Source organism: Enhydra lutris, unplaced genomic scaffold, assembly GCF_002288905.1.
Source record: "Enhydra lutris kenyoni isolate GAN:26980312 unplaced genomic scaffold, ASM228890v2 scaffoldscaffold28, whole genome shotgun sequence".
Classification (NCBI taxonomy): Eukaryota; Metazoa; Chordata; class Mammalia; order Carnivora; family Mustelidae; genus Enhydra; species Enhydra lutris.
Genome location: NW_019154112.1, coordinates 2237644 through 2309732, shown reverse-complemented (window position 1 = coordinate 2309732; position 72089 = coordinate 2237644). Strand labels below are relative to the sequence as shown.

Below are 72089 nucleotides of genomic sequence, written 5' to 3'. Positions count from 1 at the left end.
TTCCTGTCTTCTACTTTTGTTGATGTTTCAATGTGTTTGTTTTTGTACTTCATAAATCTTATTCTTGGAGTTCATTTTACAGGGATTTTCTTTTCTTTTCTTTTTTCTTTTTCTTTTGTCAGTCTTTTGTTCGTTTTTGTTTTTGTATGTTATAAATCTTATTCTTGGGATTCATTTGTCTGGGTTTCTTTTTTTCTCTTTCCTCTTTTTTCTTTCTTTTCTTTTTCTTTCTTTTTGGTGGTGACTTCTGATTATTCTGAAACTTTCCAGGGTGTACCTTGCCTGGATCATGGTTGATATTTTCAGCTATTCATCCCCTCAACCACCTCTCACCAAAATGACTAGGAGGAGGAAGCCCCAACAGAGGAAAAATTCGGAGACTGTGACCTCTGCCACAGAACTATTGCATATGCACATATGCAAGATGGTGGAAATAGAATTCAGGGTAACAGTTATCCAGACAATGGCTAGGCTGGAGAAAACCATTAGTGGCAACATAGAATCTCTAAGGGCAGAAGTGAGAGCTAATCTGACAGAACTTAAAAATGCTATCAATGGAATCCAATCTAATCTAAAAACGCTAACAGCTAGGGTACATGAGGCAGAAGATCAAATTTGTGACCTAGAAGACAAAGTGTTAGGAAAGAGGGATCAGGAGACCTGGAACAAAAACCTTAGAAGCCATGAAAACAAAATTAGGGAAATAAATAATGCCATGAAATGTTCCAATGTCAGAATTGGTGGGGTCCCTGAGCAGGTGGACAGAGGACTAGAAGATATGGTTGAGCAAATCCTAGCTGAGAATTTCCTTATTTGGGGAATGGAACAAGTGTTCATGTCCTAGAGGCAGAGAGGATACCCCCCAGATCAATGAGAGTAGAAAGGCCTCCAGGCATGTGATAGTAAAATTTGCAAATTGTAAATTTGGAGAAAATGTCTTTTTTTTTTTTTTCCCAGTCTTCCAAGAAGATTCATTGTTTACGCACCACACCCAGTGCTCCATGCAATACGTGCCCTCCTTAACACCCACCACTGGACTCACACACCTCCCCACTCCCCTCTCCTCCAAAACCCTCAGTTTAATTCTCAGAGTCCACAGTCTCTCGTGCTTCATCTCCTCCTCTGATTTATCCCAACTCACTTTTTCTTTCCTTCTCCTAATGTCCTCCATATTATTCCTTATGCTCCACAAGTAAGTGGAACCATATGATAATTGACTTTCCTGATTGACTTATTTCACTCAGCGTAATCTCCCCCAGTCCCGTCCATGTTGATACAAAGGATGGGTATTCATCCTTTCTGATGGAGGCAAAATACTCCATTGTATATATGGACCATATCTTCTTAAACCATTCATCTATTGAAGGGCATCTTTTCTCTTTCCACAGTTTGGTGAATGTGGCCATGGCTGCTATGAACATTGAGGTACATATGGCCCTTATTTTCATTACATCTGTATCTTTGGGGGAAATACTCAGTAGTGCCATTGCACGGTCATAGGGAAGCTCTATTTTTAATTTCTTGAGGAATCTCCACACTGTTTACCAACCTGGATGCACCAACTTGCATTCCCACCAACAGTGTAAGAGGGTGCCCCTTTCTCCACATCCTCTCCAACACTACTTGTTTCCTATCTTGTTAGTTTTGGCCATTTTAACTGGTGTAATGTGGTATCTGAATGTGGTTTTGATTTGAATCTCCCTGATGGCTAGTGACGAAATTTTTTTCATCTGTCTGTTAGCCATGTATGTCTTCTTTGGAGAAGTGTCCATTCATGTCTTCTGCCCATTTTTTGACATGACTATCTCTTTTCTAGGGGTTGAGTTTGAGGAGTTCTTTATAGATCCTGGATATCGGCCCTTGGTCTGGAGTGTCATTTGCGAATATCTTCTCCCACTCCGTGAGTTGCCTCTTTGTTTTGTTGACTGTTTCCTTTGCTCTGCAGAAGCTTTTAATCTTGATGGAGACCCAAAAGTTTATTTTCACTTCTGTTTCCTTTGCCTTTGGAGACATGTCTTGAAAGAGGTTGTTGTGTCCGGTGTCAAAGAAGTTACTGCCTATGATCTCCTCTACAGTTTTCGTAGATTCCTGCTTCACGTTGAGGTCTTTTATCCATTTCAAGTTTATCTTTGTGTATGGTGTAAGAGAATGGTCGAGTTTCATTCTTCCATACATAGCTGTCCAATTTTCTCAGCACCATTTATTGAAGAGACTGTCTTTTTTCCACTGGATATTTCTTCCTGCTTTGTCAAGAATTAGTTGACCATAGAGTTGCAGATCCATATCTGGGCTCTCTACTCTGTTCCACTAGTCTATGTGTCTGTTTTTGTGCCAGTACCATGCTGTCTTGGTGATCACAGCTTTGTAGTAAAGCTTGAAATCCCATGACGTGATGCACCCAGCTTTGTTTTTCTTTTGCAACATCTCCTTAGCAAACCGGGTTCTTTTCTGGTTCCATACAAACTTTTGGATTGTTTGTTCCAGCACTTTGAAAAATGGCATTGGAATTTTGATTGGGATGGCATTTAAAGTATAGATTGCTCTGGGAAGTATAGACGTTTTAACAATGTTTATTTTTCCAATCCATGAGCATGGAATGTTTTTCCGTCTTTTTGTGTCTTCTTCAATTTCCTTCATGACTATTCTATAGTTCCTCAAGTACAGATCCTTTGCCTCTTTGTTTAGGTTTACTCCAAGGTATGTTATGGTTCTTGGTGCTGTAGTAAATGGAATCAATTCTCTAATTTCCATTTCTATATTTTCATTGTTAGTATATAAGAAAGCAACTGATTTCTGTGCACTGATTTTGTATCCTGCTACATTACTGAATTGCTGTGTGAGTTCTAGTAGTTTTGGGGTGGAGTCTTTTGGGGTTTCCATGTAAAGTTATCATGTCATCTGCAATGAGAGAGAGTTTGACTTCTTCTTTGCCAATTTGAATAAATTTTATTTCTTTTTGTTGTCTGATTGTTGTTGCTAGGACTTCTAGTACTACCTGGAACAATAGTGACAAGAGTGGACATCCTTGTCATGTTCCTGATTTCAGTGGGAAGTCTGTCAGTTTTTCCCCATTGAGAATGATATTCACTGTGGGTTTTTTATAGACAGATTTTATGAAGTTGAGGAATTTTCCCTCTATCACTATACTCTGAAGAGTTTTAATCAGGAAGGATGCTGTATTTTGTCAAATTCTTTCTCTGCATCAATTGAGAGGACCATGGGATTCATCTCTTCTCTTGTTGGTTTGTTCTATCAAATTGATTGATTTGTGAATGTTGAACCACCCTTGCATCCCAGGGATAAATTCCACCTCGTCCTGATAGATAATCTTTTTAATGTGCTGTTGGATCCTACTTGCTAGGATCTTGTTGAGAATCTTGGCATCCATATTCATCAAGGATATGGGTCTGAAATTCTCCTTTTTGATAGAGTCTTTGCCTGGTTTGGGGGTCAAGGTGATGCTGGCCTCACAGAATGAGTCTGAAAGTTTTCCTTCTGTTTCTATTTTTTTGAAACAGCTTCAGGAGAATAGTTATTATTTCTTCCTTGAAATTCCCCAGGGAATCCATCAGATTCTGGGCTTTTGTTTTTGGGGAGGCTTTTGATCACTGCTTCAATTTCATTGCTAGATATTGGTCTATTCAGGTTGTCAATTTCTTCCTGTTTCAGACTTGAAAGTTAATAGGTTTCCATCAATGCATCCATTTCTTCTACGTTGCAAACTCTTTGGCATACAGCTGTTGATAATAATTTCTGATGTTTGTTTCTATTTCCTCGGTGTTAGTCATGATCTCTCCCCTTTCATACATAATTTTATTAATTTGGGCCCTCTCTCTTTTCTTTGGATTGGTTTGTCCAGTGGTTTATTGATCTTATCAATTCTTTCAAAGAACCAGCTTCTAGTTTCACTGATGTGTTCTACTATCCCGCTAGTTTCTAACTCATTGATCTCTGCTCTAATCTTGATTATTTCCCTTCTCTGTGCGAGGGGTTGGCTTAATTTGTTGTTGATTTTCCAGTTCATTAAGGTGTAAAGAGAGCTGGTGTATTCTGAATTTTTCAATTTTTTTGAGGGAGGCTTGGATGGCTATGTATTTCCCCCTTAGGACCGCCTTTGCTATATCCCATAGATTTTGGACCGATGTGTCATCATTCTCATTGGTTTCCATGAATTGTTTAAGTTCTTCTTCTATTTCCTGGTTGACCCAAACATTCTTGAGCAGGATAGTCTTTAGCTTCCAAGTGTTTGAAATCCTTCCAAACTTTTTCTTGTGGTTGAGTTCCAGTTTCAAAGCATCGTGGTCTGAGAATATGCAGGGAATAATCTCAGTCTTTTGGTATCAGTTAAGCCCTGATTTGTCACCCAGTATGTGGTCTATTCTGAAGAAAGTTCCATGTGTGCTCGAGAAGAATGAGTATTCTGTTGTTTTAGGCTGGAATGTTCTGTATATATCTATGAGTTCTATCTGGTCCAATGTGTCATTCAAAGCTCTTCTTTGTTGATTTTCTGCTTAGATGATATGTCTATTGCTGAGAGTGGCATGTGACTATCCCCTACAATTAATGTATTTTTTTTTTTAAGATTTTATTTATTTATTTGTCAGAGACAGAGGGAGAGAGAGTGAGCGAGCACAGGCAGACAGAGAGGCAGGCAGAGGCAGAGGGAGAAGCAGGCTCCCTGCCGAGCAAGGAGCCCCATGCGGGACTCGATCCCAGGACGCCGGGATCATGACCTGAGCCGAAGGCAGCTGCTTAACCAACTGAGCCACCCAGGTGTCCCCAATTAATGTATTTTTATCAATATGTCTCTTTATGTTGATTAACAGTTGACTTATGTAGTTGGCTGCTCCCATATTGGGGGCATAGATATTTACTATTGTTAGATCTTCTATCTAACAATCTATCCATCCCACCTGCCCTATATAGACCCAGCTGAGGGTTCACCGCAGAAGGTGAGTGGGTCCTAGGTGCACCAACTGTGCCATGGCCTTTCATTCCCTTCCTCTACCACTGTGCCTTGTGCAAAATTTCTGCAATGTCAGCCCTTGGAGAGAAAAAAGCCCTGTCTGGAAAACAAAGCAGAACAACTACACCAATGAGACTAGTGCTTAGGGAATTTTATGGTCATCAATGAAACACTTCTAGAGTTCTGATTAGACTTTATCTTGATTATGTCTTGAGGTAGTGTCTTACTTTACTCAAATGTTGAAATTAGAACATATACATTGGAAAAAGTATGTATTTAGGAAGTAAATATACATAAATTATTTATATGTATTTAGTTCCAATACTAGTTGACTCCTGACTTAATACTGTGGTGGTGGGCAAAATAATGCCCCCTCCCTAGCAGGTCCCCATTCTAATCCCTGGAATTGTGAATATGTTACATCACAGAGCAAAAAGGACTTTGCCAATGTGCTTATGTTAAGGACCTGGAGATGGGGACATTATCCTGGATTGTCCAGTTGACCCCATGGAATTATTCGGAGGCCTTCATATTGGAAGAGGGAGAAAAGGAGGTCAGAATGATGCTATGCAAAAGAACTCTACCTGCTATTTCTAGTGCTGAAGACGGAAGGAAGTGTCTAATGGCCAAGGAATACGGGGAACCTATAAAAGCTAGAAAAGTCAATGAAACAGATAGTCCCCTAGAGCCTCCAGAAGGAAGGCAGCCCTGTTAACACCTTGATTTTAGTCCAGGGAGATCCTGGTTGGAATCCTAGCCCATAGAACTGTGAGATAATAAAGTGTGTCCTTTGAAGTCACTGTGTTTGTGGTGACCTGTCATGGCAGCAGTAGAAACCTATACACCTATCTCACTCACTTCCACAGTGATAAGATCTGTGGGAGACAATAAACCCTGGATAAATTCTGTAGTTTGTCTGTCTTAGGTAGTCAGGTTAAGAGCTAGTTTTACATGTTTCAGTGTTACATTAGGCCCCTGCCATCTTTTCCTTCTCATTCTCTTCTGTAGGATGTGTACCCCATCCTCTGCACAGAGCTCAACATAGTCCTTATGTGAATTATGCAAATTGGAAGACATTGGTGGTCATACAGATGGATTTTCTTTAAGCAGTGGGCTCTGTTTCTGTCCCATAGAGGGAAAGAACATAACTTACAAAAAAATAAATATTGGCAAGTTCTTTTCTCAAAGGTACATTTTTTTGAAAAAAGTTTTGTTAAAGCGCAGAGCTATTTTCAATGGTTCATAAAGAGCAGATCTGAGATTTATGAGATCACATGCTGTTACTTTCATAAATGTTATGTATTTCTCAGGAGCAATATCTGAGCTTCCATTGATTACTGATTATCTTCTCAATGCACCAGTCTTGGCAGCATAAAGATGAAGGAAGAATCACAGGGATGCTAGAACAACCACAGTGCAAGAGCGTCTCACATGTTGCAACTTTCTCAATGTTACCAGTTTGAGGACTTCTCATGCGTTCTGCTGATTCTGCCAGCGAGCTTCTCTGTATTGACAGCCAAAGGCATTCATGGAAATATTTAACCAAGTGTGAAAGCAAACACTGAGGCCACTCCATCTACCGGGAAAGAGGGGTATGTCTCCACTTCAGACATGAATTCATTGGTGGATTCTTTTTGCTGCTGGTGGTGATGGTGGTGACAGTGGTGGGCTTTTTTCTTCTTGTTATTTGCTTTAATTTTTAAACTGTTTCTAGGAAATAATTGTGGAGTAGTAGCTTTACTTAACTCTGGAAGGCAAAGGAACATAACTGAGGACATTTCCTAAGGAATATATTAAGATCTCTATATCAACATTAATGAAATGACTTATACACTTTCCTGTTAAAGTTTCTTCAAGTAAAACAATTTTATTTATAAGATTAACTCAATGTTATATAAGCATATTTAAGAAACTGGTCTGTAGCCCACCTACGTTAGAATCACTTGGGGTGTTTCTGTAAAAAGTGCAGAGTCCAGGGCCCCACATCAACTAAATTGCTTGGGATCGGGGCCCAGGAAGCAGCTTCTATCCAGCAGCTGCTGATCCTAAGGTCCCCACATCTAAGAGCCTCTCTTTATTCACATTTGCTTCAATAGCCACCACCAAGATGCTTCACTTCCTCTCACTGACCGTGTCCAGCAGTTATTCTGGCTTCAATACATCACTATAGCAACACAAATGAATACAGGTCATGCATTTATATACACATACTTTCTACAGTGCCATGAGACACAGCCTAAGCCTCTCAGGTGCCATTTGAAAGTGATCACAGGTTTGGTTTCACAAGACTTTCAATGGTCTGGGTCTGGCCACTGGTTCCAGTTCCCCAGAGAAGAGTTAGGATGATAAAATGCAATAGCATATTTAGAGTGAGGTCACCATACTTTGGAGATCATAAAGGAATCGAAATGGGAGGTGGTAGGCTAAGCATGAGATGGTATCTGTGAAGCCATGTGACTTCAGAGCACTCAGATGCTGCAGTGTAGACTGACACCCAGCATGATGGAGGCCCAGCTGAGCCGGCCCAGGGTAGGTGGGGGATCTGGCAGTAGGGCTGGCTGAGCCCCACTGTCCCTCAGAGCACCGCTGTCCATCATAGTGTACTTTAGAACTGCCAAGGAACTCCCGTGATGGGACCATGTGCCCTCTTTGTAGGAAGCAGTGTGCTTTTTCAACCTGGGTTGACCAGCTGAGGATAGATGCTGAGGCAAGAAAAGGTTGGTGTTAGTTCCCAGGCCACTGGCCATGTGGAAGCAGTGTCAGGAGGTCCTCTACAAACCATGCATGTTTTGCTCAGTGCCAGGCCAAGCTGTCCTTGGCTGATGATGTCTCTTAACCGCAGGAAAGGCTTTCTGATTTTAACACTCCTCATGGGGCAATGTCTCTGGTGTCCCTTGACCCTCTAGCAGGTGTGGAGGAATGGGCTCACATCTCTGCAGCAGATTGGGAGCTGCACAAATGGGGGAAAGCCCATTCTTCCTGCTGTTTCAAGCAGCTCTGGTGACTCCACTTTTCATGTGGCTCTTGGTAGCCAAGGGTCACAAGTCTAGGATGCTCAGCAGAGCCCTTACTGACTTCACCGGGAGACAAAACTACAAGGTGAGAGTCTATTATCTGGCCTTGCTGGGGGCTCCCTGAGCTGCACTGAGCACTGGACTGTGGCAGAGCCAAGGGCACAGGGAGAGCCTGTCAGGAGGATGAGCTGAGGGGAGGTGCTGCCATCCTGAGGAGCCACTGGTGCCACCAAGTAAAAGGCAAATGTTCCCCACCAGCAGGGCTGGTGATGGCCCTGCTCAGAGCTGTTGCACATGAGGCAGCCAGATCCAGCCACTCTCTGTTCAGGGACCAGTGCACTCCCCAGTTCACTCTGGAGCAAAATGATGACTTCTGTGCCGTCCCAGGAACAGAAAACTTAATATGAAACATGCACATGTAGAAACAGCTTGTTGTAGGAAGGAGGGAACATCACGCAGGAAAGTCCCCTGTTCAGCCATGTCCCATTTAGTTAGTGAGGAGAGGGAGGGGCCACATCATCTTGGAGCTTGGAGACCCCTTAAATCTAGTACCACCTCTTACAGATGAGGGGCAGGGCCTTGCAGAGACTGGGGTCCAGCCAGAGTCATATGGCTGTTTAGTGCCAAACCTAGGATTAGAACCGAGGTCTCTGGCCCTCTCCCATGGCTTAGGAGAATGTGAAGGTACCCGTGGACATCACAGGAACCGAGAGATCAGTTTTATTTTTTTTGAGGCAGGACTCATGATTCCTATGTGTGTGAGGCACAAATATAGGCCTTTGTGAACTCATGAAAACTTTTCTAACCTGGAAGTTCAGGATCTCCCACCTCAGCTGTGACTAGCCAGCTCAGGACTGGGTGGGTATCTGGTACACCTATTTGCAAGCACCAAGTCTTAACATAATAAAGAGTGTGCCCATTCCCCCTGCAGGCAAATCTGGAGGATAGTGGACTCTCTAGTCAACAAGAGGCAGGATGACTGTCCAGTGACTCCTCCAGTAAGAGAGATCTGAAGCCCTGAATCCAAAAGAGGCAACAGCTTCAAATGAGGACTGACTCACCAGTTTGCAACTGCTGCTTCAGAATGATTTATGGGGGATGGGCTTCCACTATCCTCTAGATTCTACCATCGTTTGGGGACAGGCACTAACTCCCCAGGCATGAAGGGCCCTGACACCCATGATCTGATGAAGGTATGTGTTCTGGGCATGTGCCGCTGTGCAGACTGGTGCTGTCAGGGATCCAGAAAGACAAGGGTCTGTAAGAGCCCAGGTCACAGGATTCAGCTCTTGCAGGACCCAGTGTGTGCCTAACTGCAAACTCTACTCTGCACAAATGTGCATGGTCCCCCTGAAGGCAGAGATGGAGGAAGCTGTCCTAGCTGACTGGCTAGAGTATCCTTCACAAGAAACTTGATTACTGGTGAGCCCAGGACACTATCAGGCAGCCTGTCGCAATGCGAACTGACCATCCTCAGTTTAAAATTGCCACCTCAGGAAGATTTTGGGGGAGTAAGCTCTGTCTACCCTGGAAGCTGTGCAGTTTCAGGCTCCAGCCTGAGCCCAACAGGCTTGGGGGGCCCCAAGAGCCAAAGGCCAACTGACAGAGTACAGACCACACATGCATGGGTGACACAGTTCAGAAGAGTCTGGAATCTGAACCAGGGCATCTGTAGGGAGAGGCTGGGTTCCAGTAGTGGGCTATTGGGTGTTCCTGGCCACTGCCTCATTCCAAGAGCTTATCTGCACAAATGTGGTTATTCTTGCTCCTGAAGACACACCTGGAGGGCTCTGGACTGCCTTGTCAGAGCAGGGCAGTGCAGGATGATTTGAGATATTCTCCAATAGGAGACACCCACGAGTCTTGATTATAGAATGCCCAGAACTTTATCAGGGAGCCAGTCCAAGTGGGGAGTAACTGTGCTGGCTGAAAGCTGCCACCCCAGAAAGATTTTCTAGGAGTCAGCCTTGTCCACACTGGTGGCTCTTCAGGTTTGGGAATCAGCCTGAGCCCAGCAGGCATGGAGGTCCTAGCAGCCCAATGTTGCTGGCTGACACAGTACAGACCCTCTTAGAGCACACTGCTTGTCTCTCCTGCTTTAGCATCTAAAGGGCTGACTGAACTCCCATTTCCTCTCGTAGTGTGTTATGTTAGTCACCATACAGGGCACCATTAGTTTTTGATGTAGTGTTCCAAGATTCATTGTTTGCGTGCTATACCCGGTGCTCCATGCAATCCTTGCTCTCCTTAATACCCATCACCAGGCTCCTCCATCCCCTTGGCCCCTTCCCCTCTAAAATCCTCAGTGTGTTTCCCAGAATCCATAGTCTCTCGTGGTTCGTCTCCCACTCCAATTTCTCCCCCTTCATTTTTCCCTTCTCCTAATTTCCTCCATGCTATTCCTTGTATGTTTCACAAATAAGTGAAACCATATGATAATTGACTTTCTCTGTTTGACTTATTTCACTTAGCATAATCCTCTCCTATCTTTACCAGATGGACCTAAATGGCCATCATCTGCATGTCTCCGTACTTATTCTCTGTATTATATTATGTGTACAGCTTGGATTTAGGGACTCTCTAGGTCTTCCTATTCACCTCCTGCTTTTCCTTCCTCCTTGCCTGCTCAGTTGGTTCTGTCCACTCATCATCTACTCTTCCATCATCTCATCCACACACATCTACTCCGTGCCTGTTGTGTGCAGTCAGCATGATGGGCACTGAGCATACTGACCTCTAGGAATACCTGTTTACCATTTTTTTTTTTAACAGCCAAGTTGGGTATCTAGGCTTTCCACCAGTAACTAAAAGTAATTGAATTTAAGCTAGAAAATTGCTAACATTTTCGGTTAGGTCAAATTAGTTTATTTAAGTAAAATGTGACTGAATCCGTTGTGAAGATAGAATGATCTTTTTATAGAACTTCTGTTGGTAGAACATCAATTCCTATCTTTGTCCAGCTGATTTCAAAATAGCAATGATAATACAGTAACCCTGAGCTTCTAAATAGATGTTTCACTGAAAAACATACAGGAAATAGAAAATGTTACTACTCTGTTCATTCCTGTTTTTGCATTATAAATAATAACCTGATGCTAATAAAATTGATCATTAAGGGACCATTAGGGAAGAAACAAATAAGTATAGCTTATGACTTGATAGCTGTAGGATATAATTTTAGTAGCTGAAAGTGTCCTAGGTCTTTTTTTATATTAAAAATATAAGTATGCTTAAAATATGACTTCTAACCTTTTGAAATGTGTGAGAGGTGAAAAGAAATGGGGTCACTTATGTTGAGATGTTTTAAAATGGAGCCCAAGGCCATTAAGGAGGTGGGTCTTACACATGTCCTCACTAGGTAGATAAATGAACTTTTGAACAAGGCCAAACCAGGAATATTCCAGGGGCTCTGTAGGAACCTCTGCAACTTGCAGCAATAACGGACTTTTGCTCAATGATGGCTCTAGCCATCAGAGAACCAATTCTATTTAGCTGAGGTTAGTTTTCTACCACCAACACCAATCATAACTATTTTTAACAATGTATATAAGCATTCCCTGTTGTTGTAAAAACCCTCAAATTTTTGTTCCCTAGTGGGACACAATTTGGGTTACTACCTGAATTGATGTTCCTGAATTGCAATTCTAAGACCCCAAATGAGTGCTTTTGTTTTATTTCAATTTTGCTTCTTTTTTCAAGTGACGAGGGGTAGTTAGTAAAGCAAGATATTATTACATCCAAGTTTTCACTGCAAATAATGAGTTATTGGGTGCTCTAAGAGGATGCTAACCATCCTGGAGAATTGTTACCTTTGACACCTGCTCTGCTGTGGATGAGAGACAAAGGAAATGTATGTCTTCCTCCTTTCCAAGCATGTATGTGGAGGTGTTGAATGTATAGGAAAAGAGATGCCACTCTTCTGTGATCCGGTGTCCACACACCCTGGGCCCACTGCAAGATCTATTATCTGTGATGCCAGACCTGCAAGGGGCTGAAAATAGTCCTTATATTTTCAAGGGGACAGAATACTTTGTTGAGATGAGTAAGCCTTTATGGTGTTTTCAAATTATTCATTCAAAATGCTTACACACTACTCCGTTGGGTCTTCGAGCAGAAGAGTCCTTTGTTGTAGTATGCAGTGAGGGAGCGGACATGTATGGAAAATAATGTTGTGGCTTTACACAGAATTACATACAGAGAGTCAAAAGAATGATGTTTATCAGTAAGTCTATAGCAACGTTATGGCAATAATGCAGGCTTACAGTCCTTTGACCTGCCTTCCTTTTAAGGTATCCCCCTGATCTCTTCTCAGTACCCTGGTTTCCCAGGTGCAAAAGTGAATCCCGTCTCGCTAGGAAGCTGCTCCCTCACATCTCATCCGTCCATGACTCTATAGAAGTGTCGGTTCCAGCAACTACCTTTTCTCCTAATAGTGATGTTCTGCATCTTTAGAGCTTTTCTTTACCGATAGAGCTGAAGAAAATCCCCGTGCTGGAGGATCCATTCATACAGTGGTGTGAAGGTGCTTTGGGTGCCCATAATAGTTGCTGCTGAGAACAGTGATGGGCTTTTTTGTTTGTTTGTTTGTTTTGGTTTGGTGTTTTGAGAGAGGGGGAACATGGAGGCTGTGAGAGACAGAGGGAGAGAGAGAATCCTAAGCTGGCTCCACACCCAACATGGAGCCAACACACACCTCCATCTCACAACCTGGAACATCATGACCTGGGTTGAAATCAGGAGTCAGATGCTTAACCAACTGAGCAACCCAGGTGCCCTAAGATCTTGATAGTTCTGATCAATCATTATTTGTTGCTGAAGGAGGTTTGGATTGGTTGGACTGCCAATACCTGATGTGAAATTGGAAACTTGTGTTTATGAAAACTAAGACAGTGATTGTGTGTGGTGGATGGTGACTTAGTTTATGGAAATACAGGGAAGGGAAAGCTGTGTTGCACAATGTGTGACCCAAGGCTTTAGAGTATATGGAGTCCTTCCACTGTTGACACCAAACATATTGAGCAAGATCTGTTAAATTCATTATGTATGATATGTCACCTCCTCTTCTTGCATGGATTATAGAATTTGCATTGTGGGGAGGGAGGCAAGATGGCAGAAGAGTAGGGGACCTCGTTTTATCTGGTCCCCTGAATTTAGGTAGATAACTATCAAATCATTCTGAACTCCTATGAATTCAGACTGAGATGTAAGGAAAGAATTGCAGGAATTCTAAAAACCAAAACGTGACCACTTTTTGCGAAGTAGGAGGTCCGGAGAATCTGAGGGGATATCTCAGAAGATAATCAGTGGAAGGAGAGAGCCTCTGTAAACTGGCTACTAGAAAGTGATATAGCCCCAGAGCCCACTATTAGAACCTTTATAAGTCTGCTCCAATGGGAGACATCTGTGCCTGGAAGGTGCTGAGTTGGAAGCAGGGCAGAATCCTAGGTGTGACAGTGTGGTCTTAGAATCTCCAGGGTCACAGAAAGAACAGGGGTGCATGAGCAGACAGAGTTCCTAAGCATTGGAATGAAGAAAGCAGTGAGGGTCAGCAAACCCGGGAGGGGACCCTCAACTCGGTTCGCCATAAACCATGAACTGCAGCATGATCCGGTGACAGCACTCCTGCAGGTGTCCTGCAAAGGAGAAAAAAGTGGCAGCCCTGTGACTTCCTCCAGCAGGGATGGCATGGGAGTGTGCACAATTGGGCAATCCCTCAGAGTGTAGGGGTACTGCAAAGGACAGAAAACTTGTAGCCATATGGCTTCCCCAGAAAGGACAGCATGGAGGAGTGCCTGACCAGGTGACCATTCTCTGTGTGGGGACCCTACAAAGGACAGAAATTCAGGGAGATTTTGCATTCTGCTGGGAGGATCCGTGCAAGCACACAGGAGTCTTTAGACTTTGGCACGCACAAAAGTGAAGACCACTTATCCTTCAGGGTTTAGTGAAGAGAGGGGACTGCCATCTCTTGGCACCGGGACTCAAGATCAGGCAAGGCCTTACTTGTTTTCATCCTCTAGAGAGACGCAGAACACCTAGGGGAACAAAAGCCACATAGGGCAATCAGTAGCAGCTCAGCCCAAGTCCGGGCCCCTGACAAGGGGCTGTGCAACTCCGCCCAGGCAAAGGCACCTGAGATTCAGAGCAGCAGGCCCCTTCCTCAGAAGACCAAATGAAACAACAGGGAACACCAAGTTTACAGAGCACATAGGACTGCAAAACTCTAGGACTAGAGGAAAATAATAGAGAGAATTTAAGGGTTTTTTTTTTTTCATGATTTATCTTTCATTTAAAATTTTTCCTTTTCTTTTTTCTGTTATTTCCTTTTTCAATTAGTTTTACTTTATTGACTCTTTGTTTTTGTCTTTTTTTTTTTTTTTTAAGGCAGACTGCCATGTGCAGAGCCTCATTTGGGTGTGTCTGGGGTCTTGGAAGCTTGACTACCCTACGTTCTCCTACAAATGAACCTAGAGAGCTTGTTTGGAGGTTCTAGCAGGGGAGCGCAGCTACTCGTATACCTTTGACCCAAGAACGGTCTTCTGCTCTATCGGGAAAGGTCATCCTCTTCGACTGAGTGTGCAGCTTTGGGAGGGATGTACATGGAGTGGTGAGGGAGGAAGGGGACACCCGCCTAGCCAGCCAGATCAGCCAAATCTACCCTGGTGAACAATGGGGTGACAGATGCCACAGTCAGATCGCCCTCACATCTTTAAGTCTTTTTTAATGAACATATAATGTATTATTTGTTTCAGGGGTACAGGCCTGTACCCCTGATTATCAGTCTTACACAATTCACATCACTCACCATAGCACATACCCTCCCCAATGTCCATCACCCAGTCATCTTATCCCTCCCAGCATCCACCACTCCAGGAACCCTCAGTTTTTTCTTGAGATTAAAAGTCTTTTATGATTTGTCTCTCTCACTGGTTTCAACCCATTTCATTTCAATTTTTCCTCTCATCCCCCATGATCCTCTGCCTTGTTTCTCAAAATCCACACATCAGCGAGGTAATATGATAGTTGTTTTTCTCTAATTGAACCCCCTAGTTCCAGCCATGTCATTGCAAATGGCAAGATTTTTTTTTTTACTGGCTATATAATATTCTAGTGTGTGTGTGTGTGTGTGTGTGTGTGTGTAGATATAAATAGATAGATAGATAGATAGATATAGATTATAGATATAGATATAGATATAGATGATATATATATAGATATATCAATCACATCTTCTTTATCCATTCTTCTGTTGATGGACATCTAGGCCCTTTCCCTAGTTGGGTATTGTGGACATTGCTGCTATAAACATTGAGGTGCATGTGCCCTTTGGATAACTACATTTGTATCTTTGGGGTAAATACCCAGTAGTGTGATTGCTGGGTCACAGGGTAACTCTATTTTCAACTTTTTGAGGAACCTCCATACTGTTTGCCAGAGTGGCTGCACCAGCTTGCATTCCCACCAACAGTGTAGGAGGGTTCCCCTTTTTCTACATCCTCGCCAACATCTGTCAATTCCTAAATTGTTAATTTTAGCCATTTTTGACTGGTATGAAGTGGTATCTCATGGTGGTTTTGAATTGTATTTCCTTGATGCCAAGGGATGTTGAGCATTTCTTCATGTGTTTGTTGGCCATTTGGATGTCTTCTTTGTAGTTACTTCACCTCCTTGGTTAGGTTTTTTGAAAGGTATCTTCTGGGTTTTGGTGCTGTTGTAAATGGAATTGATTCCTTAAATTCTCTTTCTACAGTTACATTGTTAGTGTATAGGAAAGCAACTGATTTCCCTGCATTGATTTCGTATCCTGTCTTATTACTGAATTGCTGTATGAGTTCTAGTAATTTGGGAGTAGAGTCTTTTGGGGGCCTCGTGCCTAGAAGGGGTTAACCCAATAGAGCAACAGTTCTTGGGAACCTCTTCAACCGACGACCTTCACAGGTAGCGAGCTATTTCTAGAATGCCACTGTTTGTCCCTGGTGATTGATATGAGAACATTGGGAGGTTTGGCTTGTTGCCATTGCAGCTGCTGTCTCAAGACTAAGCTAATAAAGCTCCTGTGTTTTGTGAATATTGAGTTATGGCCTAAGTGTCCAAACCACGAAGGTCAAGGCGGTCTGATATCTCTGCACGACCAGCTATTCCCAGGCCAAAATAGAAACTAGCACCAGATGTACAGGAGGTGATTCTCTTACTGTGTGGTATAAATCAGAACTCTGCAAAATAAACTTTGGCACTTGCTTGACACGTTTGCCTGTGTCCCTCCTGTTCCCCACATTCCCTTTCTTCATTCTCCTATCCTTCAACCCTGTTCCCTCTTGTCGCGCCAGCCGCAACAGTTTTCCATATAAAGTATCATGTCATCTGTGAAGTGAGAGAGTTTGACTTCTTCTTTGCCAATTTCAATACCTTTTCTTTCTTTTTGTTGTTGATTGCTGAGGCTAGGACTTCTAGTACTATGTTGAGCAACAGTGAGGATAGTGGGCATCCTTCTTGTGTTCCTGATCTTAAGGGAAAGGATCTCAGCTTTTCCCCACTGAGAATGATATTCTTTGTGGGCTTTTCATAAACAGTTTTTATAAAATTGAGGAATATTCCCTCTATCCCCATACTCTAAAGAGTTTCAGTCAGGAAAGGATGCTGTATTTTGTCAAATGCTTTTTCTGCACCAATTGAGAGAACCATATGGTTCTTCTCTCTCCTCTAATTAACATGTTCTATCACATTGATTTGCCAATGTCGAACCACTCTTGCATCCCAGGGATAAATCCCACCTCGTCCTGATGGATAATCTCTTAATGTACTCTTTGCAATGGACTCTTTTTAGTCACTGTTGGATCCTGTTAGGTAGGATCTTTTTGAAAATCTTGACATCCATATTCATCAGAGATGTGGGTCTGAAATTATCCTTTTTGATGGGGTCTTTGCCTGGTTTGGGGATCAAGGTAATGCTGGGGTCACAGAATGAGTCTGGAATCTATCCTTCTGTTTCTATGTTTGAAACAGCTTCAGGAGAATAGGTGTTATTTCTTCTTTGAATGTTTGGTAGAATTCCCCAGGGAGTCCATCATGTCCTGGACACTTGTTTTTTGGGGAGGTTTTTGATCACTGTTTCAACCTTGTTACTGGTTATGGGTCTATTCAGGTTGTCAGTTTCTGCCTGTTTCTGTCTTGGTAGTTCATAGGTTTCCAGGAAGGCATCCATTTCTTCCACATTGCTTACTTTGTTGGCATATGTTTGTTGATAATAATCTCTAATAATTGTTTCTATTTCCTTGGTGTTCGTTGTGATCATCCCCTGTCATTCATAATATTATTCATTTGGGTCCTTTCTCTGTTCTTTTGGATAAGTCTGGCCAGTGGTTTATTGATCTTATTAATTCTTTCAAAGAACCAGTTTCTAGTTTTGTTGATCTGCTCTTGGCATTTCTGGTTTCTAATTCATTGATCCCTCCTCTAATCTTAATTAGTTCTCTTCTCGTGTGTGCCTTAGGCTTCATTTGTTGTTTTTTCTTCAGTTCCTTAAAATGTAAAGTTGGGTGGTGAATTTGGGATTTTTCTATTTTTCTGAGGCTTGGCTGGCTATGTAGTTCCCCCTTAAGACTGCCTTTGTCATATCCCATAGGTTTTATAATGATGTGTTTTCATTCTCATTGGTTTCCATGAATTGTTTAAGTTCTTCTTTGATTTCTGGTTGACCCAAACATTCTTGAGCAGGATGATCTCTAGCTTCCAAGCGTTTGAATTTTTTCCAAACTTTTTCTTGTGGCTCAGTTCCGGTTTCAAAGAAAGCATTGTGGTCTGAGAATATGCGGGAAAGCATCTCAGTCTTTCAGTGTAGGTTGAGAACCTGATTTGTGACCCAGTATGTGGTCTATTCTGGAGAAAGTTCTATGTGTGCTTGAGAAGAATGAGTATTCTGTTGTTTCAGGGGAATGTTCTGTATATACCTATGAGGTTCTTCTGGTGCAGTGTGTCATTCAAGGCTCTTGTTTCTTCTTTGATTTTCTGCTTAGACGATCTGTCTATTGCTGAGAGTTGAGTGTTGAGGTCTCCTACTATTAAGGTGTTATTATCTATCTATCTATCTATCTATCTATCTATCTGTATCTATCTATCTATCTATCTATCTATCTATCATCTATCATGTTTTGGTAATAGTTGGCTTATGTAGTTGGCTGCTCCCATGTTGGGGGCATAAATATTTACAATTGTTAGATCCTCTTGTTGGATGGACACTTTAAGAATGACATACTGTACTTCTGTATCTCTAACTACAGTCCTTATCTTAAAATCTAATTTGTCTGATATGAGAATTGCTTCCTCAGCTTTCTTTTGAGGTCTGGTGGCATGAACAATGGTCATCAATCCCTTCACTTTCGATCTAAATGTATCTTTAAGTTCAACATGAGTCTCTTATAGAAAGCATATGGATGGGTCCTTTTTATCCAATCTGCAACCCTGTGTCATTTTATGGGAGCATTTAGGGCGTTCACGTTGAAAGTGATTATTGAAAGATGGGATTTTATTGTCCTCACGCTGCCTGTCCTTGTTTCTGTAGATTGTCTCTGTATATTTCTGTTCTATATCACTCTTGGGGACTTTCTCCTTTTATTGAATTGCCCTTAATATTTCTTGCAAGGCTGGCTTAGTGGTCACATATTCTTTCAGTTTCTGCCTGTTCTGGAAGCTCTTTGTCTCTCCATCTGTTCTGAATCACAGCCTTGCTGGATAAAGTATTCTTGGCTGCATGTTTGTACCACCAAGACCACGAGTGATCCCAGTCTGGGTGGATGAGGGGGGCAGCTGCAGTTTTGACTTCTTTGGATTTGTCTGGTGTGTATTTCACATGGGTCATGGTTGATGTTTTTGATTTATTTCATTTGTTCATCCATTCTCCTCTGAACAAAATGACTAGAAGGAGGAATTCACAACAAAAGAAAGAACCAGAGTTAATGCTGCCATGGATCTAATCAATATTCATATAAGTAAAGTGTTGGAGATGTAATTCAGGATAATAAGTATAAAGTTACTAGCTGGGCCTGAAAAAAAGATTAAAAGACCCTAGACAGTCTCATAGTGCAGAAATGAAATCCAATCAGGCCTAAATTTAAAATGTTTTAACTAAGATGCAGCCTAAACTGGATGTTGGATGAGCTAGGGTAAATGAGGCAGAAGAGAGAGTAAGTGACATAGAAGACAAGTTGATGGAAAGGAAAGAAGTTGAGGAAAAGAGAGAAGAACAACTAATGGACCACTAGTACATGTTCACAGAAATAGCCAGAGTGTCTCAATCGCATTCCTCAGTCTCTGCGATGTCAGTGAATCATTTGCAGAGAGCAAGTGTGACCTGGAAGAATGTACTCATTCTCTCAGTCCCATGTAGGTCAGGCCCATCCAAGGTCAAGGCTGAAATGGGCAAATCCTGGGGGTAGGGATGTGATTGCCAAGTTATGGGAAAAGGCCTGGAGAACTGGCACTTTGGCCTCTCACCTTGAAAGCATCAAGGGAGAGAGGCCTGGGGCAGAAAAAGCAAGGAAGACCCTGACCAACCCTGAGAGGCTGATTGGAATCAAAGTCTCTGTCAGAGAAACTTATCTGCAAAGGCTGGACTGTAGGCTGAAACCATGAGGCCAGGATCCTGCTCTCTGCTGACTTTCACCAAATAATCAGGCCCACCATTCACCAGGTGCCATTTCACTCTGAACATTATGTACTTTATTTCAATAAATAATTTACTCTAATCCTCAGAGGAGAGTCTTTTCCTCATTTTAAATCTGAGTGACAGAAACTCAACAATAGGAGAGTATGTGTCAAGGGTCATTTGGTTGTGTGGCCAAATCCTACAGGAGTCAGATCCACCTGGCTCAGATGAACTCTAAACAGAGGGCATCGGATTGGGAGCACCAGCAATAGGAGTGCTCCAGAGATCAGACAGGCAGGAGGGGAGACAGAAATCATATTAGAACTTCTACTATAAAAAAGGGAACTTCTATTAGAAAGCTTTGAACTTAACTCTCTTAACAAGTTGCTTGAATTTCTTTTTATAATCTGTATAATGTCTGTGCATATTTATTAGCTGCACATTGAAAATATATTCTGAAAGGAGTAGATGATCCAAAGAGTTCATTGTTCTGCTGGTGTTTCTCCAGTGTTCCCAGCACCATTTCTTGAAGGGATTATCCTTTTCATTGGGTGTTCTTGGCTTCCTTACCTATTATTGGTTGACCACAGGGGTTGGGATTTAATTCTGGGCTCTCTATTCATATTGGTGCATATGTTGCTTTTTTGTGCCATTACCACGTTGTATTCTGTTACTATGGCTTTGAGGTATGGTTTGAAATGAGGAAATGTGCTACCTCCAGCTTTGCTCTCTTTTTGCAGGATTGCTTTGGCTATTTGGAGTCTTGAATGATTTCTTCTATTTTTATAAAAAACGCCTTTGGTATTTTGATTGAGATCACATTGACTCTGTAATGGCTTTGTGTAATATGGTCATTTCAACAGTATTAATTCTTCAATTCATGAACATGGGATGTGTTTCCATTTGTTTGTGTCTTCAACTTCTTTCAGGAAAGGCTTATAGTTTTCATTGTACGGGTCCTTCACTTCCCTGGTTTCTTATATTCCTATTTTGTTGCTTTTGATGCTGTTTTCATTTTCTGATGCTTCACCATTAGCGTACAAGGATGCCACTGATTTTTGTAAGTCAATATGTCACTTTATTGAATCATTGATTACTTTCAACAGATTTTTTTTATTGACTCTTCAAATTTTTCTGTATGTAAGATGATATTTGCAAAGAGTGACATTTTCACTTCTTCCTTCCTGATGTGGAAGGCTTTTATTTCTTTCTCTTGCCTAATTGCTCTAGCTAGGACTTCTGCTACTATATTGAATAGAGGTGGTGTGAGTGTCCTTCCTTGTTATTTCCTGTTCTTAGAGGAAATGCTTTCAATTTTTCTTCATTGAGTAGGATGTTTGCTGTGGGTTTCCTGTAGGTAGCCTTTATTATGTACAGGTATGCTCCTTCTATATCCAATCTATTAAGAGTTTTATCATAAAAGAATGGTATATTTTGTCTAATTTCTTTGGGCAACTTTTGAGATGATCATGTGATTTTTACCTTTCATTTTCTTGGTGTATTGAATTACACTTATTGATCTTTGTAGGTTCAACTACCCTTGCATCCCACAGATAAATCCCATTTAGCCATGGTGTCTAATTTGTTTAATGTATGAACTCAGTTTGATAACACTTTGCTGAGAATTTTTCCATCTGTAGTCTTCAAGGATACTGGTTTATTGCTTTTTTTGTTGCGGTGGTATCCTTATCTGGTTTGCTATACAAATAATAATACTGCCTTTGTAGAATGAATTTGAAATTGTTGCCTCTTCCTTAACATTCTGGGAGAGTTTGAGGAGTATTGGTATTAATTTTCCACTGCATGTTCATTAGAATTCACTAGTGAAGTCATTTGACCATGAGGTTTTCTTTTGGGAGTTTTTGGGGTTTTGTTTTGTATTGTTATCAAATTCTTTAAAATTTTTAATAAACATATAATGTATTATTAGCCCAAGGGGTCTAGGTCTGTGAATCACCAGGCTTACACACTTCACAGCACTCACCATATCACATATCCTCCTCAATGTCCATAACCCTACCACCCACTCCCTATCCCCCTCCGCCCAGTCACCCTCAGTTTGTTTTATGGCAGTAAGAGTCTCTTACGGTTTGTCTCCCTCCCGATCCCATCTTGTTTCATTTATTCTTTTTCTACCCCCCAAACCCACCACGTTGCATCTCCACTTCCCCATATCAGGGAGAATATATGATAGTTGTCTTTCCCTGATTGACTTATTTCGCTAAGCATAAAACCCTCTAGTTCTACCACATCGTCGCAAATGGCAAGATTTCATTTTTCTTTGATGGCTGCATAGTATTCCATTGTATATATATATATACGTATATATATATACGTATATATATATATATACCACATCTTCTTTATCCATTCATCTCTTGATGGACATCTAGGTTATTTCCATAGTTTGGCTATTGGGGACCCTGCTGCTATAAACATTCAGGTGCACGTGCCCCTTCGGATCGCTACATTTGTATCCTTAGGGTAAATACCCAGTAGCGAAATTGCTGAGTCATAAGGTAGCTCTATTTTCAACTTTTTGAGGAACCTCCATGCTGTTTTCCAGAGTGGTTGCAGCAGCTTGCATTCCCATCAACAGTGTAGGAGGGTTCCCCTTTTTCCACATCCTTGCCAGCATCTGCCAGGCACTCCAGCCAGGGCTGCCACAATCTCATTACAATAACCTGGGGAGGACTCTCCTGGGAGGATGATGTTGGGCCCTGAGCCATGGCAGGAACAGAGGGTCAAGTTCTGGTGGTTGAGGGCATGGGGGTCCTGGAGGCCGCTAATTGGCCCATTATCCCCTAAAATTAAAGGCCCCTCAGAAAAGCTGGGGGGTCCAACACCAGGCTGGTTGATGGGCTTCCTTGCTAAACTGTTCCTGCTGCTGAGACAGAGTGTGTGCATGCCAGGGGACAAACAAGTCAGAGCAGCAGTCATCAAAGAGCACGCTGTGAGGAAACAGGTTTTCCAGGCTGAAGTCCCTCACTGGCTAATGGTAAAATGCTTGCTCATGCACATTGAGCTGGGTGGGTATAGTGTCCCACAGTGTGGTGGGCTGCCCAGGTGCTTCCCACCTGAAGGTGCTTTGATCAGGCCTGAGAGGACATCGCTGAATGCTATAGAGGCTTTTGGGTAGGTGGTTGGGTGGGCAGAACCAAATCTGGGGGGTTGTATGGGTATGGAGGCAGCCTCTGGTCAGTAGACAATGTGCTGATATCCGGGGGACACCCTGAGTGATGCAGGACAAGGCAGGTGACATTGTTGTCAAAAACTTTTTGGGCAGCTGCTCTTGGGTGTCAGCTGGGCCCTTGGGCAACCTCAGGCAGCTGAGGGGCACATGATAGTGGCAGGAGGGGATTCCAGGGGAAGAAGCTGGGTAAGGGGGTTACCCAGCACAGGAGAGGAAGCAGAGGGGAAGGAATTGGAGGATGTGAGAACCAGAGCACTGAGTGAGGAGGGAGGAGGCTGACAGTGAGAGGTAGCTATCAGAGCCTTGAACATGGGGGTGGGGAATGTCCAAGAAGCCTAGGGGTTGGGATTGCCCAGGGAAGACCACAGGATGGGTAGTTGAGCACGGAGTAAAGTCCTGACTCATCATAGCCCAAGCTTGGTCCAGGCACTGGCCCCCACTGATCCTGAGGTGGATCATGCTGTGTCTTAATTTGGAGGTACTGATGCCCTCACTCAGGCTGGGGTAGGTTGTCTCCTCAGGGCCCTGGGGGATGAGAAGTGCCAGGGGAAAGTGCAGGTTGGTGAGATCAGGTAGGGAGCTTCCTGTGTTCATGGCTGGTGGAAAGACAGGCACATTGGCAGGCTGGTCAGGGACTACATGTTGCTCTGATTAACATCAGAAAGGTGTTAATTGCAGGGAGTTCACAGGACAAAGATCAGGAAGAACATAAGGACACCTTCCAAGCATGGCATGGCTTCAACAAATCTTTGTCCTCTGACAAGTTCTCTTCAATAACAGGGACTTTGGAGTGCACTTTGTCATTCAGAAAATCTCCATGGTAGCTGTGCAGGATGCTAGGAAGGGCAGGGCCTGGATAAGTGTCCTGAGGGCTGGGGTTCCTCACACTGGTGTGAAGGCAGAGTCAGTATTTGTCCTATTCAGTCAGATGGTAGTAGAAAGACCTGCCCCTTCTCTGCAGGGACATCGTCCCAGGGCACATCCTCCACCAGCTGAGCTCTGGGGGAAGAGACAAATAGGCAGGACCACAGGGAGAGCTGTCTTTCTGACAGGGATAGCGGTGGAGTGGGGACACCATTTTTCTGGAATCTCTCTGTAACTGTTCCAAAGCTCCTGGTGCCCAGGGCTCCACAATGAATACAGAGGCAAGTTGAGGTGGCTCTTGGAACTCAGCCAGGTCAGAGCTCATCTGGTTATCAGTGGGCAGAGAATGGCCATAAGGAGAGCTCCTTGTGTATGCCAGTCGCAATGTGGGGGCCTGTAGGCCCCATGTGTTCCTCAACCCCAGGCTCTCTGGTGTCTGTGCCTCCCCTACAAGCCTGTCTTCCTGCCCTTCAGTCTCCACCTGTGCCTCTCAGATGACTAGACTGGTTTGTTCAGGTTGTCTATATCTTCCTAAGTCAGTCTTGGTCCGTTGTGTGTTTCTAGGAATGGACCCATTTCATTTAGATATATAATTTGTTGGTAAGCAATTATTCATAGTCTTTCATGATAGGACATATTCCTGTCCTATCCATTGTAATAACCCTCTTTTATTTCTTCTTTTTTATTATATTAGTCACCGTACAGTACTGCGTCTCTTTTTTTCTTAGACTAGGTAACTTTTTGCCAGTTTGTGTTCATCATCTTCTAGAACCAGCTTTTAGTTTCATCAATCCTTTCTCTTGTTTTTCTGATCTCTGTTTCATTTATTTCTGCTCTGATTTTTATTATTTCTTTCCTTTTTTTAACTTTGGGCTTAATTTGTTCTTTTTCTAGTTCATTGAAGTGTAAAGGTAGATTGTTTATTTGAGATCTTTCTAATTTTTTGTTGCTGTAAACTTCCTCTCAGAACTGCTTTTACTGCAACCCACAAAATTTGATATATTGTATTTTCATTTTCACTTGTTTGAGACCATTATTTCCCTTTTGATTTCCTCTTTGACCTATTGATTGTGTTACAAACTCAGACAAGTTGAGCACCCAATGCCCAGTAAGCCAATGTCTGAGACATGGGTTTTGAGGTAAAGAAAGCTTCATTATCACAAGGAAAGAAAGCCCAGTGAGAAGACTGGCTATCATTCCCAAGGCTGCATTGCTCTCTGGAGGAAAAGGGACAGCCACTACTTGTTTGGGGAAGGAGGTGAATGTATGAGAGGAGGATGAGATGTTTCTGGAAACCTTGAGAGGGTGGGCCTTGAAACAATCTGGAGCTCTATATTGTTCCAGAAAATAAGACACCCCATTCAGGACCTGGAATGATCAGGTATGTCAGATAATTTGGAGACAAATGTTTCTTCCCACTCCACATTAGGTTTCTATAATCAGTGGGTAAACAGGGAGTAGGGGTAAAAAGCAAAGTAAATGATTGATCATGCATGAGGTTAAGAGATGCAAAAACGTCCTCAGTAGGGAATAAAACATGACATGCAGCTAAGGTAATAATGCAACTAATACAATGTAGTTCTGCATATGCTTTCAAGACTAGTCCAAGAACCAAGTGTCTGGCCTCAGATGTTTAAAATTTTGTCATCTCTTTCCTACATATTTTTAGGTCTACTCAGTTTCCTCTTGTTCATTTTTACTTTCATACCAACGTGGTCAGAAAAGTTGGCTGATATGGTTTCAGTCTTCTTAATTTTGTTAAGATTTCTGTGTTCCATCAGGGGATCTATCCTGGAGAACGTTCAATGAACACGTGAGAAGAATATGCATTCCTCTGCAGCTGGACAGAGTGTTCTGTCAATGTCTGTCATTTTTTTCTGAAGTGTGGTTACGTTCTATTTCCTTGTTGATTCTGCATCTGGATGATCCATCCATTGTGGACCATGGGGTATTAAGGTCCCTGCTATTACTGGATTATTGTCTATTTCTCCCTCAAGATCTGCATTTTTTTAATGTATTTCAATATTCAGGTGTTAAGCACATGTATTTACAACTGTTATATTTTCTTTTTGACTTGAAGTCTATCTTGTCTGATGTACATATGGCTACACCTGCTTTCTTTTCAGTACCATTTTCTTATCCACATCCATTCCTCCACTATAAACCTACATTTGCCCATTGTACAGCAAAAAGACCCTTTTGAAAGCATCACAAACTTGGGTCTATGTTTATAATTTATCAAGGCACCCTCTGTCTTTTGATTGGTAAAGTCAATCCACTTACGTTTAAGTGATTATTGATATGTAAGGACTTACTATTGTCCTTTTATCTTTTCTTTTCTGGTTGTTTTCTATCATTATTATTTCGTCTTTTTTGTGTTTCTGTCTACTTTTATCACTTGCTGGTTTTCCATGATGATTCCCTAGTTTCCCCCTTTTTAAGGTTCTCTCTGCTCTAGATATTGTTTTGTCTCACCATGAGTTTTGTATAAACTGTCTGATAGATTAAATGGTGCTTTTCCTGCTGTTGGCAGCTTTTCTTCATTTACCTACATAGCAGTTCTCATTTTCCTCCTCCCCTTTTACATTTTTGCTGTCACAAACTCTTTTCCTGATATAGGTTTGTTACCAACTGTAGTAGCTCTAGTTATCTTTAATAACTTTAGCCATTGCTGTTATCATTAAGTGTTTAATGCCCTATTCTAAAATAAGGTTACAGTTTCTCACTCTGTCTGCCAGCTTACTCAGAGTCTCTGTACCTTCATCTTTTCATTATAGTATTAAAGTTCCGCTCAATATGTCTTGGAGGCAGGACTAGTGGTGGGGGATTCCCTCAAGTTTGCTTTGTCTGGGAAAGTCTTTATTTCTCCTTCATGTCTGAAGATAAATCCTGGATACAGATTTCTTGTCTGGCAATATTTATTTGTTAATGCGATGAGTATGTCATTCCACTCCCCCTGGCCTACAGAGTTTCTGCTGAGAAATCTGCTGATGATCTCTCCTATGGAGGCTCATTTTTACAATACTTTCTTTTATCCTTTCAAGATTCCCTCTTTATCTTTGACATTTGACAGTGTCGTCGGAAAGTGTCTTGGAGATGGCATTTTTGTATTGAGATAATAAGGTTATCTATTAACTTCACAGACTTCTATGTCCAGTTCTTTCCCCAGGATTGGGAAGTTCTCAGACAACACTTTTGTAATAACAGCTCTGCCCCTCTTCTCCTTCTCTTCTCCTTTTGGTATACCCACTATTCTTAACTGGCTCTCCAGTGGAGACTGGTAGCTCTTGCAGGATTTCTTCATTTTTTAAGCTTGTTTTTTTTTTTAAGTAATCTCTACATGCAACGTAGGGCTCCAGGTCGCAATCCAAAGATCAAGAGTCAGATGCTCCACTATCTGAAGCAGCCAAGCACCCCAGGGTTTCTTCACTTTAAAAAATAATAATAAACCTTAGTTCTCTTCACTTCTACCTGAATCATTTCTGGATTCCACCTTTCAGATCATGTATTCTCCCTTCCACCTGATCTGCTCTATTTCCAATGTTTCTAATGCATTCTTCATCTCATTTACTGAGTTCAGCTCCAAAATTTCTGCTTGGTGCTTTTTTAGAAATTCGGTCTCTTGGATAAAGTACTCCTTCTATCCATTCATTTTATTACTGAGTTCATTGAATTGCCTGATTCTCTTGTATCTTGTTGAATTCCGTTCTGACAGTTATTTTGAATTCTCTATTATGTAGATCACAGTCTTCTATAAATGTAGGGTTGGTGGCTGGAGAACTGTCATTTCTTTTTAGCAAAACCATATTACCATGATTTTTCATGCTTTTTAATGAGATTTTCCTCTGCCAAATAGTTTGAAGTAGCCAACACCCTTTGTATGTAGACAAAAATTTGTTAACTATGGTTCTAACAGTTCATGGGTGGGAGGTTAGTGGACCTTCTTTAGTATTACAGCAGGTGGCAGAAGAGCACAAGTTTTTGTTTTCTCTTACCAGAGTAGCCCTGGTGGCGGTAAAGACCAGGTTCAAAAAAAAAAAAGGAGGAGACTGGCAACTCTGGAGGGGCCAGTATGTACTAAGTCCCTTGGGTTTGGGGCGTGCCCCACACTCCAGGAGGAGGATCCTCAAGTTCAGGAGTCCAACAGAGCTGGGAGTTCTCTTGCTGAACTCTCAGGGCAGACAGTGCATAAAGTGTTTCTTCTTCTCTGCCTCCTTCCATTGCCTTTTCCTTTCCCCCACTGTCTCCTCCTGGTCATAGATGTCCTACCTCAGAGGACCCTGCTCTGTGGCTTCATAGCTATGGGCTCCTCCAGTCATAGCCCAAAGGGCCAAGTAGCCTTTCACTCACCCCTTTCCACCCATACCTTCTTGGCCCCAGGAGTCACAGGTGAGCATTACCACCACTGTAAAAGCCAGGGTAACAGGCCCCACCAAGCTGCCTGGGCTCTTATCTCCCTGAAGACCAATCCACACCCTCTCAGATGTAAACATGGATGGATCTCGTTGGTGTCTTGTGTGCTTTGCAGAGGAACCTTTGTTGGGTTTTGGAATCCTACTAGTTGTAAACAGAAAGGGGGAGACAGATGGAAGGACTCATTCTGTCATGATGTTGACCTCACTTCTCCCAAGAATGATGGTTTTATCCATTCTTCCTGGAATTACATGGGCAGCTGGTCCACTAGTTTCAAAAGATTCCTCTTTTTTGTGTGGATAATTCCTATCACATCCATACCTTCATTTCCTCTCCATTTCAAAGGAAATATACCCATAGCCCATCTAAAAGGAATCCAGTGTCATAAAGCCGCAAGGTAGACTGTAAGAGGAGATGAACATGTCAGATAATATATTAACACATAGAGTATTTTAAAAAATATACAAAGATCCCAAGGAGTATATTTATGACTTTATTGTTGGGATAAATATTTTGATAAATTTGAAAATTCCTCTACTACCCTTTCCCACGTCCTGTGAGCAGTGCAATGCCCTCCCCCAACATACAGTTCAGTTTAGATGTTTGAATCACGCAGTGTCCGGTCAGGAGGCAGAAACCACATCACTCATGTTAACAGGGAAAATCTGATATAAAGAATTATTAAGAAAGTTGTATTTAATTATGAAAGAGATAAAAGAAATCTCTATGGAAACGAGGAGTAGAAGAGATAGGAAGCAGACATTACGTCTAGGGCTGAGGTAGAACATCCAAAAGATGGAATACATTTGAAAGAATAAGATTGACAGTCTGTTTATTGGACAAGGTGGGACCAGAGTCCCCAGGAAGGAAAGAAATGCACCAACATGTTGCAGACCGAGCCTGTTGGGCAGGAAAACTCTCACTAGAGAACTGACAAGATTCCCTGGGAGGCAGCACTCTAGTACACAACCTGCTACAATGCCATACTCATTCACCCAAAGGCAAGGGAAACTAAGTCTTCTCTGGCCACTGTCAGTAGCATTGTAAGGTCAAGGGGGGAAACAATACCAGAAGTGGGACACCGAGGTGACTCACTCAGTTAAATGTCTTCCTTCAGCTCAGGTCATGATCCCAGAGTCCTGGGATGGAGTCCTGCTTTGGGTTCTCTGCTCAGCAGGGAGTCTGCTTCTCTCTCTGCCTGCCACTCTCTCTGCTTGTGCTCACTCAATCTCTCTCTGACAAATACATAAATAAAATCTTTTTTTAAAAACACGAAAAGAAAAAAGCTTTTTCTCCTGCTATGTCTTGCTGTGTTCCCTCTGGAGCTATGTAGGAATTCAGTGTCTGCATAGACAAAATCTGACTTGCATATGCCTCCCTGGATGAGATTAATTGAAAAACAAAGGAGGAATGCCCAGAACGTTAGGCCTCCATTGAAATTTCTTGGCTGAAAGTGGCCGCATTCTTACTGCGGCTCAAGGCTCTCATCTAGGGAGTAAATGTTTAAATTTGAAGGAGAAACAGGCACATGTGGTGCACATGTACGTCATGAACTCCTAGCCTCCTTGTCCTTACCACATGCAGTCCCATATATTACTGTCCTGACCATTAAGGCTACACTTTCCTCCTTCCTTGCTTTGTGCTTGCACGTGTGTATTGATATGACCCCAATGAAACTGGAGACAAAGCTTGGCTGGAAGCCTTTTGCCACTAGAGTGTCTGGTCCCCAGGCCTCTCCTTTCTACTATGAATGTGTCTGGAGTACTATTTTCATTTGCCATCTCAGGGTTTGCTGGCCAAACCCAACAGTGCACTAACTGACAAAGGCGGTGCCAAATGTGCCACATGGCAAAAAGGAAACATTAATGCCCTCCAGTGTCAACAAGTAGGGCACATGCAGGGTAGATTTGAATCAAAAGACAATGAATTGATAAGGGGCAGATTTCACACTTTTAGTTCCTCAACTTCCACATAAACCATTTACTCACATTGGAACTTCCATATAACAACACAACAACCCCACATTTTCACCCATCTACAGGGCTACACTTAAAATGAAAAAGTTCTCACTCTTTCCCCCAAAATGGAGCAAACAGGCAGTCTCAGGCATTGAATCAGTTATATTTATTCCTTAAGTCCAGACACAGTCATTTGACTATTCTGTTACCTAGAGATTATATTTGAAATATTACCATGGACAACATGCATAAAATCACACTGGTGAGAAGGGAGAAGGAAAATAGATAATTAATACAAATGACACATCTACATGATAAGATAGAAAAATATGCAAAGGGACTCCAGTCCTTTTCCTATTTTTGGTCACAGGCAGGAGTTGAGACCTGTGACCTCCTTCTTCTACTTCCAATTCCGTGTCTTCCTCATCTCTCCCAGAACCACAACAGGTCGGTGTTCTCTACTTCAGGAGCCAACAAACCTTTATTCATTAGGGTCTGAGTCCACAACAGTCTGGCTTCCTTCTGTTTCCTGTGGGTTCCATCCACCTTTACAATTGGACTGGAAATACTGAGAAGCGGTACATAGGTCCTGGAACTGTGCTCATAATCAAAACTTTCTGTAATCCATCCAGGGTCTGAAAACACTCATCTTCATTTACCTCTTTATTCTGGTAGCAGTTCTGTTCTTTTCAACTGCTATTGACTCACAAGGAAACCCAAACTCTCATTTTTTTCCATTCCCTGAATTAATGCAGCACCAGTACTTCAGAAATAACAAATATTTATGAAAGTTCATTAAGATAAGTATGTCTCATCCATTCCTGAATAGGAAGCATGTACAGTAGAATATTACACTCCACTCTTCTTCAAGTCCATTAGCCATACATATTTCTTCAGAAATGTTCAGATGGACAATGTTTTTTAGTCAGAGTGCACATTTCCTAAATAGAGCTGGTAACCCACCCATAGTCTCTGGGTTCATCTGCACAACTCAAACTATATAAAATAAACACGAATTAATTCTTCAGAATAATTCAGACCTCATCTTATTTCATATCAAAACAATACAAAGACTCCATGAAATAATGTTCATGATCAAAAAAACATGACTTCCAGTAGTAAAATTCAGCCAACCCCATTACAGCTGAAAAAGTCAACATTTATCTTCTAATACCTGAGCATAAGGCATGAACCAACTATTCTCATAACCACACCCCAGCAGTCTACACCCAGAAAAGAAGGGCAAGACACCAGGTCATTCAGGACTAACATCAGAGGCTAGTACCCCTGGGAATCCGCAGCTCCAGGAGGAGCCACCATGAGGAATCTGGGACAGGGTTGGAGCATTATGGGGACATAGCTTCAGGACCACAGGGGAGTAATGGAGATTCAGCCCCTGGGTGATCACCATCAACACCACGGCCTGAACTGAGCCCCTGCCCTGAGAGGATCACAGGCTCTTCTGAAGAACAAGGAAGGTTGTTAACGGGTACAGGGGTCTGCACAGGCCCGCCCACCCCAGAGCAGATGGTCAGGGACACATCTCCTGACCTCAAACAGAAGCATGGAAACAGAGTCCCACAGCAGGAAGTGAGAGAGAAGGAGAAAAGGTGGGAACCATCAGTCATGTTGTAGAATGAGGCATCCCCTTCCTTCAGGTCCAGGAAAACCCCTACCCTCTGGGGAATTGGCACAACATGTTCTTTATTAGCAGGGAGGGAACAGAATGTACTTCCATACATCCCCACAACCCAGAACCCCTTTTCTGGGTATTCCTGGTACCAGCCTTTCCTCTCCACATCTTTCCTACAGACCCCCAGGGCCCACTCACTTCCTTCTGCATTCCTTATCTCCACCTCCCAGTAACAGCACCCTGATGTGATGCCTTCATGACCCAAAACACTATAGACTCCATATTCTGAGCCATTGGATGAGTGCTTGAAGGTCACACTAGTCTTGTCATCAGAGACAGCAAGGCTTTCATTGGCAGACTCTGGATCCAGTTTGACAGTCACTGCAGAGACAGTTACCAATCATTCAAGGACTTGCCCTACCACATAACAAGGCACACAACCACCACCACCCCCAACCAGACATCTAGCTGCATGCAAAGAGGGCTAAACCTCATGAGATGAGAGCCTTCTGGCTCAAGCATACAGCCTCTAATTGGAAGAAGAAAGCATAAGACTGATCTGGGTGTTAGACATATCACAGGGCACTTGAGGGCCAGACAGGACTCCAACACTAAAGAATACCCATTTATATCCAGTATCAGTCACACCCAGTAATCTCAGATACATGACTTTAACCACCCCATCCCACTCCACCACCACTGATGATGCCAGCATATGTATCACCACAGCAGGCTTAAGGAGAAGTCAGCAGCCATGGGATAGCAGTAGGAGCACCCAACAACAGAAGTAACTCACAGGCCTGGAACTTCTCCTTCCGCCAATCTACAAGAAAACCACATTGCACAAATGTGAACAACCAATCAGAGACTTGAGGAGACTGTACAGACCAGTGTTAGTACCTATCTCTGAAATACACTGAACCAAGAGTTATAGGGGAAAATGTTTTGGAAGCATGCACGTGGTGAATTTATTTTTCACGCATATTAATTGTCTCTCTCTCTCACAGTCTCCCTCCCTCTCTCTGTCTCTCTCAGTCCTCTCTGACACACACCCCCACACAAACACTCTCTCTCTCTCTCTCTCTCTCACTCATACATCCACAGCCATCATGCTACACTGTTCCCATGAAACCCAAGCCGTAAAGCTTAACACCATTGAGGGCCTGGGTACTGTCCTAAAAAGAAGACTTTATGCACAGATTTCATTATCAAAGTAAGCTTTCTCAATCCCTAGCCACACATCTGTCCTGAAAACTAAGTTTTCTTTTGAGAAAGAACTGAGGAGATCAAAATTTCTGAGGCCTCCATTTACTTATAAAGAACTGGCTAAACTGAACTTGCAGGTTGACTCCAAACCATGGTAGAGGCAATACAACTGGGTGGAGGTGCACTTGGAGGATGACTCTCAGCCATAGGTGAGGAGAGCTCAGGACATGGCACCAGAGAAATCTTGCCCCATCAAGAGGTAATGGAGAAGATTCAAGGAAGGAGAGAGAGAAGTTCAAAGCAAGAAAGTAATGAATTTGCTTCCCTTTATCATGGAGTATTGCAAGGAAAAACATCCCTGTGTGTAAGGGGAAACCCAAAAAAATTGGGTCTAGTCATCTGTTTCTCCTTATAATCACCTAGAGAGATCAAAAGCAAGGATACACCACACATGATCAGCCCCCAATTATGGTTGTGTCCTATGTCCCAGAAACTGTGAATATATTTTGGCAGAGAGGACTTTACAGATGTGAGTAAGATTAAGGAACTGGAGATATGAATGGGGCAGGGGTGGAATAACAATTTCTCCATAAACCTAGACGGAACCTCAAACCCAATTATCCTAATGACCATATCAAGCTACCCTCTGTAAAGTGAGGTCCTGAAATGAGCAAGAGAAGAATACAGTGACCCTTCTCTCAGTGACGCAAAGTATGAACTCCTCCAACCTTCATACTCCCCTTTGGGAAGAAGAAAGGAAGCTAACTAATCACAGCAAATGTATATCTGTCATAAGACCCTGAAAAGTCTGCATGGTAAAACTGTTACCTCCAATAAGACAGACTCCAGAATGAAATTAGAAGGATTATAAAATATCACTTATTTGTAGAGTATAACAAATAACATGGAGGACAAGGGGAGATGGAGAGGAGAAGGGAGTTGAGGGAAATTGGAAGGGGAGGTGAACCATGAGAGACTATGGACTCTGAAAAACAACCTGAGGGTTTTGAAGGGGTCGGGGGGTGAAAGGTTGGGGGAACCAGGTGGTGGGTATTAGGGAGGGCACAGATTGCATGGAGCACTGGGTGTGGTGCAAAAACAGTGAATACTGTTACGCTGAAAAGAAATAAATAATTTTTAAAAAGATTATAAAATAAGAATAGGACACTTTCTTGAATCTTTGCCGACAAAATGGGACCCCTATTCTCCCACAGGTTTATTCAGATAAAGTAGTATGTCCAGCTCTGTTGATTTGCTTATACCAACAAATCACATGAAGTGGGTGGACATGTCACATTTTGAGAAAAGGGAACTTTACTTGTTCTTCACTAAGACATTAGCTGACAGCAAACTCTACACTTCTATATGACAACTGACACAGATTAGCAAAGAAGAGGAATCAAGTGGAGGAGAAGAAGAGGAGAAAGGGAGTTAGTGTTCATTCTGAGACTCTACAGTGCACCCCGAGCTATGCTGTGCACTTCTGTGGACCAAGTGCACTCTTCACCACATTTCCACAGCAAGCTGTTCATTAGAAATTATTCTTCCAATTTCATGAATAAGATCAGATCAGACATTTTTTCATATCACATTATGAGCCCACCAATGTGAAAGTGTTGATTCTACTGTAAGGGTGTCTGTCCTTACAAAATAAAAAGAACATATATAAGGTATGCTTTAAACACAGACATTTCAATCCAGCAGAGAATAGGGTGATTCTAAGAGAAGACTATTTAATCTACATTTTTAACTGATAAGTCCCAAGATTCAGTGAGGCTCTCTAAAGAGTTTTCCTCACACATCTGGTCCCCATAGACTCTTACACCCCTGGCTCCCCCTTCTGTTCTCACAGGCTGTATCCCTCATCATAAATAGAAACAGCCAGGACAGAAAAGGCACATGTCATGGATTCAAATTAAAGGATTATTGGCCAAGATCCATAACCCACCCCAGTGCTAGAGGGTGCTCTGGATAAACTTTCATTGCATTAGCGACCCTAGGATCATACTCCTCCCCCAGGCTACTACAGGAAGGGTGAGATGGCCTCATTATGTGAAGCAAACCCAGTTAGAAAATTACTTCCAAACGCCTTAAAATAAATATAAGTCTTTTCAGAAAACTCTCAAACACCTATCAAGGAGTTTATTACTTTTTGCAAACCCAATAACTTGCATGTCCTCTGTGTACTTCCAAGTCTAACCACAATGGCTGTCATTTGTGGTCTATCTTCTACCTAAAGCCACCCAAAGTGTCTCTTCTTCCCTCAGCCACCCAAAGTTTCTCTGAGAGGAATCACAAGCTCTCTACTTTCCTTCTCATCTCCTTCTCTCTTCTCCAACCAGCTTTTCTTTCCCTGACTTACTCCCAAATTTCCTCTGGTAAACAATTTTCACTCCGCTGAGCTTCTCCTACTGCAATCCTCACACATTGCCCCTAATAAATCTAACCAGTACTGAGCCCATCAGGTAAACCCAGAATTCTCCTAAAATGAGAGATAATGGTTGTGAACAACTATAAGTTACTGTCCTTTAAAAAATTAATTTCTTAATGCTGTAATACAAACATGTACATAAGATTTTGTATATAATGGCCAGTATCTCACAAACCCACTACCAGGATTCCCTAAACATCCTGGAGGCTCTGGATCTTAGAATCAGAACAGCTGACCTAAAGAAAACTACAAAAAAAAAAAAAAAAAAAAAAAAACCAGGAAAACCAAAGCAAGATCCAAAAAGAGATGGGAATTTCAGGGTAAAATGGATTCAGAAAAAGGATCCCTATGGAAGACCTGAGTCCTAAGCAGGCAAGCTTGATTTCTGAAATCTTCCAGAGACAGCAAATTATGAAGTACACCGTTAATGCCACAGTCCAACTGCCCTTAAAAATGACGACTCTGGAGGGGAGGAGTCAAGATGGCGGAGAAGTAGCAGGCTGAGACTACTTCAGGTAGCGGGAGATCAGCTAGATAGCTTATCTAAAGATTGCAAACACCTACAAATCCAACGGGAGATCGAAGAGAAGAAGAACAGCAACTCTAGAAACAGAAAATCAACCACTTTCGGAAAGGTAGGACTGGCGGAGAAGTGAATCCAAAGCGACGGGAAGATAGACCGCGGGGGGAGGGGCCGGCTCCCGGCAAGCGGCGGAGCAACGGAGCACAAAATCGGGACTTTTAAAAGTCTGTTCCGCTGAGGGACAGCGCTCCAGAGGCTTAACCAGGGTGAAGCCCACGCAGGTTCAGCGTGGCCTCAGGTCCCGCAGGGTCACAGAAGGATTGGGGGTGTCTGAGTGTCGCAGAGCTTACAGGTATTAGAACAGGGAAGCCGGCTGCAGAGACAGAGCCGAGGAGTAAGCTCTAAGCTCGGGGTTACCTTGAACCGGTCGCAGGCTCGGTCAGCTCGGAGCACGGCCGGAGGCAGGGTGACGGGAGTAAATCGGCACTGTTCTCTGAGGGTGCACTGAGGAGTGGGGACCCGGGCTCTCGGCCCCTCCTGGCCAGAGACCAGGAGGCCACCATCTTCATTCCCGCCCTCCGGAACTCTACGGAAAGCGCTCAGGGAACAAAAGCTCCTGAAAGCAAACCCGAGCGGATTACTCAGCCCGGCCCGGGTAAGGGCGGTGCAACTCCGCCTGGGGCAAAGACACTTGAGAATCACTACAACAGGCCCCTCCCCCAGAAGATCAACAAGAAGCCCAGCCAGGACCAAGTTCACCTACCAAGGAGTGCAGTTTCAATACCAAGGAGAGCAGCGTAATTCCAAAGGAGGAGAAAGCAAAGCACGGAACTCATGGCTTTCTCCCCATGATTCTTTAGCCTTGCAGTTAATTTAATTTTTTTTCTTTTTCAATTTATTTTTCTTCTTCTGCTAAATTTTTTTAAATTTTACCCTTTTCTTTTTTAACGTTTTTTAACAAGTTTATCTAATATATATATATATTTTTTTCCTTCTTATATTTTTTCTTTAATTGTTCTCTTTTTTTTATTTTTTTTTTTTTTTCTTCTTTCTGAACCTCTTTTTATCCCCTTTCTCCCCCCTCACAATTTGGGATCTCTTCTGATTTGGCTAAAGCATATTTTCCTGGGGTTGTTGCCACACTTTTAGTATTTTACTTGCTCCTTCATCTACTCTTATCTGGACAAAATGACAAGGCGGAAAAATTCACCACAAAAAAAAAGAACAAGAGGCAGTACCAAAGGCTAGGGACCTAATCAATACAGACATTGGTAATATGTCAGATCTAGAGTTCAGAATGACGATTCTCAAGGTTCTAGCCGGGCTCGAAAAAGGCATGGAAGATATTAGAGAAACCCTCTCAGGAGATATAAAGTCCTTTCTGGAAAAATAAAAGAACTAAAATCTAACCAAGTTGAAATCAAAAAAGCTATTAATGAGGTGCAATCAAAAATGGAGGATAAATGAGGCAGAAAAAAGAATTAGCGATATAGAAGACCAAATGACAGAGAATAAAGAAGCTGAGCAAAAGAGGGACAAACAGCTACTGGACCATGAGGGGAGAATTCGAGAGATAAGTGACACCATAAGACGAAACAACATTAGAATAATTGGGATTCTAGAAGAAGAGGAAACAGAGAGGGGAGCAGAAGGTATATTGGAGAGAATTATTGGAGAGAATTTCCCCAATATGGCAAAGGGAACAAGCATCAAAATCCAGGAGGTTCAGAGAACCCCCCTCAAAATCAATAAGAATAGGTCCACACCCCGTCACCTAATAGTAAAATTTACAAGTCTTAGTGACAAAGAGAAGATCCTGAAAGCAGCCCGGGAAAAGAAGTCTGTAACATACAATGGTAAAAATATTAGATTGGCAGCAGACTTATCCACAGAGACCTGGCAGGCCAGAAAGAACTGACATGATATATTCAGAGCACTAAACGAGAAAAACATGCAGCCAAGAATACTATATCCAGCTAGGCTATCATTGAAAATAGAAGGAGAGATTAAAAGCTTCCAGGACAAACAAAAACTGAAAGAATTTGCAAACACCAAACCAGCTCTACAGGAAATATTGAAAGGGGTCCTCTAAGCAAAGAGAGACCCTAAAAGTAGTAGATCAGAAAGGAACAGAGACAATATACAATAACAGTCACCTTACAGGCAATACAATGGCACTAAATTCATATCTCTCAATACTTACCCTGAATGTGAATGGGCTAAATGCCCCAATCAAAAGACACAGGGTATCAGAATGGATAAAAAAACAAAACCCATCTATATGTTGCCTACAAGAAACTCATCTTAAACCCGAAGACACCTCCAGATTTAAAGTGAGGGGGTGGAAAAGAATTTACCATGCTAATGGACATCAGAAAAAAGCAGGAGTGGCAATCCTTATATCAGATCAATTAGATTTTAAGCCAAAGACTATAATAAGAGATGAGGAAGGACACTATATCATACTCAAAGGAACTGTCCAACAAGAAGATCTAACAATTTTAAATATCTATGCCCCTAACGTGGGAGCAGCCAACTATATAAACCAATTAATAACAAAATCAAAGAAACACATCGACAATAATACAATAATAGTAGGGGACTTTAACACTCCCCTCACTGAAATGGACAGATCATCCAAGCAAAAGATCAACAAGGAAATAAAGGCCTTAAATGACACACTGGACCAGATGGACATCACAGATATATTCAGATATTTCATCCCAAAGCAACAGAATACACATTCTTCTCTAGTGCACATGGAACATTCTCCAGAATAGATCACATCCTTAGTCCTAAATCAGGTCTCAACCGTTATCAAAAGATTGGAATCATTCCCTGCATATTTTCAGACCACAATGCTCTGAAGCTAGAACTCAATCACAAGAGGAAATTTGGAAAGAACCCAAATGCATGGAGACTTCTAAATGCAGCATCCTTCTAAAGAATGAATGGGTCAACCAGGAAATTAAAGAAGAGTTGAAAAAATTCAAGGAAACAAATGATAATGAAAACACAACGGTTCAAAATCTGTGGGACACAACAAAGGCAGTTCTGAGAGGAAACTATATAGCGGTACAAGCCCTTCTCAAGAAACAAGAAAGGTCTCAGGTACACAACCTAACCCTACACCTAAAAGAGCTAGAGAAAGAACAAGAAAGAAACCCTAAACCCAGCAGGAGAAGAGAAATCATAAAGATCAGAGCAGAAATCAATGAAATAGAAACCAAAAAAACAATAGAACAAATCAACGAAACTAGGAGCTGGTTCTTTGAAAGAATTAATAAGATCAATAAACCCCTGGCCAGACTTATCAAAAAGAAAAGAGAAAGGACCCAAATAAATAAAATCATAAAGAGGAGAGATCACAACGAACACCAAAGAAATACAGACAATTATAAGAACATACTATGAGCAACTCTACGCCAACAAATTTGACAATCTGGAAGAAATGGATGCATTCCTAGAGACATATAAACTACCACAACTGAACCAGGAAGAAATAGAAAGCCTGAACAGACCCATAACCAGTAAGGAGATTGAAACAGTCATCAAAAATCTCCAAACAAACAAAAGCCCAGGGCCAGACGGCTTCCCGGGGGAATTCTACCAAACATTTAAAGAAGAACTAATTCCTATTCTCCTGAAACTGTTCCAAAAAATAGAAATGGAAGGAAAACTTCCAAACTCATTTTATGAGGCCAGCATCACCTTGATCCCAAAACCAGACAAGGATCCCATCAAAAAAGAGAACTACAGACCAATATCCTTGATGAACACAGATGCAAAAATTCTCGCCAAAATACTAGCCAATAGGATTCAACGGTACATTAAAAGGATTATTCACCACGACCAAGTGGGATTTATTCCAGGGCTGCAAGGTTGGCTCAACATCCGCAAATCAATCAATGTGATACAATTAATAAGACATTAATAATGTGACATTAATAAGAGAAAGAACAAGAACCATATGATACTCTCCATAGATGCTGAAAAAGCATTTGACAAAGTACAGCATTCCCTTCCTGATCAAAACTCTTCAAAGTGTAGGGATAGAGGGCACATACCTCAATATTATCAAAGCCATCTATGAAAAACCCACCGCAAATATCATTCTCAATGGACAAAAACTGAAAGCTTTTCCGCTAAGGTCAGGAACACGGCAGGGATGTCCGTTATCACCACTGCTATTCAACATAGTACTAGAAGTCCTAGCCTCAGCAATCAGACAACAAAAGGAAATTAAAGGCATCCAAATTGGCAAAGAAGAAGTCAAACTATCACTCTTCGCAGATGATATGATACTATATGTGGAAAACCCAAAAGACTCCACTCCAAAACTGCTAGAACTTGTACAGGAATTCAGTAAAGTGTCAGGATAGAAAATCAATGCCCAGAAATCAGTTGCATTTCTCTACACCAACAACAAGACAGAAGAAAGAGACATTAAGGAGTCCATCCCATTTACAATTGCACCCAAAACCATAAGATACCTAGGAATAAATCTAACCAAAGAGACTAAGAATCTATACACAGAAAACTATAAAGTACTCATGAAAGAAATTGAGGAAGACACAAAGAAAAGGAAAAATGTTCCATGCTCCTGGATTGGAAGAATAAATATTGTGAAAATGTCTATGCTACCTAAAGCAATCTACACATTTAATGCAATTCCTATCAAAGTACCATCCATTTTTTTCAAAGAAATGGAACAAATAATCCTAAAATTTATATGGAACCAGAAAAGACCTCGAATAGCCAAAGCAATATTGAAGAAGAAAGCCAAAGTTGGTGGCATCACAATTCCGGACTTCAAGCTCTATTACAAAGCTGTCATCATCAAGACAGCATGGTACTGGCACAAAAACAGACACATAGATCAATGGAACAGAATAGAGAGCCCAGAAATAGACCCTCAACTCTATGGTCCACTAATCTTCGACAAAGCAGGAAAGAATATCCAATGGAAAAAAGACAGCCTCTTCAACAAATGGTGTTGGGAAAATTGGACAGCCACATGCAGAAAAATGAAATTGGATCATTTCCTTACACCACACACGAAAATAGACTCAAAATGGATGAAGGATCTCAATGTGAGAAAGGAATCCATCCAAATCCTTGAGGAGAACACAGGCAGCAACCTCTTCGACCTCAGCCGCAGCAACATCTTCCTAGGAACATCGCCAAAGACAAGGGAAGCAAGGGCAAAAATGAACTATTGGGATTTTATCAAGATCAAAAGCTTTTGCACAGCAAAGGAAACAGTTAACAAAACCAAAAGACAACTGACAGAATGGGAGAAGATATTTGCAAATGACATATCAGATAAAGGGCTAGTGTCCAAAATCTATAAAGAACTTAGCAAACTCAACACCCAAAGAACAAATAATCCAATCAAGAAATGGGCAGAGGACATGAACAGACATTTCTGCAAAGAAGACATCCAGATGGCCAAGAGAAACATGAAAAAGTGCTCCACATCACTCGGCATCAAGGAAATACAAATCAAAACCACAATGAGATACCACCTCACACCAGTCAGAATGGCTAAAATTAACAAGTCAGGAAATGACAGATGCTGACGAGGATGCGGAGAAAGGGGAACCCTCCTACACTGTTGGTGGGAATGCAAGCTGGTGTAACCACTCTGGAAAACAGCATGGAGGTTCCTCAAAATGTTGAAAATAGAACTACCCTATGACCCAGCAATTGCACTGCTGGGTATTTACCCTAAAGATACAAACGTAGTGATCCGAAGGGGCACGTGCACCCGAATGTTTATAGCAGCAATGTCTACAACAGCCAAACTATGGAAAGAACCTAGATGTCCATCAACAGACGAATGGATAAAGAAGATGTGGTATATATACACAATGGAATACTATGCAGCCATCAAATGAAATGAAATCTTGCCATTTGCGACGACGTGGATGGAACTAGAGGGTATCATGCTTAGTGAAATAAATCAATCGGAGAAAGACAACTATCATGATCTCCCTGATATGAGGGAGAGGAGATGCAACATGGGGGGTTAAGGGGGTAGGAGAAGAGTAAATGAAACAAGATGGGATTGGGAGGGAGACAAACCATAAGTGACTCTTAATCTCACCAAACAAACTGAGGGTTAATGGGGGGAGGTGGGTTGGGGGGTGGGATTATGGACATTGGGGAGAGTATGTGCTATGGTGAGTGCTGTGAAGTGTGTAAACCTGGCGATTCACAGACCTGTACCCCTGGGGATAAAAATATATTATATGTTTATAAAAAATAAAATTAAAAAAAAAATGACGACTCTCTTGTCACTAGAAAAACAAACTATCAGTTGAACAAGGTGTGTCCAGAGGGTGCTGCTAATTTTAACAGCAACCTACAGTAGAGGATGGGTCAGAATAGAGGCAGATCTGTGTTCCCAAGGATGGTCCCTGCAGTCTTCAGAACACAACAGACATAACAAGGAGATCAGGGACAACAACCCCATCCTGGTGTGAGGTCCGATGACAGAGAAGGTGGCACAGTCGAGGCTGGGGAGGTAAAGTCACAGGAAACTGAGTCACTTACCTGCATACAGTTTTGCCTTCTTCAAGGCTGAAAGGGAAGACACGCTGGTGAGACATGAGCCAGAACAATTCTGCATAGTATTGATCTACTGGCACTTGCCTCCTCTCTGTGCTGCAGGTGACACTATAACAGAGTAAGGAGAGAGGCTTGAGAGGAGATACCCTCCTGACATGGGCAGACAATAGGATGTTCTGGGAAATTCCCGGGACCACAGGTCAGAGAGCCGGCATTGTAGGCTGAGTTCCATGCCTGCCTGTTGCTGCTGTGTGACCTTTGCCAAGTTAGTGTCCTGAGTCTTAAAAACCACAATATTAAAATACAAACTTTGAGAAACAAACTGAGGGTTTTGGAGGGGAGTGGGGTGGGAGGTTGGGTGAGCCTGGGTGGTGGGTATTATGGGAGGTACATATTACTTAGAGCACTGGGCGTGCTGCATAAACAACGAATTCTGGAACACTGAAAAGAAATTAAAAAAAAAAAGATACATGTAGTTGAATAGTGAAACCATCAAAATAAGACTTAAATTAAAAATCAAAAGCACTTTTAACTATTAAACTTCTATTCTCCTATGGACAAGTAGACTTAAGAGTCAACCAAGAAAAACAATTTTAACCAGAAGAGACAAAATTTAAAAAATAAACAAATTCAGCAGAGTCCAAAGAGACAAATGAAAATAACATAGAACTGAACGATTGATTATAACATTAAGAATCTCTAAGGTGAAAAAACTCTTAAGTTATTCATTCAATTTTATGCACACAAGCATTGCAAGGCCAGTTATCTATATGCATTTGATTGTCTGAACAATAGAAGAGACACAACTTCTGTGGAAACACTGAACCCATAAGAGTCAGGTAGACCTCCTGGGGCCAGTGGAGAAGAATTTTAATCTCTAAAGAAATTTCATGTTTAAAAAAAATTGGTAGCAGTGTGGGAGGTACTTAGCATAAATAGAGTCAACATCTAAATCTGGTTCTTCTTTTTTTTATGGGGTGCAGCAGGATTCAACAATATGTCAAAGTGTGCATTTCAAATAAATTTTGATAAAAAATAGTATTCCTTCAAAGAACAATACACTATGTCCAACCATTCTTGATTACCAAAAGAAAATACATAATATTAACAAATTTCATCCACAGAATTTTTCTGAAATGAATCCCAAATCAATTGCATCCCAAAATAAAGAAATTTTCACATGGACAGAAAAACACACAAAATTTTTATTCCATCTGCTTTCAATTTGCCTTAAAGGTCAAAAATTATACAATGTATGAAAATATATTAAGGAATAAAATATACATTTTCATGAATGTAAGAAATCATTATTACATCCAATGATTTCCAAGACAGAAAGATATGGGAAATAACACAAAGGGGAAATGAAATAAGGACCAGGATGTTAGGTAAGCTCTATGGTAAAAGTGGCCAAACGTTCTCAGAAAACACATTACTGGTCCAGTAATAACTTATCCCATGACATTCCCACCCAAGCTCTGCCCAGTCCTCTACCCAACACTTTGTGATCAGTACCTCCAGGAACTGGAGAGAAAAGACTCTCCCACAATGGTGTTATGTAGAGGGATCACAATCTTGAATTTAATGACCCCCACTTATTTATATAGTTTCTCTAAAATATTCCAGAGTATTCCGGTTGACTGAGAACCAGTTGCATTGAAAACTAAAAGCTACAAAGGCGGTGGGTAGGTCAATCCAAGATGCACGACAGACTTCAGTGACCACCATCATTCCAGGTTTCAAAACACCATGTGCGAAACAATAGCCCAGATGGGGGAAGCCCATGGAGCAAGTTCTGTCTCCAACCAGTTTCCACTTCTGCACCAGGGACGGGTCCTCATGTCTCTGCATGAAACAGAGAGGGGACACTATGGCTTAGGGGGCAAGAGACCCAAGGATATCCAGACAGTCACTCACCGGCCAGGTAAGCAGATTTCCTCCAGTCTGAAAGGCAACACAGGAAACAGGTGAGCTGACAACCAGAATGTCTCCTACAAATGTGACATAGAAACTTCTGGGAAAGGACACAACATACCAAGTTCTGCCTGGAGTTCATCTGAAAACAAAATGAAAAATACACATAAACTCCCATCACTAAGAGCAGCAAAGACTGTACCTGGAAAACCCACAAGAGCATCTATATGTCTCCATGAAGATCTAACTTCAGACCCCTTGAGCCTCCACAGCCCCACCTGTCCTCTCTGGTCCTCCTCAGCCCCCGCTCCTGGCCAAGGGCCTACTGTCCACTTCTCCTCTGCACCAGCTTCCACATTGTCTGCCTTGGCCCTGTCCTGCCTTACCTGTGGCCTTCAGTGCCTCCTCCTTTATCTGCCGGTCCTCCTCCTTGTCTCTGTGCAGTTTCTCCCATTCCTGCATATCCTTGAGCTTTGCAGTATGTTCTCTCATGATGTAGAAGACAACCCCAAGGAGTAGGAGCATCAGCACAGTCAGGATCACCATGAAAGTCAGCTTCCAGGGAGAACTCTGAGGGAAGAAGGGTTCTGTGCCCAGCCAGACACCCCATCAGGGCACTGCTCAGGATGGCCCCACCCAGAACACACAGGGACCCCCAACCAGATAATCCCACACTTCTAGGAGTGGGAAGTAGTACTGACCTGGGATGAAAATGGCCATTGCTTTCTCCTGGCCCAATATGGGGTTGAGGACTGAGCAGGTCACATTCCCAGAAGAACTGTCCTTCACCACAAGAGTTGCCTTTATGGTGAACAGCCCTTCAGCATCTTGGGCTTGGGTCTCAGAGAACGTCAGGAACTTCTCTCCACTTAGAGCTCTCCACTGCACTTGGGGCTTTGGGAACCACCCCGAGGCCATGCACACAACTCGGACCCCGTCCTCCTCTGGCCCTGTGATGTGCACTTGAGGGGCAGAGCCCACACCTGAAGAGAGAAGCTTGAGAGCACAGGGAGGCCACCCAGAGCCCAGGGATTCCAGCAGAACCTTCCTGTACACAACTCCATGCACAGCACTGCATTTTGGGGGCTCTTTGGGGGGAGTGGTCCTTACAAGGATTAATGTAAGGGGTCCTGCCATGGAGAACAGAAGGAAGGATCATGGGGACCTGTGGCAGGCCCAGAGAGCAGGCTCTTCTCCCTAACCATGAGGGTGGGAATTCCATCACCCAGAGGGATAGAAGGAGGAATTTGGCTCCAGGATCCATCCTTCTCTGCTCTTCATAACTCACACACTCTCCAGGGCATCTGCGGGCACACCCACTGCCACTCGGTCATCACTTCCGCCAACCTACATACCTCCTGAACTTGCTCCCTAATATCCACATCTCTGGTTTAGCTGTGCCAGGATTCCGCACAGATGCTTCAGACTCAAATCCTGAACTAATTCATTTTGGCCCCATCTGTGATAGGATAATGTTGAATATACCCCCAATCTTTCATTCTTCTTTACATCCAGCCAGCCCTCTGCCACCTACTGTTAATGCCTTCACACTCTGCTTCTGGGCTCCATCCTGTGACTTGACTCAGCCCCTGAGAGTTCAGGGAATGGGACTCTAGCAGAGGTTGGAAACTGCTTGTGCCATTGCCCTGTCCTCTGCCACAGAACAGATATTTTCAGGCTAGCGCAGCCTTTCCAGCTGAAGCTGTCCCAGATCAACCAATAGGCACCTGGACAACACCAGCTGAGCAAAGCCAGCCAAGGTTCAGTGGCAGAACAAAATATATTAAAAGTAGGAAGCTTATTATCCCTGTTGAAAATAGGGAAAGAGAGCCCCTTCCCATCTTTTCTTGTAGCATTTACTTGAGGTGTTTTCGGTGTTTTCTCTCCTCTTTGAAATGTATATAAGTACTTTAAAAAAAAAAAAAACAAATAGGTCTTTTGCCAGTTCTGTGATCCAAGAATGTGTTTCTCAAGGACCTGGGAGCCCTTACTTTGAACTGCTCACACCAAGGAGCACAGCAGCCCTTTCTTCCCCTTCTCTGCCAGGGTAGGAGCCTAACCTCTGAGGGCACCAAGATCCACGTGTAAAATCACTACCTGTCATCATGATGGGAGAATCAGTAAAAAAAAAAAAAAAAATACACTACTGTAACTTTTATTTGTCTGGGAAAGTCTTCATCTCTCCTTCTATTCTGAATTATTCCCTTGCTGAATTCTTGGCGCTATATATATATATATATATATATATATAGCGCCAAGAATATATATATATATATATTTTTTTTTTTCCCCCTTTTAGAACATTGAATATATCACACCACTCCATTCTGGCCTGCAGAGTTTCTATTGAAATTTCCAGAGTATATACAAGTGTTGAATCACTATATTGCACACCTGAAATGAATATAACACTCTATGTTAACTACAATGGAATTTTTTTTTTATACGTAAGAAAGGAGAATTTGGTTTTCCTCAGAATAAAGCCAATTAGCTAACTTATATGCTCACCCAATTTCCAAGCAAATATAAGGTGCACCATCTAGGACAAATAGTGCTAGCAAGTCCACCTACATGAGGGCTCATAACTGTTGACCCTGAGAACATGTATGGGATGAGTTCTGTCTGCATATGGAAGAGATGAGATTTCTTCTGTCTTTGCATTTCTTGATAGAATCTCTGTGATGCACAGCACATTGTAGTTAATGATAATTTAATAATAAAAAGAAGCTTTCTTCCTACTGTCTTAGGGACAAGATTCTGAGTTGGAAGATTATAGTTTTAATTATATTTCCCGTACAAGACTGAAGATTTATGAGTAAGACCTGTTAAGATTAGCCGAACACAGCCCAGATGAACTGAACTCCCTGAATGCCAGATTAAATACATGCTTGTTGTTATAGGCCACTGAGATTTCTATGTCTGTGTTATACAGCATTATAGCAGCAATCTGCAGCTTACACATAAAAGCAATATTTCTACCACTAAACAATCAATTAAAAAACAAAAAAACCCTGTGAGTACCTGAAGTCCCTTCTCTCCACGCCTCCAAACTGTCCTTCTCCCGAAATCTACTCACTCAGGTGGGTCTACTTTCCAAAACTCTCTGATGCTGGAGTGCTCCCTTCCCACCACACTGCCCGTACACGAATGCAGGAGGCTATCCTCTCCACCCCATAACTACATCCAGGCCTCCAGGCTTGCTCACCTTCCATTCACCTTCCATCACAGCTGCTAAAGCAAACCTGCCCTCACACACCTCGCTCCACTGCTCTGTTGAAAATTCCCTCAGCCCTGCATCTAAACGGCATAAGAGCACATGAAGCCTTTGATGGTCTGGTATTACCACCCCCACTACCCCGCAAACAAAACTCCTATCCACTTCCTCCCCAATACCACCATCTGCACCCTTCAGGGAGTACACACTCCATTCCCAGGACAATTGGGTTGACTGCTCAGACCCACAATCACCATGCTATGTATGCCCCACACAGACCCATCAACCAGAAGGCCATTTCAGAACACTGTCTGCTTCACTCAAATATCTGCTTAAGTGTGCGTTATTCATGGGCTTCTCCTGATAAATCCCTTCTCTGTGCACCTGGACCAGGAACACCTCTATATTCTGGATAGTCACTTCTCACCACCATCCTATTCACCTCCACACCAATCATGTGTCCTCTCTCTCTGCCCAGACTCACCAGCCACACTCCTCCCTCAGGTGTCTCACATGGGTTGTTCTTCTGCTTGGACTCTCACCCCTAAAATATTTATTTGGCTAAATCTCTACTCACCACCATCTAACAGTGTCTATAACCTATCTATTTGGCTATTTATTGTCTGTATCATATAAACTCTACAGGGCAAGGACCTTTATTTGTTACACTGAGATATCCAGGTGCAGAGAACAATAGCTATCACATACCAGGAGTTCTATATATTTAAACTGAATAAGTGAAGAGTGAAAGACCCATTTTACCTCTTTATAAATTGAGGGCTATTAACTTAGACCCTGAGGTGGATCCAAATTCCAATACTGCAGGTCTCTAAATATCGATCAGCACCCAACTGCCACCTTCAGTTCCAAACCAGCCTCTTCATAGAAGATTCCCATTCAGAAGAAGCAGGTATACAGCCCATTGTCGAAAGCCTGGACATTGTGGATGCACACAGCAGCCTCCTCCTGGGTGAGGAAATCCTTCACCAGTGAGGTTCACCCTCTGTACTGAGCCAACTGCTCTTCTCTCTGCTCCCGTTGGTTTTATAGATGAACACTGCTTCTGCGAACTTGGAGCAGAACCACCGCAGCTCCATATTCTCCACATCACTGGCCGGGGACACACGACATGGCAGCGTGATGTCCTCACCTAACACTGCCAAAATGGGTTCCGAGGGGCCAATCACCATAAACTCCTCTATGGACACAGACATAGGAGTGAGAAAGCTGGAGAGATGCAGGACAGGGAAGGGAACACGCTGTCAAGAGGGAGGCCCTGACTTAGGGATTCAGCTGTGACAATTCCTAATGGAACAATTTTATCCTACAACTTTGAAACACACAAATGGTGTCAAAGCGACTCCTCAGCAGCCTGTGCTCCTGACTCCAGGCCCTTCCATGAAGGACTCTCTAACTTTGTAGGTCCAACCTTCCACAGGCATCACAATCACCAAGAAGCCCTCTTAAACACAGACAATTGGGCTCTACCCCAAGGCCTCCTGGTTCAGTAGGTCTGGAGTGGGTCCAAGAATGTGCATTTCTAAGGAGGTGGTGAGAAGCTTATACTGATGTTCCAGGGACCACACTCTGAGAACCACAGCTCTAACCTGCCTCCTCTAAGGACAAGACTGAAAACTCACCAAAGAGCACTACTGTGGCCTAGTGGTAACATCCTATTCATTGCATCACACCTGGAACTTCCCTACACCCACTCCTAAAGTTATTGTTTTTGCCCATGTCTTTTTCTTCTACTGAATTATATGTGTGCTAGACACTAGACCTCACAGTTACTTCCATTAAAACCTGCCTTCATTCCACTGCTCACAGAACGCAAATCACAACCTGTGTCCAAAGAAGGTTCATCCCACTGCCCCAGCCCCTCGCAGGCCTTAGTCTTCTGCGACCTGGTAGATATGTCACAGCAGGACACTTTGGCAGGACAAACCCCACCTACAACCAAATACTGACTTCTCAGCTCCTGTGCTACTCAAATTTGGCTGAGTCACTGTCTTACCAGGGGGATGACAATTACTAGTCTCCCTGTGACATCCTCCCTCCAGTCAATGTCTGTGAACCTTTAAACCTGTAAGCAAAACCATGTCCATCCTCTACCAAAGCACTTCAATGATTCTGCAGTTGCCCAAGTGATCCCGAGCCCATTAAGGAAGACCCTCCCTGCTCTCTGATCCCTAACTCCTGCTTCTCTCCCCATCATTCACTCTGCTCAGGCCAACACTCACCACCTCTTCTCCTTGAACACCCAGGTACACCAACAGCTTTCTCTGGCTACTCCTTACTGTGGAGAACTTCTTCCCATGGGATCCAGACAGGCTCCTCCCACCTCCTCCATGTCTTTGTTCCCATCTCATTACATACAGTGACCACCTTATGGAGCACTGCTGCCTGCCCACTTGCCATCCTGCAGCCCTGACTGCTGCACCTGCTCTATGTCCTTGTCCCATGCTCTCCACTTCTCTAACAGACATAGACTGTATGCGATTGTGGTATTTCAAACACGCTCTCCCTGCCAGAATGTAAGCTCTGTAAAGATAGAGACTGGCTGCTTTGTGCACAGAGTAGCACCTAACATGTACTCAGTACCCTATAAATATTTGTGAAATACAAGTACCAGTAAAGCCAGGAAAGAAAAAGCCAATAAAACCAAGAAACAAAAAATAAAGAGAATTATTTTAATACTTTTCATAGTGAAATTCACATTTTTTACATTATAAGACATAAACTCATTAAAGAACTGTCATACTCCCCTGCCCTTATTTTGCACTTCTGGGATTCTTCTTATGTGTTTGATTTCCTTTTTTTTTTTTTTAATTTTTAAAAATTTTTTATTTATTTATTTTTGTTTGTTTGTTTTTATTTATTTTCAGCGTAACAGTATTCATTGTTTTTGCACCACACCCAGTGCTCCATGCAATACGTGCCCTCCCCAATACCAACCACCTGGTGCCCCCGACCTCCTACCCCCGGCCCCTTCAAAACCATCAGGTTGTTTTTCCAGGGTCCATAGTCTCTCATGGTTCACCTCCCCTTCCATTTTCCCTCAACTCCCTTCTTCTCTCCATCTCCCTATGTCCTCCATGTTATTTGTTATGCTCCACAAATAAGTGAAAACATATGATAATTGACTCTCTCTGCTTGACTTATTTCAGTCAGCATAATCTCTTCCAGTCCCGTCCATGTTGCTACAAAAGTTGGGTATTCATCCTTTCTGATATAGGCATAATACTCCATAGTGTATATGGACCACCTCTTTCTTACCCATTCGTCCGTTGAAGGGCATCCTGGTTCCTTCCACAGTTTGGCGACCATGTCCATTGCTGCTATAAACATTGGGGTTCAGATGGCCCTTCTTTTCACTACATCTGTATCTTTGGGGTAAATACCCAGTAGTACAATTACAGGGTCCTAGGGAAGCTCTATTTTTAATTTCTTGAGGAATCTCCACACTGTTCTCCAAAGTGACTGCAACAACTTGCATTCCCACCAACAGTGTCAGAGGGTTCCCCTTTCTCCACATCCCCTCCAACACACGTTGTTTCCTGTCTTGCTAATTTTGGCCATTCTAACTGGTGTAAGGTGGTACCTCAATGTACTTTTAATTTGAATCTCCCTGATGGCTAGTGACAGTGAACATTTTTTCATGTGTCTCATAGCCAATTGTATGTCTTCATTGGAGAAGTGTCTGTTCATATCTTCTGCCCATTTTTTGATAAGATTATCTGTTTTGTGTGTGTTGAGTTTGAGGAGTTCTTTATAGATCCTGGATATCAATCTTTTGTCTGTACTGTCATTTGCAAGTATCTTCTCCCATTCTGTGGGTTGCCTCTTTCTTTTCTTGATTGTTTCCTTTGCGTTCAGAAGCTTTTGATCTTGATGAAGTCCCAAAAGTTCATTTTCACTTTTGTTTCCTTTGCCTTTGGAGACATATCTTGAAAGAAGTTGCTGTGGCTGATATTGAAGAGGTTACTGCGTATGTTCTCCTCTAGGATTCTGATGGATTCCTGTCTCACGTTGAGGTCTTTTATCTATTTTGAGTTTATCTTTGTGTATGGTGTAAGGGAATGGTCGAGTTTCATTCTTCTACATATAGCTGTCCAGTTTTCCCAGCACCATTTATTGAAGAGACTGTCTATTTTCCACTAGATATTTTTTCCTGTTTTGTCGAAGTTTACTTGACCATAGCGCTGAGGGTCCATATCTGGGCTCTCTACTCTGTTCCACTGGTCTATGTGTCTGTTTTTATGCCAGTACCATGCTGTTTTGGTGATCACAGCTTTGTAGTAAAGCTTGAAATCAGGTAATGTGATGCCGCCAGTTTTATTTTTGTTTTTCAACATTTCCTTAGCAATTTGGGGTCTCTTCTGATTCCATACAAATTTTAGGATTATTTGCTCCAGCTCTTTGAAAAATACCAGTGGAATTTTGAGCAGAATGCATTAAAAGTATAGATTGCTCTAGGCAATATAGACATTTTAGCAATGTTTATTCTTCCGATCCATGAGCATGGAATGGTCTTCCATCTTTTTGTGTCTTCTTCAATTTCTTTCATGAGTGTTCTGTAGTTCCTCAGGTACAGATCCTTTACCTCTTTGATAAGGTTTATTCCCAGGTATCTTTTGGTTCTTGCTGGTATAGTAAATGGAATCGATTCTCTAATTTCCCTTTCTGTATTTTCATTGTTAGTGTATAAGAAAGCCACTGATTTCTGTACATTGACTTTGTATCCTGCCATGTTACTGAAATGTTGTACGAGTTCTAGTAGTTTGGGGGTGGAGTCTTTTGGGTTTTCCATATAAAGAATCATGTCATCTGCGAAGAGAGAGAGTTTGACTTCTTCCTTGTCAATTTGGATACCTTTTATTTCTCTTTGTTGTCTGATTGTTGTTGCTAGGACTTCTAATACTATGTTGAACAAGAGTGGTGAGAGTGGGCATCCTTGTCGTGTTCCTGATCTCAACGGGAAGGCTGCAAGTTTTTTCCCATTGAGGATTATATTTGCTGTGGGTCTTTCATAGATAGATTTTATGAAGTTCAGGAATGTTCCTTCTATCCCTATACTTTGAAGTGTTTTAATGAGGAACGGATGCTGTCTTTTGTCAAATGCTTTTTCTGCATCAGTTGAGAGGACCATGTGGATCTTCTCTCTTCTCTTATTGATTTGTTCAATCCATTGATTGATTTGCGAATGTTGAACCATCCTTGTAACCCAGGGATGAATCCCACCTGGTCATGGTGGATAATCTTTTTAATATGCTGTTGGATCCTGTTTGCTAGGATCTTGTTGAGAATCTTAGCATCCATATTCATCAGAGATATTGGTCTGAAATTCTCCTTTTTGGTGGGGTCTTTGCCTGGTTTGGGGATCAGGGTAATGCTGGCTTCATAAAAAGAGTCTGAATGTTTTCCTTCTGCTTCAATTTTTTGAAACAGCTTCAGGGGAATAAGTGTTATTTCTTCTTTGAAAGTTTGGTAGAATTCCGCAGGGAATCGATCAGGTCCCGGACTCTTGTTTTTTGGGAGTTTTTTGATCACTGCTTCAATCTCATTACCAGATATCAGTCTATTCAGGTTGTCAATTTCTTTCTGGTTCACTTTTGGGAGTTTATAGTTTTCCAGGAATGCATCCATTTCATCTAGGATGCTTAGCTTATTGGCATATAACTGTTGATAATAACTTCTGATGATTGTTTCTACTTCCTTGGTGTTAGTTGTGATCTCTCCCTTTTCATTCATAATTTATTAATTTGGGCTTTCTTTCTTTTCTTTTGGATTAGTGTGGCCAATGGTTTATCAGTCTTATTGATTCTTTCAAAAAACCAGCTTCTAGTTTCATTGATATGTTCTACTGTATCTCTGGTTTCTACCTCATTGATCTCTGCTCTAATCTTGGTTATTTCCCTTCTTATGTGTGGAGTTGGTTTGATTTGTTGTTGATTCTCCAGTTCTATAAGGTGTAGTGACAGCTGCTGTGTTCTGTTTTTGTCGATTTTTTTGAGGGAGGCTTGGATGGCTATGTATTTTCCCCCTTAGGACCGCCTTTGCTTATCCCATAGGTTTTGGACCAAAGTGTCTTCATTCTCATTGGTTTCCATGAATTGTTTCAGTTCTTCTTTGATCTCCTGGTTGATCCAAGCATTCTTAAGCAAGGTAGTCTTTAGCTTCCAGGTGTTTGAGTTCCTTCCAAACTTTTCCTTGTGATTGAGCTCCAGTTTCAAGGCATTGTGATCTAAGAATATGCAGGGAATAATGTCAGTCTTTTGGTATCCGTTGAGTCCTGATTTGTGACCCAGTATGTGGTCTATACTTGAGAAGTTTCCATGTGCACTTGAGGAGAATGAGTATTCTGTTGTTTTAGGGTGGAATATTCTGTATATATTATCTACGATGTCCATCTGGTCCAATGTGTCATTCAATGCTCTTGTTTCTTTATTGATTTTCTGCTTGGATGATCTGTCTATTACTGAGAGAGGCATGTTAAGATCTCCTACTATTAATGTATTCATATCAATATGACTCTTTATCTTGATTAATAGTTTTCTTATGTAATTGGTTGCTCCCATATTGGTGTCATAGATATTTACAATTGTTAGATCGTCTTGGTGGATAGTCCCTTTAAGAATGATGTAGTGTCCTTCTGTATCTCTGACTACAGTCTTTAGTTTAAAATCTAATTTATCTGATCTGAGAATCGTTACCCCAGCCTTCTTTTGAGGCCCATAGGCATGAAAGATGCTTCTCCATCCCTTCACTTTCAGTCTGGGTGTATCTTTACGTTCAAAATGGGTCTCTTGTAGACAACATATGGATGGGTGTGTCGTTTTATCCAATCTGCAACCCGGTGTCATTTTATGGGCACATTTAGGCCATTCACATTGAGAGTGATTATTGATAGATACATTTTAGAGAATTTAGATTAGATTGGAACTCATTGAGAGCATTGTGAACCTCATCCTTGGTGGCTTTCAGTTCTGTCCTAACATTGTGAACCTCATCCCTCGTGGCTTTCAGTTCTGCCCTAATCGATTCCGTTTGGTCATCCATGGCTTTCTCCAACCTAGCTATTGCCTGGATAATTGTTAGCCTGAATTCTCTTTCCAACATATTGTCTATGTTGATAGCCATTAGCTCTGTTGCAGAAGGCCCATCCTCTGTATTTTTCTTCTGTTGGGCATTCCTCCTCCTAGTCATTTTGGTGAGAGATGACAGAACGGATGCAGCTGTATGTATCAACCATGGTGCAGTCAAGGTGCACCCAGGAATGCTTCTGAGCAATCCGGATTCCCCACCCAAATGAGAGAAAAAAGAAAAGAAAAAGAAGGAAAAGAGAGAGAGAAAGAGACCGGGAAAAAAGGGAAGATAAAAGAGAAGGCTCAGCCCAAATGGGCCCCAAGGTAAGATGTATGAAGTATACAAACAAAAACAGACAAACAAAAAGACTGATAAAATTATATAACAAGAGAAAAAAATATATATATATATAAGCAAAAAAAGGAACAACCTCATGAAAATGAAACCCAAGTATAAGATTTATATACTCTCAGGACAAACACAAATACACAGAAACACTGGTGGAAGAAAAAGATGGGAGAGTGGTTATAAATTATCAGTGTGGGTGAAGAAGGTTATTTTGATTCTTCTTGGATGTATCCTGATATCTTTGTTAAAGGACTCAACTTTCCTAAGATAAAAGGGGATTAAAAATTGGTTTACCTATAGGGGTAGCATTGATTGGGGAAAGGGGATTATCTTGAAGTTTAACTCTATATGAATATTAGAAAAGAAAAATTAAAAAAAAGAGTAAACTAAACTAAACTAAAATTTAAAAAAAATCAAAAAAATAGAAAAGCAAAAGAAAAACACAGGTTTATGTACCAAAAAGTTCAGGTTAACAATTTGTTAAAATGTCTATACTGCCTAGAGCAATCTATACTTTTAATAGCATTCCGATTAAAATCCACCAGTATTTTTCAAAGAGCCGGAGCAAATAATCCTAAAATTTGTATGGAATCAGAAGAAACCCCAAATCACTAAGGAAATGTTGAAAAACAAAAATAAAACTGGCGGCATCACGTTACCTGATTTCAAGCTTTACTACAAAGCTGTGATCACCAAAACAGCATGGTACTGGCATAAAAACAGACACATAGATCCATGGAACAGAGTAGAGAGCCCAGATATGGAACCTCAACTCTATGGTCAAGTAAACTTCGACAAAACAGGAAAAAATATCTAGTGGAAAAAAGACAGTCTCTTCAATAAATGGTGCTGGGAAAACTGGACAGCTATATGTAGAAGAATGAAACTCGATCATTCTTTTACACCATACACAAAGATAAACTCAAAATAGATAAAAGACCTCAACATGAGACAGGAATCCATCAGAATCCTAGAGGAGAACATACGCAGTAACCTCTTCAATATCAGCCACAGCAACTTCTTTCAAGCTATGTCTCCAAAGGCAAAGGAAAAAAAAGTGAAAATGAACTTTTGGGACTTCATCAAGATCAAAAGCTTCTGAACACAAAGGAAACAATCAAGAAAAGAAAGAGGCAACCCACGGAATGGGAGAAGATACTTGCAAATGACAGTACAGACAAAAGGCTGATGTCCAGGATCTAAAAAGAACACCTCAAACTCAACACACACAAAACAGGTAATCTTATCAAAAAATGGGCAGAAGATATGAACAGACACTTTTCCGATGAAGACATACAAATGGCTATGAGACACATGAAAAAATGTTCACTGTCATTAGCCATCAGGGAGATTCAAATTAAAAGCACATTGAGATACCACCTTACACCAGTTAGAATGGCCCAAATTAGCAAGACAGGAAACAACGTGTGTTGAAGAGGATGTGGAGAAAGGGGAATCCTCTGATACTGTTGGTGGGAATGCAAGTTGTTGCAGCCACTTTGGAGAACAGTGTGGAGATTCCTCAAGAAATTAAAAATAGAGCTTCCCTAGGACCCTGCAATTGCACTACTGGGTATTTACCCCAAAGATACAGATGTAGTGAAAAGAAGGGCCATCTGAACCCCAATGTTTATAGCAGCAATGGCCACGGTCACCAAACTATGGAAAGAACCAAGATGCCCTTCAACGGACGAATGGATAAGGAAGATGTGGTCCATATACACTATGGAGTATTATGTCTCCATCAGAAAGGATGAATACCCACCTTTTGTAGCAACATGGATGGGACTGGAAGAGATTATGCTGACTGAAATAAGTCAAGCAGAGAGAGTCAATTATCATATGTTTTCACTTGTTTGTGGAGCATAACAAATAACATGGAGGACAAGGGGAGATGGAGAGAAGGGAGTTGAGGGAAATTGGAAGGGGAGATGAACCATGAGAGATTATGGACTCTGAAAAACAACCTGAGGGTTTTGAAGGGGCAGGGGGTGGGAGGTTGGAGGAACTAGGTGGTGGGTATTAGGGAGGCCACGGATTGCAGGAGCACTGGGTGTGGGTGAAAAAACAATGAATACTGTTACACTGAAAAGAAAAAATTAAAAAAAAAAAAGAAAGAAGAAGAAAGAAGAAAAAAAAATTTCAGGTTAGAAGGTTATTATGGAATTTGATGTATTGGACAGCTCACTGTGTTGGTAAATAGGTTAAAAAAAATCTATATAAAAAAAAAAAATGACCAGAATAGTGGAAACAAGTTAAAAGTGATAGTTCTATCTATGATGTAGTGGTGGTTATTCTCTTGTCATCTTTTTTTTTTTTGCTTTCCTGGTTGGCTTTTGGTGGGGAGGGGCTTGCCAAGTGGGTTTTCAGTCACTGATGTTCCCTGAGTTAAATCCTCCCGCCCCCCTCAAGGGGGTGGGCTCTGAGGAAACTGGTTTTTCAGGCTTTTGTTCTCTGGAGGTTTTCATGTTTGTTCATTTGTTTTGTCTCGCCTTGACAGCTTTTGATAGATTTTGGAGGTTTAGAGGAAAGCAAACTGCACCCGGACCTCCTTCTCAGAGAGAAGCCTCAGTCTGTTCCCCTCTGGGTCTCCAGAGCACATTAAGTTTCCCCTGGGCCGCTGGCAGAGCAGCTTCTGAGTCGTGGTCCCTGGAGACGCAGGATCTCCTGCTTGTACCCAAAACCACAGCAGCGACGGCTGTCTGGGCAGCTCCAGACCGCCAGAAAGGTTCCAAGCAGCAATCACACACAGAGATTTTCCTGCTGGCCCAGGCTGGGAGTGCCGGGTCTTTCCTGGTCTGAGAGCGCCAGGCTTGAGCACACCTCTCTCAGGGGAGGGTGTGGGGTGCACGGGTCTCAGGCTCTGATAGCACAGCACCGCGTTTTGCTGTCTGGCAAGGCTCCCAGCCCCTCACAGGAGCCTGACCCCACCCATTCTCTGGTGTGCTGGTGGCTCAGGGACCAACACCTGGTTTCTCCGCTGCACTCTCTCTGGCTTAGCGCCAGGGATGGCTGTCCTGGGTCCCGGGACTTAAGACCCTGTCCCTAACTGCCCCGATGCCCACAATTTCCCCCCCGCGGTCCTTCGCTCTTTTTGAGTGCTTTCAACCAGACTCCAAGTTAATGCTGGTCCCCAGATGCAGGGCACTCTTGTATTGGGGTAGTACTTTCCAATCGGTCACCTCTGGTGTCTCCCTCCCCCTTTTGTTTATCTTCCGATATCAGTCCTACTTTCCCACTTCACTTTACCTGCCCACTGGCATATTCTGCCCCCGTAGAGATCCAGACGTGTACAATTCTGATCTCAGGCTGATTTCATGGGTGATTGGAGTTCTTTGGTAGGTAATCAGCTCACTTTAAGGTACAGGTTGAAACGGCGCCTCCTCCTACTTCCCCGCCATCTTGTCTCCCCCCTCTATGTGTTTAATTTCAAATAGCAGTTGGGGATCTCCAGAATCTGTCTAGAGCCAGGGACTCCACCAATAACCATGTGTCCTGATGGAGGCTCCAGCAGAGCTCCAGGGGCTCTCACCCACCCCTGGGAGACACAGGGAGGGGGAGGGGACACACTCACCTGCAGAGCCCCCAGTAGGCAGCTGGAAGAGGAGAAGCAGGGAGGGGAGATGGGAGAGCAAAGAGCCCCTGCAGTAATCCTCCATTTCCTCAGAGCTGGGGAGACACAGGGCAGGAGGCAGGTGAACACCTCCAGAGAGGAGGCAGGACCATCCCACAGCTCTGGGCCTCAGAGAAGACAGCAGGGCTCAGGGCTGGCAACTGTCCCCAGCAGGAGCACAGCCTTTCCTACTGCTCAGTATGCTGATGAGGTGGGGGCCCCACAACCCTGATGCCAGGAAAGCCCGCCCAGCCCTTTGGAAACTTTCCCAGCCTGCTCTGCCCACAGGACCAGACCCTTTCCACCTCAGCACAGCGGCCTCCTTCATGTCTGCATGAGTCACGGGACACCTCCATGTCTGCATGAGTCACAGGACACAGGACACCACAGACATCCAGGGACACAAGGTGTAGACTCAGGGCCCTCCCCATGAAGGACACACCAGCTCCTATGTGCTGTTCTTCTGCTGCCCCCTAATTATGACCATGAAAAGCATGACAGACTGCGTCCTCCTCAAGGACACTGTGGCTCCCACTACGTGCAGGTTGTTCTGGGGTCCTTTAATAGGTGAATTCACCCTGATTTCAGCTCAGGAACACCGTGGAGCACTAGGGCTTCCTTTCCAGCCTCTCCCTTCCTGCAGTTCACCATCTCAGTAAAGGACACCTGGGTTCACCCAGTTATGCCTGCCAGTTTCAGGCACATGCCACTTTCCCACCCGGTCTGCTGCCAGTGCACCAGAAAGTTCAAGACTTTTCTCTAATCCATATCCAGAGCTACCTTCTAGCTCTACACACATCTCATTTCCCCCCTCACCCAGACATGGTGTCCCTGCTTCCCCATGGGCATCCCCTGCCCACCTCTAGCCTCGCCCTATAAAATTCATTTTCCATCCAAGGTTATAACCTCTCAAATCATCTTATATCAGCTCTGCTTCACCCCTTCCAGGGATCCCCCTGCTAAACCACTTGTCTGTGGCTCCTGGGCCCCAGCTTCCTCTCTGATCTCATTCCACTGCTCCCAGTGCTCCCTCCTGGCCTGGCAGCGTTCCTCCACTTCATAGAGCGTTCCCAGCCTCAGGCCTTCTCACAAGCCCATGGATGTTCCTGTTCTCTCTCATCCCCCAAACTGGTCACCGAATGGAGACTGGAATCAGTCTCACCTAAGGTGACCTCCCTCAGAGTGGCCTTTGCCAACCTGATTAACCCCGTCTGAGCCCCATAATGTGCTTGTTGGGGTTTAGTGGTGCCCTGTCCTCCTCCACAGCCCTGACCTGTGATATTCTGTGGAATGTCCGTGGCATCCACAAAGGGAGGCACTGTGTGCCCTGGTCACGTGTCCAGCACACAGCAAACACTCAGGAAACTGTGCCTGAGCTCATGCACAGAGAAGTCACCTCAGCAGCACGTTGGCTTCTCTGTCCAATTTGGAAAACACTTCAGTCCACTAAGAAACAGGAAGACTTAATTCTGACCTACACAAGTCAGCCGCTGGGTGGGTGCAACAACTGAACCAACTTCCCCGCTCTTTTGTTTTTCCTACCCCAAACATATATGCATCACTGGGCTAGAAATATGTCAGACTCAACCACCTTGTTTGCTCCATTGAATCCGCCCAGTGCTCAGGTGTTCTTGTGTTAGGCGACTGGTGTTAAGACACCAGTTTGGGCTAGAGTCCCCCTGGCCCCACTTCTGCCAGGTTGTTGTCATTATTGTCTTCATTCTACGGGTGAGGAAACCAATGTCTCAAAGTTCCACAACCACATACCCAGCAAAGCCTCTCACAGCCTGTATTCACTCTCAATTGTTCTGAATGATCCACTCTGTTTTCATGAAGCAAGGACTGATGGACCCATTGGTGCATGGGAGTGCTTGGTTTCCACCCAGATGTCTAGTCTGAGATATTAAACTCTGGGCAAACCCGGGGCTTCCACATATACCTGAATACGTCCCACGTTATCATCCCCAAAGATCTATTCTGCCAATATCCACTTAGACTCAGGAATATTGGGAAAATTCATCTCCAGTTGAAGTTCTTGAACCTAGGTGAGGTTCAATGGGGTGAGATTCGGAGCCGATGGCCAAGAAAGAATTCTTAAGATGTCTTTGGTGTAAAAAGGTGGTTTATTAGAGCACGGGGACAGGACCCATGGGCAGACAGAGATGCTGCGCAGTTATCCTGAGGAGTGGCTGATTATATACACAGGAGTTGGGTAGCTGAGGACAAAGAGGGTGATGTTAGTCTCTAAGGAATTTTGGAATCAAGGTCTCCAGGACCTTGAGGGACTAACTATTGTTGGGAGAAAGATTATTCATTACTAGTAGTAAAAATCTTCTTGTGAGACCCTGTAGATGTATTATCAGTGGGCCATATGCTTGGGAATGATTCTCGACACTATCTTGGAGATCTAGAGAAAAAGTTTCACATTTCTCCTATCAAGTGTCCTTGTTAGTGAGATTTGGGTTTAGAAGAAATTTAACTTTATTTAGGGTTTGAGGAACTGAGTTATTTGCCTCTGGAAATTGTGCTGTTGTTAGATAGCTTCTTTGTTGTAAATCTCTAGGACATTGGTAAACCAAGGGAGACTCTGTCTTGCAGGGTTGTGATCTCTGCAAGTTACCTATTTATTTTTCTTTTAGGGCAGTCAGGGGTGCCTGAGGAATGTCACGAACATTACCGAGGGGAGGGGGTGGAGAGGGGATGCAAGGTGCCAGCTTCTGCTTTGTCCTCAGCCAGCCTCCTGCTCCCTCATCATTCCCCCCTGAACAATTTGACCCTTAAATCTTTAAGGTAGTTGAAGGTGGAAGGTCTCATATTCTTTAACTTCTTCCTGCTGAATAGGGGCGTAGAGTTGTCCCTACCTACTCGGGTCAATATTGATTAGTTGAGGAACGTATAGGGGAGTTACGAAAGGCAGAGGCAGCTGAATCCAGTGCTGACAGTGAAGAAGTGTCTTTGCACGTGGTAAGGATCATCTGTCATGGTGAACTCATTGCAGCAATGGAGTCTCAGCACCAAGTAGAGAAACACCGAACAAAGCAACATATTAAGATTAATAAGGCGATAAAAATGAGAAGCCTGAAAAGGAGATTTCTAATTGTTGGCCATAGTCCTCCTTCAAACCAGGAACTTAACCATTCACTGACAGAGAGAGAGAGAAAAGGATCTTGTAGAGCCTTAATCTGGGTATTCATATCTTTTATTAGTCCTGTGACATTTTTGTGATAGTCTGGGATGTACACACAACATTCTGTTTTGATAATTGCGCATGTGCCACCCTGTGCTGCTGTCAGGACATCTAAGGCTATCCTATTTTGTAGGACTGCCTTGCGTATCTGTGAGACTTCAGTATTAAGTAGGGAGATGCTATTTAGTGAATCATTGAGTGCCTTTGTAGTATATTTATTAAGGGCTTCTACATGCCACATGACACCTTCTAGTCCCGCAGAGGGAACAAAAATGGATGCTAAGTGATCATACCATTTAAAAGCAGATCATGTCCATCTTTGCTTTAAATTGGGGAGATTAGCTGGAGTGGTGATGGTAATGTGCCCATGAATCCAGGCAAATCCTTAAGTACAACGACCTATCCCTCCTGGAGGAAGGCAGGGCCACAGGTTAGTTCCACATATCCAGTGGGTTCCGTTTGGAGCTGACCATCTAATGCCAGATCGCCCTACCCAATCAGTAGCAAACCAGTCAGTAGCCTGGAATACTATTACTTGGGAACACATTTCTAATGATAGCCATCCTAGATGTCGTGTGTTATTTGCCCAAGTATCATATGTATGATTTCTTTGTTCCCAGCATAAAACTGCCTTTTGACTGAGCTGTCCAATAGTGGGTGTGAGCCACAAATATGTATCCCAGAATTGATATATGCCATCCTCAGTATAGCGATAAGTAGGGTTTTGGAACTTAGGGCCATATTTGATTGGGGAGTTATGGCTTGACAGCAATCCCCTTTCCTTCCAAATAGTTCCATGGGCATGTAGTACCAGGATGGCATATTTGGAGTCAGGGTTAATGTTTATTTTTAGGCTTTGGCAATTGCAAAGTGCTAGTGAGCACTACAGCATACCTAGCTTTTCTTATTCTTTTTATGAAAACTACTGTCATCAGTAAACCAACTGTCATTTGTATTTTTAACAGGGGCATCTTAAATCTGGCCAAACAGAGTAAGCAAGATCAATAACTTCTGAACAGTTTTTGCTCTATAGAGAAAAAGTACAGTGGTCAGGTTCAGGCATATAGGTAACTAGGTTTAAAGTTTGACAAGTTTTAAGTATTATTTCTGGCATATCTGTAAGTATGGCCCAGTATCTAATAAGTCGGCCTCCACCATTCATTGGCGGCTTTTGGCTTCTAAGACAAATCTGGATCTGATGTGAAGTCATTACAGTCAGGGACTGTCCCATAGTGAGCTTTGAGGCTCCTTTTATGAGGAGGGCTGTTCTATGCTTCGCTAAAGCATCTGTTTGCAATTATACCTCAACAGAGGTGGCTTCTAGGATAAATATGACTAAGGGGTGAAACCATTACGTAGCCCTTTGAGTAGTCCAGGCTTAACAGTATCCTGAATACAGAGGATCACTGGCAAGTGGGAGAAAACTTGTCAAGAGATAAGGGGAGTCCCACATACATCATCCAATCCAATCATAAAGAAAGTGGGGTCATCCATTATCTCCACAAGTCCATAGTTAATCCTATGGAGTGTGGTATGCTGGCTTTTAGGCAATTTTATTATCCCAGCCACACACAAGGTGTTAGTTAAGTTATACAATTGTTGGGGAATCAATCCCATTTTTCCAGTTGTTTAATCACGTGCCATGGGGTCTTTTTATTATCCCCACGAAATAAAAAAGCAAGAAGATCATATAAATGAGCTATTGTGCAACTTTTCTGAAGTTTACCTTAGGCTGTCTAGTTTAGGTAAACAACCATTTGAAAATAATCAACTTTAGGATTTAACACCCATAAAGGTGGGTTATTAAAAACATAATTTTTCTCTCTAAAATAACCCTCATTTCCAGAGATAGCCAAATCAGGACTAATTCACTTGAAAAGCAAGTCCAGTTTTAACAAACTTGGCCTAATTATTTACATAAGCTCAGCAAGAACAGTAAGTAATCATGTAGATCTTTTAGAATCTGCTTTGCTGGAACTTTCTATAAGGAATTTCTAGGTTGAACTTTTAGTAGCCTCTCCGGGCCAGAAGCCAAGCCACATACTTGCCATCAGACATGCCTGCAATACCTGTCGACTTGGGCAAATTCTTCTTTCTGAGGCTCTGCACCTACCAAGGAGTGACATTCTTTACTCACCTGGTGAGGCTGCTGGGAACTCTGTAAGCAAGGTATCAGGCCAACAGTTCCAAGGGGCTTTATGGCTCCAGGTTTCATAAAGTCAACCTTAGTTCCTTAAAGCTGTCTGGTCATATCTGAGTCTTTTCAAATATGACATTCCAGTCAAAGCCTTGGTAAAATAACCAGTTTCCAATGCTGTCCTGTTACAAGGAGAACAGATTCTTATTGAACTTATGCAAATGACTGATTGCTAAGGAAGAAAGAATACTTATTGAGCCCTTTTGGTTTCAGAGGTTTCAGATAGAGAGAAAAGTTGAATGCTTTGGTTTGTTTGCAAATAAATAATTTTACATTTCTGTAAGTCACAGACATTTTCAGAAAAAAATTTCCTTAGTCTGGAAGAGCGAACATTGGAGAACCAGCAATGTCTAAACTAAGACAAAACATTAAGAGACACAACACTATAATCTTTTAGTTCATTTAGTCCCATGTTACTAAATCTGGTGAATGCAGCTTTAGTTAGTTTTGGAAATTCTTACCCATTTAGTTTAATATATTGAATACCTGTATTTGTCCTGTAAGTACTTTATATGAATCTCCTTGAAGATAAAACTTTTACAAGAGAATCAAGACGTAGTTCAAGATTTAAATCTTGGGGAAGTTTGTTAAAACTTTTTAAAGCACCTGCTTAGATAGGATTAGGGATGTTAAAGATCTGATAAACTAAAACATAGAAACTGGTTTTTTCTGGGCAGGCAAAGAGAAAACTATATACATTTCAATTAACCTAAGAAAACTTTGTCCTTTTAAACAGAGAGAAAACCAGCTTCTCTATAACAGTGTCTTTTCCTTTTTTTTCTTTTTTCTTAAGTATGCAGTCTTAAAATAATGGGTTTACTAGGTTTCCCTCCCATCGTGAATGAGTGAATGATGTGTCAGACAAAGGGAGGGGAATCTTTCAGATGCTGTCCTGCTCGTGTCCCTCGCGGGAACTTAGGAGCATCTTAGCTAAGGTCTGTCCGTCTTAGCTAAGGTCTGTCCGTATAAACCCTGGACCAGGCTACTCCGTGGAGTAGATATGACCGTTATGCCATATGACACCCCATGAGACTCAGGGTGCAGCCCACTCAGACTCCGTAGCCGAAGCGGTGGAGCCATAGAGACACATTCACACAGTCAGGCACTCTTCAGATTCAAACAGGTTGGACACCTTCTCCTTTGGATATCGCGGGCTAATGGGAGGCAATCAGTCTCCCCTTTTAGTCTTTGTGAATAAGAGTGAGTTTCTAGGGTTACAGGCAATGGGGGATGGTAACAGGGTATTTTCGCAGTCCCTCAAGGTCAGGCCACTTTCTTAATCTCTCAAGACCAAATGGCCCTTTTACTTGGAAGTATAATCTATGTGGAGGTATGTTAGGAGAGTGTTAAATCATCTTGGGGGCTGTTTTTCTTTCTTTTTTATTTAAACAGGATGAGGCATCTGGTCTTTTTCTCCTTTTCTGAAGGTTTCCCTTCATAAACCTTCTACAACTTTCCTTTGCATTCAGGTTTTGTTAAATATTTCTTACATATCATCCACCTCTCCACAGAGTTGCTTCCCCCATTCCCACCAGTCCTAGTTACACTTAGCATTTTGCACTCTTAGAAACACCTCAACCTCCAGCCAGTTATCAACCAACTGCGAACCGCCACAACAGAACTCCTCAGATGGCAAATCTATCAATCAGTCAAGCATAAAACATGCTTACCAACAGATTTCAAAAGCACAAACTTAGTTCCAGCAACCAGCGCTCTAGCATTTTATGCCATTTGGTTAAGACCCAGATGTCCATAATTTAATTCCATTTGTCATCCAAGCAAAACTTCAAATCCTCAGGCCACCAAAGACTCCGAAAGCTATCCCAGCAACCATCCACCAAAACTCTGAGACAGACAATTAACCACCAGGTTAGTCACCTCTTTGCCAACAAATCCCAACAAACAACACAAGCTTATTTAACCTTAGCAAACCTCGAAGCTTCACATTTACTGCTGACAACTTAAAAAACATGTCTATCTTAATTAAACCAACAAACTTAATTCCAATACTGATTTACTTTCCACCTGGGCCCACTCCACTTTGAATGTTTACCTGAGATATGGGTGGGAAGGTCCGGAGTGGGGGGGTGTTAGGTCCAGGGGCTGTTCTTCTTGCTCCTTGACAGTGAAGAGAGAAGAAGCCATGGTGCATGATCTAGAAGCTAGTCATGCAGGCCGCACGCACATTGGTGCAGAAACACGAGAAGGGGGAAACAGGAAACAAAGTGCTGCCAGGAGGCAGAGAAAGGATTCCCGATTTTAGAGCTCATAAGCCCCAACAGAGGAGCAGACGCCATGCTTTCCCACCAGCAATGGGGGAGGGGTTAAGCAGTCCAAGTCGGGCCAGAGAAGACAGGGAAACTTCCCCGAAACAAAGAGAGTTTCGGCAGCTGCTTGGGAATATTCCTTACGGTCTCTGTCTCGAGTTAGACTAACCCCAGTTGGCTCCAGTTATAGCCATTAACACAGGAAGTGAGTGAGGAAGAAGCCCCCACATCTATTAGGAGAAACAGAGAAATAAAGCCAGAGTCCCCTTTGCTAGGGATAGCCCAGCAACCTGGGTTTACTAGAAGAAGGCTTATTTACGTAATTATCATCCAATATGTCAGGAGGAAGTTTACTAGCTGACTCATTTGGACAAACACATTCTGCAAAAGCCCCTTAGTTCGGGGTCCTGGTGCAGAACAATGAAGGCCTAGGTATGAGCAATGAAGGTATCCTAGGTCCATTTGCCCTGTTTCCCGCAGAGGAGATCTAACTGATAGTTCCCACTGAGGCCATGCAGTGTTACAGGAGCTCAGTCCTTTCCTAAGTTTTGCAATCCAAATTATTTCCAGTGGGTTAAAAGGCACCCTAAGGTAGAGTCCTTGGGAACCGAAGAATCCTACTGAGGCCATGCTCCCAGAAAAGTAAAGAAGGTCCATTACCAAATCCCCCCCCACCGACTCCTGGGTGGCGTCCCACGCAGGATATGTCAGAGGTTCCCGTGTGTCAAAAGCGACCAGAGGCGTCCCTCACACAAGCCATCGCTATTGATCACCATCCTGCCTTCCCCGAGAAGGCATTCCTGCCATAAAAGGCCCTGGAGGGGTGCCAGCATCCCTCCCCTTCCCCATCGCATCCTAGGCTGCCAATGGGTGCCTGGTGAATGGACCAAAACACTTGTGCCATGCCATGCCATCGTCTGTCCTGAAGACTGCATACTGTTTTCCCATTTTAACCCATGGAAATACCAGAAAAGTTTGACAAGGGGAAATTACCCAATTTCGTAGCTTTAAGTAGTTAGCAGAAAACACTGACAACAGTAAAGACTGAAATACATCATGGTCTATGCGACATTCCAACACATGTGGTCCTTACAGCCAACTTCCCTAGGAAATGGTCCCCGGTTGCATTTTAATTCAATTGGGTACTGGTTTCATCCGGCTCCCAGTGGAGATCCCTCGGCCAGAAGTGGCTAGACCAGGGATGTGGAGGGGATCACATTAGATCAATCAGGAGGAAACCTCACACGGGGAGTCTTAAGATTGGCAGCTGTTCTAATGACTTAGGTGGCTGCCCCGTGCCCAAGAAAGAAAACTTTATATCAGAACAGAAATAAAGAAAGGGTATCAAGTTTCTGGGTCTTATTGCCATTCTGGCCAGGGTACTAACTTACAGCCAAGAGGCAGACGCTCTCCTCCCTGTAGAGTAGCCATGAGCTAGAGGATTACAGCCTGAGCAATTGACATGCAAGTGTTCCAATAAGACCATACTCCTTGAAAAGCCCTGAAATGAGAGTAAAGGAAAAGGAGAGAAAGTACTCACCAATTTTGCACCGAACTCAGAGTCCAGATGTAAAGACTCACAGTCCCTTCGTGGTCACCAAATGATGAAGTTCTTGAACCTAGATGAGGTTCAATGGGGTGAGATTCGGAGCCGACGGCTAAGAAAGAATTCTTAAGACATCTTTGGTGCAAAAAGGTGGTTTATTAGAGCACGGGGACAGGACCGTGGGCAGACAGAGATGCTGCGCAGTTATCCTGAGGAGTGGCTGATTGTATACACAGGATTTGGGTAGGTGAGGACAAGGAGGGTGATGTTAGTCTCTAAGGAATTTTGGAATCAAGGTCTCCAGGACCTTGAGGGACTAACTATTGTTGGGAGAAAGATTATTCATTACTAGTAGTAAAAATCTTCTTGTGAGACCCTGTAGATGTATTATCAGTGGGCCATATGCTTGGGAATGATTCTCGACACTATCTTGGAGATCTAGAGAAAAAGTTTCACATTTCTCCTATCAAGTGTCCTTGTTAGTGAGATTTGGGTTTAGAAGAAATTTAACTTTATTTAGGGTTTGAGGAACTGAGTTATTTGCCTCTGGAAATTGTGCTGTTGTTAGATAGCTTCTTTGTTGTAAATCTCTAGGACATTGGTAAACCAAGGGAGACTCTGTCTTGCAGGGTTGTGATCTCTGCAAGTTACCTATTTGTTTTTCTTTTAGGGCAGTCAGGGGTGCCTGAGGAATGTCACACAGTCACACACATTACCAAGGGGAGCAGGTGGAGAGAGGATGCAAGGTGCCAGCTTTTGCTTTGTCCTCAGCCAGCCTCTTGCTCCCTCATCACAGTGAAGAAAAAACAGACAAGAGCCAATACCATCCTCCAGGTCCACCCTCCACTGCCACCACCAATCTCTGCCCAATGTGGAGATTCATCAAGGCCTGAGAGCATAGTGGGATTTTGTGTAAAGTCAGAAGGAAGAAAGCCAAATTTTATTGAGCACCTACTAAGCTCCAGGAACTAGACTACACAAGTTTTACTTCTAACACTTCATTCTCACACATGCAGAGATGAAGGAAGACAGGAGTTCTGCCATCTAGTTACCTTTCATCCAGGAACTTCCCAGAAGATGGAGGGCTGGAGCTGCAGGGACACGGCTCCCCACACCCTCACATGCCCCAGTCCTCAAGCCCAGGCCAGCCCCAGCTCCACACAACTCAGGGTGAAAGAGGAACAGGAAGGCGACCTTGGACTCAGACCTGGCCCAGCATGATTGGGCCAGAAAGCTTATCTCCCCTGAATGCAGCCCCTGGATCCCCTATTAGGAGGGGAAGGGATGGGAAGCGAAGGAATGACAAAGCACAGGGAAGGTTTTCCTGAAGGACTCTGGAAGAACACCTGAAGACTCTCCAGGAAGAACACCAAACAGCAGGCTTCACTGCCCTCACCCTGCTCAGCAGGCTCAAATTCCAGCTGCTTTATCCACAAATACTGTTCATTGTCCATGAATGATTTTTCTTCCTCAAAATAAATTATGCTGATGGAAATAGGATTAATATTATACTTTCTACTTCCACAGCCATATAATACATCTTATGTTTAGTTCAAGTTAGTTTACTTCAAGTTCTTTTGAGCAGTTCCAGAAAACATTCCATAAAACATGGGCTACGGTAAAATGAAGTTTGATTTTATAATGTGACAGTTGAAGGAAAGGATTAAACCCACTTATGACAAACATCCAAACAAACAAAATTTAATTTAGGTTTGGTGGCTGGAGAACAGTCATTTTCTTTTACCAAGATCATGTCACCACGATTTTTCATGCTCTTTAATGAGATGTTCCTCTGCCAGATCATTTGAAGTAGCCAACACCTTTTCCATGTAGGTCAAGATTTATTAACTTGAATTCTAACAGTTCATAGATGGGCAGTTAGAGACCCTTCCTTAGTATTACAGCAGGTGGCAGAAAAGCACAAGATTTTGGTTTCTCTTCCCAGAGCAGCCAGGATGGTTTAGGCCAGGCTCCATATCAAAAACAAGTAGTGGGCTGGCAACTGACTAGGGGTGGGATGTACTAAGCCCCTGGGCTTGGGGCGTGCCCCACACTTCAGGAGGATGATCCTCAAGCTCTAGAGTCCCATGGAGCTCAGAGTTCTCTTGCTGAACTCTCGGGGAAGACACTGCATAAAGTGTTTCTTCTACTCTGCCTCCCTCCCTTGCCTTTTCCTGCCCCCCCCCCCCCCCCCCCTCCCCCCCCCCCCCCCCCCGCCACTGTCCCCGCCTGGTCAGAGATGTCTTACCTCAGAGGACCCTGCTCTGTGGCTTCATAGCTAGGGGGTCCTCCAGCCACAGCCCACAGGGCCAAGTAGCCTTTCACTGACAGCTTTCCACCCCCACCTTCTTGGCCCCAGGAGTCACAGGTGAGTGTTACCACCACTGTAAAAGCCAGGGTAACAGGCCCCACCAAGCTGCCTGGGCTCTGGTCTCCCTGAAAACCAATACATACCCTCTCAGATGTAATTATGGATGGATCTCTTTGGCATCTGGTGTGCTGTGCAGAGGAACCTTTTTTTGGGTTTTGGAATCCTACTAGTTTTAAATGGAAAGGGGGAGACAAATGTAAGAACTCATTCTGCCATGATGCTGACCTCACTCCTCCCAAGAATGATGGTTTTAACCATTCTTTCTGGAATCACATGGGCAGCTGGTCCACTAGTTTCAAAAGATTCCACTTTTTTGTGTGGATAATTCCTTTCATATCCATACCATCCTTTCCTCTCCATTTCAAAGGAAATATACCCATAGCCCATCTAAAAGGAATCCAGTGTCATAAAACCACAAGGTATACTGAAGGAGGAGATGAAAATGTCAGATATTATATTAACATACAGAATATTTAAAATATATACAAAGATCCCAAATAGTATATTTATGACTTTATTGTTGGGGTAAACATTTTGATAAATTTGAAAATTCCTATATTAACGTTTCCCATGTACTGTGAGCAGTGCGGTGCCCTCTTCCAAGATAAAGTTCAGTTTAGATGTTTGTATCACTCAGTGTCTGGTCAGGAGGCAGAAACCACATCACTCATTTTAACATGAAAAATATGATATAAAGAATTATTAAGCAAAGGTTTTAACTATGAAAGAAGTAAAAGAAATCTCTAAGGAAACCAGAAGTAGGAGATACAGGAAGTAGACGCTACCTCTAAAAACAGAAGACATCTGAGAGAATAAGTCTGATGCTCTGTTTATTGGAGAAGGTGGAACTGGGGTCCTCAGGTAGGGAAAGAAGTTCACCAACATGCCGCAGACCAAGGCTGCTGGGCAGGAAATCTCTCACTAGAGAACTGGCAAGATTCCCTGGGAGGCAGCCTTCTATAACTGCTACAATATACAATTGTAGCCTGCTACAATGCCATACCCATTTACTTAAAGGTGAGAGAAGCTAGGTCTTCTCCAGGCCACTGGCAGTAGCATTGTAAGATCAAGGGTTAAAAACGCTGAAAGTGGGACATCTGGGTGGCTCAGTGGGTTAAGCATCTGACTTTGACTCAGGTCAGGATCCCAGAGTCCTGGGAGCAAATCCCGCATGGGGCTCCTTGCTCAGTGGGGAGCCTGCTTTTCCCTCTGCCTGCCACTCCCCCTGCTTATGCTTGCTCACTCTCTCTCTCTCTGACAAGTAAATAAATAAAATCTCTTTGAAAACACAGCAAAAGAAGAAGAAAGCTTTTTCCCCAGCTACATCTTGCTGTGTTCCCTCTGGTGCCCTCTAGGAATTCACAGTGCTGAGACAGACAAAATCTGACTTGTATATGCCTCCGTGGGTGAAACCAACTGAAAAACAAAGGAGGATGCCCAGAACACTGGCCTCCTTTGAAGATCCCTGACTGAAAGAGGCCAGATTCTTACTGTAGCTCAAGGTTCTCATGTAGGGAGTAAATGTTTAAATTTCAAGGACAAACAGGGACATGTGGTGCTCATGTACTTCATAAACTCCTAGCCTCCTTGCCCTTACCACACACGGCCCCACTTATTACTATCCTGACCATTAAGGCTACACTTTCCTCCTTGCTTTGTGCTTCTGCTTGGTGTATTGATATGAACCCAATGAAAGTGGGGACAAAGCTTGGCATGAGGCCTTTTACCACTGGAGCTTCTAATTGTTGGGGTCCGTTAGCAAAGGAATGAGACTGAGACAAAGTGAAAGTTATGCAAAGCCTTATTCTATGCCAAGCATTAGAAGTTAGACTGACCGGCCAGAGGAACGAGACTGAGACAAAGTGAAAGTTATGTGAAGCTTTATTCTATGCCAAGCATTAGAAGTCAGATTGACCAGCCAGGGCCACATC

The 72089-nt window shown here is 42.8% G+C and overlaps 1 pseudogene; it reads right to left on the bottom strand.

The window, feature by feature from the left end:
- Positions 1-31395: 31395 nt before the first annotated feature.
- On the bottom strand, positions 31396-49961 carry LOC111152503 (annotated as a pseudogene).
- Positions 49962-72089: the final 22128 nt, after the last annotated feature.